Here is a 72089-nt window from a genome sequence, read left to right on the forward strand (position 1 = left end):
GCTTTTAAATACAATCTCCCACTGGTAGAAGTCACCTGAGTGTGATCTGGGTTATCTGTACCTTACCAGAGATTTCTCTTTGGTCACTGAAAACTGAGGTGTCCTGGTGTCAGAAGAAGCCAAAAACTGTATGAAGGGAACAGCAAATGAAGTTGATGTGTTTTCTAAGTGCCAGTGGTAGGTGCCCCTTCAGCCTCAGCCGAGTACTTCTGAACCTGCTAAGCTTTGCTGGAAATAGGTCTTGGCCTCTGATGATCCCCCTGTTGTGCAAAAATAGACTTTGTAAGTCCACCTCTGCACATGATTTGTCTTTGTTTCTTAAACTGACCAATGATAAATGAAAATTGACTAAAAAATGACTACTCCTAGCATGACAAATTCTGTGGAAAGATTTTAAGTTTGAATGGACACATGCTCCATGAAACATGGCTCGTGTACCCTATTACATACGTAACTGTACAGCACTGTGCCGATGACTAGGAATGGCAGCTAATGAATGCAAATTGGCCTTTTACTTAACACTATCAGCTTTTACTCTGGTGAAAAGCTTCTTATCCATGCCAGTGTATGCTTTTTCTGTTTCACACAGTTATTGCCAAACCCTTCCTGGCAAACACTGCCGTGGCACACAGAGGTGCTTGCTGGCTTTCTCCTGTATAAATTCCCCATAACCCTGAGTTGTCAGCAGCTGCCAAGGACTCCTCATCAGTTCATGCAGGTGATCTTTGAAGTCTTCCAAAATTAAGCACCTGTCAAAATCCCAATGTAGTAAAATGCCTCCAGGGAAAAGCAGAATAAGAACAAAACTTTCATTCCCTTTTCCTCCAGTATATTATGTAAAACACTTTCAGGGTAAAATGCTGCTGGGGTTGAAACCAAATGTGTCATGATGGCTTACATGGTGTTCTGTAAATAATGAATGTCTAGGGCTCCATCTCAGTCTTTTTAAGGGATGATCTGTTTCTTCTCCCTGGACCTTGTTCTACCATGTGTGTAATAATAAAGTGTTTTAAAATATTCAGCTGCAATTTCAGGACTACCTCTTGTCCTCAGCACAGGTACGGCAGGCATGACTTAAGCCCCCAAATTGCTCGTGTTTGATCCTGCTGATTCATTTTTTTCCTTTCTCTTTCACTGTTTTGGACTGTGGAGAATTATTTTCTCTGACAGAAGAGATCAGATACACTAAATGATCCATCTTGCTTTTGTGGGGATTAGCAGCAATGTTAATAGCTCTGTTGGCTTCTGAGGGTACAAGGTGGTCACATGGGTTGGGTTTATTCATCATTTTCAATGCTGAAGATATCCTCATGGAGACTGCAACTATCAACACATAGAGCTCTAATTTAAGCCATGATGCTTAGCTTGATCACTGATATATTCATATTTTGGCTCTGTTAAGCTGCCGTAGAGGAGAGTCAGGAGCTCAGTAGTGTTTCTAATTAAGTTTCAAGAGTACATGGTAAGCCACAAGAGTGCTGTCTTGCCTCTGGTCTTCCTCAGAACAACCACATCGTTGGCCATGGTAGGGGTATTGTGATGCAAAAGCTGATGACTGCTTGTATCGATCCCAGTGTCACAATCCTCAGGTTATCTGGAGTTTGGGAACATGATGTATCTAGAGCTGTGCATCTGATAGGGATGAGAAATAGGAAAATGGGTTGGTTTGAGTTGTCAGGAAGAAGAACAGAAAGAAAGAGAATTTCCTTATTTTGCATTTCAGATTTTAACATTAGATATAACACTTTGTAAGAACTGGGAGAGATGTGAGAATCAGAAAGGTGACATCTTAGTTCTTTAATCCCCTCTTGCTCAGCTGCAAAGAATTCACAATGATAATTCCTTTGCAGCTTTTGTACATGTCCTGGGTTCAGCAGCAGCAGTCAGTTTTCCTCCTTCTTAGTAGCTGGTGCAGCGCTGTGGTTTTGACTTTCGGCCCGGGAATAATACTGATAAAACCGATGTTTTCAGTTGCTGGTCAGAATGTTTAGACTGACCAAGGACTTTGTGAGTCTCATGCTCTGCCAGGGAGGAGGAGAAGCCGGGAGGAAGCAGGGACAGGACACCTGACCCAAACTAGCCAAAGAGGTATTCCATACCACAGCACGTCATGCCCAGGGATGTAACTGGGAGTTCCCAGAAAGGGCACGTCCTCTTCTCTGTCAGGCTCATTTCCGGTGGGTGGTATCGTATTCTCTTCCCTTGTTATTTCTCTTATCATTATTATTATTGGTGGTAGCAGTAGTGATTTGTGTTATACCTTAGTTACTGGAGTGTTCTTACCTTGACCCGTGGGAGTTACATTCTTTCAATTCTCCTCCCCATCCCTCTGGGGGTGGAGGGATGGGGGGGTGGAGGAGTAGAAACTGCGTGGCTGACTTGCTGACTGGCTTAAACCACGACAGTACATAATCAGTCATACCAATTCGCATTTACTTCCATATGGCTTGAGGGAAGGAAAAGATGGACTTCAGATTCGTATCCAATTAATAGTAACTGAGTTTGTGCTTGTGAAATCAAAATTTGCCTCTAAAAAGACATTCTTTTCTGGGAGGAAGGAGGATGAAGCTAAAATGGGGAATTTTATGGGGTACTGATAACCAGGATTTCATGGAGTACCCATGTTCCTGTGGCTGTTCTTTTCAGCTTTCAGTTTTTCATGATGGAATGATTAAAAAACCTATTAAAATCAGGGCATCCTGAAATCTTCTGAGGAAAATGAAAGCAGCAGTTTACTCCAGTAAGAGAGCTTAGCACCCTGTTTGGATTCTTCTACACTTTACCACAGCTGCATACAGCAGCTTACTGAAAACAAACACCTTTCCCAAGTGGCTGTATAAAACAAAATCACAACCTTATACAGGAGCCAAATACATTGCGTTCCTGAGGCTGTGGATCATGGCATAACAAGATTACCAAACTGGGCTTTTCAGAGGCTTCTCTCTCATAAATCTGCTTTATGCATGCTCTTGATCCGTTATCTGTGCTTGGTAGATGCTCCCAAGCACTTTAACTCCCATTAGGTAAAGAGGCCATGAACAACAGCCAAGAAAACCCAATTAGCCCATAGGCAAGTCAGCAAGATCAGAATTTGTTAGGAGAGCAGGTGTGCTAGGCAAGCACTGCTAACCTGCTAAACCTATCGTTACATGCTTCTTGAGAGGGGTATTTTTGCCTAGTGGCATCGATGCTGCTTATTGCCAAGGAACCTGCACTGTGCAATTGTGGCTGTAAAAGGAGCAACTTGCCTTTCTATTTTGTTAAGGTACAATAAGATAAAACATAAGTGAAATGTGCTTCCTTAGCTAAACTGCCCGGTGGTTTATGAAGCCTAAATTAGGGAAGAATAATAATAAATAAGTAACCTAAAGTGACCTGTGTTCATTTGTACCTCCCACATTTTATCTGAATCAGTGTAATCAGTATATGTTAGGGACAAATTGATATGTAAGCAGCGCAGCCAATATTCTTACTGATACCACTCATTACATCAGGAATGTTTTGTGTTGCCAGGTGCCAAAGTCTGAAAAGACACTGGGAACAAGTGATGTACAGAATGTCTTCTTTAAAGGAGTATGGAAAAAAAAATCTAGCCTCTTTCACTTTTGTGTAATAAGCTCTATATTAATTAACAATGGTATGTGCTATTAGTAAAAACATATCCTTTTATCAGTAACGCAAAACAAAAAGAATCCTGTTTATACTTGCAGAGAAAATTCGTATTCATGCCATGCTGATGAATTGTTTGTATTTTGCCATGGGGACTTATTTTATGCTTCAAATAAATTCGAAAAGAGGCTATCAGAAGAAAGCACTAATTTAAAGGGCAAGAATTTCATCACCGAACCTAACTCAGAGTCTCTTGGCAATTGTGTCAAGTCAGAAAAATATCTAAGATTAAAACAATAATTAATTTGCTTAATGGTTCCTTGTGGCATAGTGAACAAAAGTTAAAAAGACCTTGAACTACAGTACTACTGCACTAATCTCAATGGTTCTCCTGGAGCTCCAAAATCTCATGTATTTCATGAGAAAGGCTTACTTACAAAGCCTTGCTTGAAATGTTCATTACCTTGTATGGGTAGGAGAGTAGGCTTTTCTATTTGCCCTGTGATTACACAAAGTTTCTTGATTCTTCAAGCCATATACCAATATCTTCATATTGCTAAAGAAAAAGAAATCTTCTTTTACTCAGTGAGGAGAGGGATGTGCCAGATGCATTCCCAAGCAGGAGATGGTGGTAACTTCTCAGGGCCCTTGCCCTTGCTCAGTTTGAATACAGAACCATATGGGATATTAATAGGCCCCATGGGACTTCATCCTTTCAGCCTTAGCAGTTCTTGTGGGTTCTGCTCCCACATCTGGGGATTACTCAGTAGCCTGGTTAATGACATAGCTGTGGTACAGGAGCTGCATCTAAGCTGTCTTCCAGGTAACCTGTGACTCAAGAGCTGCAGCGTGGCCACTCCGTCACCGAATTATTCTCCACGAAAGTAGGTGTTGCACAGTTGCAAAGAGGAAGTCTTCTCCCTTCCTTATTTCTTTCCATACTGATATGGGTGTTTTGAAAATTAACTTCAAAGTTTAAGTGCAGGTCAATTTTGTTCATACATGCTGATACAACATAGAGAAGTCATGCATTTCGTTGTGAAATCTGTGGTGTGACACTATGGGACTCAGTGCGATCAATGTAAGGTGTGATATCTCACAAATTACTGTGCCAGCATAACTCACACCTCAGCTGAGCTGAACAAAAGATCTACTTTTAATGTGTGATGCTACGAAGATAAAACGGCTTAAACAAAGTGTTGGATTCTGACAACAATTTGTACATTGTTGCGTTTATAACAACCTGGTACTTCTGATTCAAGCTTTGTGTCTGTCTTGTAAATGGAAAGCTTTTACAGAGCCATACTTACAGAACAGCTATCCTTAAAATTTATTCCAGAGATACTTGTAATAGTTTTTCCATTTCTACACTTAGAATTGGTGCCGTATGTCTACTAGTGCTATAGACATCTTACTGTTCCTTTTCAATTCACATTGTGTTACTGTAATAATTGTAATATTTGCATTGTAATTGTAATATTGTAATAATGTCAATTGAAAAGAAACATAAGTATTTTCAATTTCCATTTACATTCACATCGTGTTACAATGTGAGTTGACACATTCTTCATTGCATTCATTGGACATGTTCCTGATACAAATATGCATAAATAAGGACAGTCACATCTGCTTTGTGCTCTGGCACGGCAGAAACACTTAAGTGCCTTTATAGAGCACTTTTCATTATAACATCCAAACTTAAGGCAGCAATAAAATAAGGATGAACATGCATTTTCATGACTCTTCCATGATTTACAGGAGCTTTGTGAGCTCATGTAACAGCCAGAAAAGCTTTGCATTTTCAGAGGGGTTTTATCTTCATACAAATCCAGGGAGTGGTCCAGATGGACACCATCCCATTTCCTTAGTAATGAGTGCACTACGGGCACTCTTCAAAGGCTTTTTTAGATAAAATAGATATAAACCAGTCTCATGTGAGAGAGTAACCTATGGAGACACTGGCTTTGCCTGCAGTAGTTCTGCATCTCCCCTCTGGATGTATTGCGGAGCACTAGGTGCAGAGACACACTTGCCCAGTACTGGTAATAAAAAGACACACTGGAACCTGTGTGACCTTCATGAGGGGCTCCCACTTACCACTATTTTTCCTCTCTCTGACACATGGTAAGAGCCTCTGAACCTTTTCTTCTCTCAAGTGTGGTGTTGGCCTGAAAGTGATGCAGTGTGGGGAGCCTCATGACCTTCAGCTTCTTTTCTAGATTAGGTCAGAGAACTTTTCTGTGGCTCTTTCCTGTTAATTTCCCACATACTCAGTAAATTATTAAGAGAATAAGATGTATCAGTCTTGCCAGTTTTAACAGGAATGAAATTATGGCTGGAGAATAAAACATTTCACATGTATAAATTTGCTTTCTCTGCAGCCTTTTCTTCTTGTAAAGGGAATCACTTACCTTGCTTAACCTTAAAACCTGGTTCATCAGGGAGCTGTAGGTCAGGGAACACCGGAGGTTGAGGAGCTGGAGGACAGCCAGAGGAATGTAAGTGCTGTGTGACATGATAAGCAGGGAAAGCAGATTAAAACCCACATGGAAATAAGCCAGTTTTCATTCATTCTGTGCTGTCATTACACCCACTGAAAACCTCATTGGTGTGACTTGTCCATGGAAGAACAGCTGCAAATGCTCTAGCCTGGTGTAGTGTGTGTGTGTGTATAACTAGAGTTCTAGGGCTGAAGGGTGTTTTTTCAAGGCCTTTCATGATTTTTGCAGTCATTTGATGTGAGCTTGAGGACTCATTGCACCTTAGAAGAGAGGAGGCAACTACTTTCCTCCAGCACATTTGACTGGGAGGCCATATGTATGTGGCCCACTGCTTAGGCACTTACAAAAGCACATCTGCACAAACCCAGTGATTCATTCCAGTGCAAAACTGCACAATTATACATAGCGTGCTTATTTAAGGCAAAGGCATAGTTGTTCCATGGAAGTGTACAGAGTTATTGCAAATACCTGGTAATTCATTTCCCACAAAAGACAGTAACTGCTCGAAGGAGCCCTCACAGGCTGTAAAGTAAATAAACTGAGTGTTAATAGCTCCCAGGAAGGACTGCAGAGCACCACTCAGAGGGTATTTTTCAGGAAAGGTTTCACATGGCTGTCACCACTTAATAGTCCCTGGCAGCAGGAAGACTATTTGCTCTGAAAGTCCTTGGACTATGAACGTAGAAGGGCGGTTTTTTGCATGTGTGTGTTTCACTTTCTGATTTAAAGGGTATATTCTTTCCTTAAATTTAAAAGTCTTTCAAAGATCAGGAATATGCAACCCTATAGAAAAGGAAAACACTCAAACTAGGACAAAGCATAGACCATAAAGTATTTTTAGTTACCTGGCATGTTTTAAGTTAAGTTGTGAGTGCAAAATAATATGTGCGCTGTTGATCAGACAACCAAAGTCCAACATCATGTACTTTTCAGCATGTTCAGGGACACAGTTTGATCTACGCCTGTGTATACAGCTTGCAGCACAAGGGCATAGAGCCACAGCTATCCCTGCTGGCTTCCTTTGAAGGAAGCAGATATCCTGAAAGGTGCTGTGATCTTTACCTCAGCCTGTGTGCATGGATGATCTATTCTGGTGAGCAACTGGCACAAGAAATACTCTTGGTATGAAATGAATGAGTCCCAGAGCATCCTTAACCAAGGCACATCTGAGGCTGGCCAGCCTAGGAATTGCTGAAGACACAGAAGGCCTCCTAGCCATGCACAGAGAGTTTTAATTTTACTCTCCAATTTGCCTGTGTTTCTGCTCTTTCAGGGGTACCAATATAAAAGTCACATGGGAGAACATTTACTCCACTAGCAAGTTCCAGTGAATCAAATTGTTCCATCATTCCATTGCAGTCAATGGAGTTTTCTTGAGGATCAGCTAAGTAACAAAATGGAACCACCCAGCTTGACTGTGCAACAGGAGAGTGCTCACTTTGCATGGATGTTGGTTTTAAAACAACTTTAAAAGTACTCCATTGTCTTACAAAACTGCATGTGACAGTTCTTGTCACTTAGCACTTACGAAACATGTAGGAAGAAACTTGCAGGAAGAAACTTGCTTCTTCCTTATAGCATGTAATCAAATTCTGCAGAAGCAGCACTGCCAGTGCCTCTAGTGCTTCTAATGTGTGGTCAAAGGCCTTAGCTGTCCCAGCGCAAAGGAGTTTTGGCTTGTACCTGCTGGTAGGTAACTCATTTCTGCTTGTGTTGGATGCTGTAATGAGGTAATAAAGAGAGAAGCCTGCAAGAAGCTATGGATTACAAAGAACAGGGTTGCAGGTTTCCTTGTGCAGCTTCCACAGCCTGTTTATCGTTAGCCCTCCTGCTTTTCTAGAGTGCCAGGGTTTACACAGAATGGGGAACAGGTACCTGCATGCGGAGAGGCTGAGAGCAGTGGGGTCAATATGCCTCACCGTTACCTCAAACATAACTGAGAATTCGTTGCAAAATTATTTTCGAGTTTCTAATATGCTCCACTGTTAATATGAGAGGTATAACTTGTGCATTTTCTGCTTTTGAAGAATTTGTACTTACACGTTAAATTACCTCAATCTAAAATCTCGGTAGTTTGATCGAATTTAAGCATTTTGCTGGTGCCATCAAGTGGCAAAATGTTGAATTGCAGAATTGTGACAGCATCCAAATTCACAACCTGGTATCTTTTAAACAGCAGCAGTGAGGAAAATAATCCTTGCCAAGCCTCCTCCAAAATTACATCTCTCTCTATATATACACACACCACAAAAATGGTCTGAAACGCACATGGTGTCGTGGTTACTTCAGTTGCTTCAGTTTGATCTGGATTCTACCTAGTGGACAGGCTAATATTTTTGAGTATTTCCTTGTTGATAAGTATGGACAACCTGCAGAGCAAACTCAGAGACCCTTGCCGAAGAGATCCTAAACTAGAGGGTCACAATGCCGTACTCTGAATTTCCTTCCCAACTGTGTTTGCTCTGCTTTGTTACTAATCATTTTTGGAGAACATGGCCCTTCAGATTTCATATGGTATCTGCACTTCATATCGCATGTGTGTACTATCACCAGAGTGGAATGAATGTTCAGTTTGCTGTTATATTCACTAAATTCACAATCTGGTTAATGCACAGTTTAAACTTCTAGTTCACCATTCATATGCACATCACTTTTTTTCTGCTGAGTGCCATCATAGTATTGCTCGGTGGGAAGGCCTCTGTGCAAAAAGAAAGCATAAATTTATAAAGCTTATGCACTATTTGCTTATAAATAAATTGATACGTTTTTGGCTTAATTCCCCAGATAACCGTTAATATCAAAACTCGTAAGTGTGTGGAAATGTGTCCTGGGTTTCAAAATCTAAGTCATGCAGGACTGGATCTTGAGAAGTGCTGAACACCCATTCCTGAATCCAAAGTTCCTAAGAACACTGATCATTTCCCCCTGTGAAAGCCTGGCCCTTACAGCCCCCCACACACCTAAAACTCAGTAGGAGCTGTGGGAATGCCTCGAATGTATGCATGTTCCAACTTTGGGCTCTATGAGGAATTATTCCTACATTACAAGGATCACTTTCAGCTCTTTCTGATGCCAAATCCAGCCAAACTGCATGATGCTTTTCACTGAACACAATCTAAAGAGAAGATGGCACCAAACATGTCTTTGAGTTTAAATAATGGAAAACAAAGCAGTTGTTAGTATGGGACATCAGGTTAAAAAAAAACCAAACCAAAACAACCCCAAAAAGCAACACAACAGAAAAGAGCAAATGGGAGTGTCAAAATGAAGGAAATGCAGTTGGAAAAATCAGCCATAACCAGTAGGATTTTTCTAATCTGACCTGGCCTTGCTAAAGCTGAGCTTCATCCGAAGCATGTAATCAAGTGTCTGTTGCTGAAAGAAGTGCATGGCCTTCACTGCATGGCTGAAGAAAAGACACTGGTTACAAGAAGGGGAGAGAAATGATGCTGAATCAGAAGGGATTTTTTTGACTTTTATGTCTGGTTTAATGAGCTCCCAAAGCTTGAGGGTTTTAGAGCAATCCAACAGGAATAGGCTCATAATATTCCAGGTATAACCGCAAGTTCAGAATGGTTATTGTTTTCCCTTCCTCTCTAAGGACTTTCCCACATTAACACAGTCCAGCATAATGTGTGCTTCTGTGCCGTGGTGCTGTCAGTTGAGCAGTGCAGACATCAGTCTTCCAGCTGGTGTGCAAGGCTGTGTTCAGAAGTGCTGAGCACCTCCATGTTAAACTAAACTCACTGAGATTCCCTTCCTTCCCTTTCTGCCCCATCATACCATGGTAGCACTTGTCTTCCATCCCAGACGCCAGGTCCCCTGCACTGTTCTGGCAGGGTGCTGGTGCTAAGGGTACTCCTCTATGACAGTGCCACAGGAGGGTGCTTCTATGGTGCAGCAGCACTCACTTTAGAGCCAAATTCAGGGAGTTAAGAGGTCTGAATGCTGTTCTGGGATGATCAATGTATATGTAAGATTGCCATGACACAAATTCTCCTTCCAGCATTAAAATGAAAACATACTAACCTGGAAATGCTCAGCCTTTGCCTAGTTTGACTACCGTGCTTGCACTTTTCACTGCTTTTGTGTTTGATGCATTGGGTGGCATGGCTCACTAAGTAGTACTAAGTAAATCCAGAAGATTTGACATCTCTTGGAGTGGTGTCTCTGCAAAGTCTGCAGAGTATTTCAGCAAAATACTGTGTGAGATTTGTGGGTACTAGTATATCCCTCCATTAATATTTAGAGTATTGTGAAGAGAGTAGATGCTTAAATTGCCCATTTTTGGAATGCAGATGTTTGCACATCTTGGTCTAACCTGCCAGTTGTTAGTTGCTATTCTTGTAAAAACACTTCACTTAGACATTCTGACTGTGAGAAGACCTTGGCCAAGGGTCTACACCACTATCATAAGGCTACCATGTCCTTTAACAAATGTCCATGGAGACTTTTCCTTTGCCTTGTTGTCTTATGGCAATACAGGAATTGCTCCCCAGGAAAGCTTGCAAAAGTGAAGGGATTCCGTGAACAATTTATATCTGAAAGAAAAAAATAAACACAAACCAAAATGTCTTTTAATGGAAACAGCAATGATGGCTACCTGATGTCTTTTAAACAATGACAACTTGGTTGAATTTTCTTGGCTCTTAGTTATCTCAGCCTTATTCTGGGTAATGCTATTATGGTGAACTGTCACTAGGAGAAGTAAGTACAATCGTGATTGGCAATTGTTTAATGAAGGTTGAATCAAGTCTATTATATTTTGATCAGTGATAGGAAGAAAGGTGATATATATGTGCAGCACATACATCTTACAGCATAATTGAGTCTCAGCTGCCAGCATGTAGATACTTGCACCGTCCCTTCAGTACTGTGCTCATACTGGCATATGGGCAGTGAATATATGCAATGACACAGATGGAAGCTTTAGCATCTAATTGACACTGATTTCAGCATTTGTTATTTGTGCCTTTGAAAAGCTTCTGTCTCCATCTCTAGAGAGGCATGAGAAACATTACCATTTTGTAGCTATAATTCACACTGAATGCAAGCTGTGTCAGGCACTTCACATGGATGTGCTAGTGGCTGAGGAAGGTCAGTACATTTCCACACATCTGTGTCATTTGAGATCAAGCAGTTTGTTGTGTTTAGATGCATGTTCACCTTACATAGTTTTGATTTAGTGTTGTAAAGATGGACACCAAAATCACAGAACATTTAAAGGAAGAGTTCTTGCCTGGAAGAAACACGTCATTGAACTCGACTAGAAAGAGATACTCGTCAGTTATTTGCCAGTACAATGTGTTTGCATTGTACAATGAACCAAATATGAATCTGATGTGCTATAGATTATTGGAAAGCTTTTCTATTTTTAAGTTTCTGAAGGAACTTAATCATCCATTTCTTCTGTTCTGTCTAAAGCCTTATTTCCCCTTTCTGAAAGTAGGCAGACAGATGCCAAGTCACCTGCATGGCTGTGGTGTTCGTATTCATTAAGCTGACTCTCTCTGAAAACATTAATAAGTCATTCCTGTTGACTGCTACTGCTACCTATAGGTTATTAAGGTGCAGTCCTTTACCTTCGACAGAAAAGAGAAGCATTGCACACAAAGGTCTGATCATCCATTTAGCTCAAACAGGACTCTGTTAAGCTTAAAATGCTTCCAAGTTTCCTTCTCCTAAAGAAACATTTATAGCTAATATTGATCCAGTGATACTGAAAATCTCAAGGACACAGGTGAAAGTGTCTCTGCCCAAAAAGGGCTAGGGTGAACAAAGTTTTAGAGTGTACCATGAGCAGTCTGTAGGAACCTCAGAAATATAGTCAATGTAGTCAATGATTTAGTAGAAACTATTGCCATTTCTAACTTCCAGAACTGTAGATTTATTCTGAATTTTTACCACCAACTTCCAGCTTTCTTGATCTTTTGTTCTGAGAAAAAACAAACAAACAAAAAGCTAACACTAGTTCTTTATTTTTTAAACATTACATTTCCCCCTCAAATTTGTTTTGTAGGGGGGAGCTTAAACCAGAGTGTGCGAATAACGTGTCTTAGATTGTGAGCTTGTGAAGGGCTCTCTCCAGTAACCGATTTGATCTGTGCACGAAGCCAACACATCTGAGGGGGTGCATTGCCAACAGCTTCCAGAAGGTCTGTGGAAAGAGATTTCATAAAGGGGTAGGGTTAGAACCTGCCTCTATTTGAGTTCACATAGGATGCATTCACACTGGCATTTTAATTTGGATCAGAAGTGCGCTTTTGACATAAATCTCCTAATGGTCTCTATTTTGCAGTGCCTTGGTCTTGAAGTACCTTGTCTGGGTTCCTTCTGGATGAAATTAACTGGCAGGTGTGCTCCAGGAATGCACCAGAAGAGTACTGCAGCCACAAATGGACCCTCAAACCCTGGAATCACACTAGAGGTAAAGAACACCTGAAATGCATTTTTTTCTGGACCTCAGATCCTCAGCACCAACTGTTTAACTCTACACATCTTCTCCTGTAGTGTGTGATACTTGCCAACATAGACATAGTCACTGAGCAGTACATGGATATGGAATTCAGTGAATTTTTTTTGGGTGGGAATAGCTGAACTGTTTTTTATTAATACTTGCCCAATAATCATATAAATAACTATATACATCTTCCTAGTGTATCACCACTGAATCTAACTGTCTGATCATAGAGTAAAATCCTTAGGGTAGTTTCTTTGTATATATGTAACCTAGCATTATGCAAATACACATGCGTGCCTTTGGTTATTCAGGGGTGCTGTTTATCAATACAAATACTGGTAACAAATACACTAGTCCATGGAATCATTGAATCATAGGATAGTTAGGGTTGGAAAGGCTTAAGATCACCTAGTTCCAACCCCTCTGCCATGGGCAGGGATGCCTCATCCTAGACCAAGATGATAATGCAATAGAAATCATGTATGCATTAGTTTTAAAAGCTGAAAAGCTTTTCAAGAACAAAAGATTTTCTATTTATTCATTTGCTTGTAATTATGTGATTAGAAAAAAATGCACCACCGTAAAAACATGTATGATATTGTAAAACATGCAACCACCTTCTTTTCAGTTATAAACTGATGAGTTCATGTGAGTGTGTGTTTTCATTAGCAAAAAAATGTAGTCTAGTGACTGTGTTACAATACAGACTTTCCCATGCACAGAGAAGAGAATGTTATGACCTGGCTGTGCTTATTTCTTGTTCGTGTTTCAGAGTTGGGTCTAACATAGTTCTCATCTGAAAGATGATTTGCTGGTGCATTCAGATCCCAACATCATAGCCTGAGCTTAATTCTTCCTTTTGGTGGGTTGTCCTGTGTAGCCAACATGAATCTTTACATTCACTAAAATCTTGATCAAGCCTATAATTCAGTAAACTTTCAAGTCTGACAATAGTTAAAACAGTTCAGATGGAAATTCCACCCAAATTCCTCTAACGCAAAGAAAGCAACAAAAACTTGCCTTAGGGAAGATACATAAGTGGAAGGCGTCAAGACACAGTTTGACAAGTGTGATAATCCGATAGTATCAAAATACTCTGACTGGAATTCAGATGTTGAATACGAGACATTACAAATAATGGAAGAAGTCAGCAGTAGTAGTAAACCAGAAGGCTGTCAGTAAGACAGAAACTAAGATTTGATTTTGCTAACAAGTAAGATAAAATTTCAGGTGAAATGACACTAGAGGACTTGAGGCTAAGGACGGAAACTGATATGTATGTAAAAAAAAATACAGAAATTTAGGTAAAAAAATCCCCATGAGTACTAAGCATCAGGGAGGTTCAGCTTTCCAGAACTTTAAATACTGCGAGATTTCTGCCATATCCTGCCCCCTAGCTAACAATATAATTGTGCCTGTAAAATACAGTGAAAATGCATTGATTCCTGAAACTTCCTGATTACACACTGAGGACTGTGAAAGCAAAATGCAGCTTCCTGTAGTTTTAAATTCTAATGGTAAAGTTTTTCTCAGTCAGTCTAGGTCAACTTGTAATCGAGGAAAAGAAGAAAGTTCAAAAGAGGAGTTGATCAAAGAATAACATGATAAATGTTGGTGATAAGTCTGTGACAGATCCTCATTTATTCCAAATTAGAAATACAATATATATGTTTTTATTCTTTATGAGTGCTATTTCAGGAGATTTTGGGCCCTAAACCTGCATGTATATACATATATATATAGATACATAACATATTTTAGCAGTCCTTTTTTCAGCTGTATTTTCCAGGGAACTGGCAGACTATTGACATAGTAGAAAGCATTTTCTTTCCTTAAAACAGAAAGAAAAAAATGTGTTTTGCCAGAAAAACATAACCATTAGAAAATACTTTTAGTAACAGTGAATGCATATCAAATAGTTTGAATGGAATCATTTACTTTTACAAGTTCTGGTTCTAGAGTGTTGGATTGTCTGCTATGGTGTCTGCATGAGCACTGTGGGAATCTTATACCGATGACAGGTTCAAGTACTAGTGGCTTGCACAGAGACAAATGTTAAGAGCTGTTGATTCACTATCTGGAAGTGGGCAAGAAACAGAAGCCAGACTTCCATTCCAGCAGGACTGCTGTGGGTTTGGAATGTAATGCAGTTCTGAGGCCATGCTATTTAGACCCTAACAGAATTTCCTATATATCCAGCTTTCTGGTAAATGTATTTTTGGCTGCCAGACTTACAGCTGGGGCCTATGACTAGTAGCCTTTTTTGTCCCTGTCTGTTGCACATATAGGGAGGTGCCACAGTTCATAGCTGCTTTTTGCAGCTCAATCACAGCAGCTGCCCACTGAGGCAGGGATCTACACCCCCAAATACACAATGGGTGTAAGTACAGACTTACACCTACCTGCAGTCATACCCATCATACCAACACCAGCTCCACTGACAGGTAGTAGTCCATACCTCTTCATCAAAAGGTGAACACACATACATCCCATGTATGAACACACCTACATCCCATGTCTCTGCAGCTGCACTAGTCCAAAGCCACCACACAAATCCTAAAATCTGCCTTCAGCTCCAGAAACAGTTCATTGCACAGCATTTCCAGGCAGCTGGCTTGGGAATCTTAAGTTCCCAGCCCTTGACACCTACATTTAGCAGTAGGATCCAGACCAAGGGTTAAGGCATCCCTATGAACAATGTTCTCTGGACACTGTCCAATGCATGCAGAAGGACATCCACTGTCTGTTCATTGCTGCTCCCTGGCAAACTGGCCCAGTTCCTTGGTAGAAGAAGCCAAGGGGGTTATAGTGCAGTGAGGCCGCTCCAGCTAGAGGGCTGACAATAGGTAGGGGAAGATAACAGTAGAAGAAAGAGGATGAAGTCAGGTGGAGCCAGGTGCTGGCAGGACCAAAGTTCCAAGTCCTTATTCATCCAGGAGAAATCACCCACAAAGGAAATCATTGGTTTCCAGGATGATGTCTCTCCAAAGCAGGAAACATGATGATTTACATTTTATCCCCAGAGCTTTCAAAAATCCATGGCTAAGAGAATGAATTATCTCACTATGAGCCTTTTGATGAGGAAGAGCTTCCAGTGGGAGAAGGCAGGTATGTATAGGAAGATGATACATTCATGTACTGATGAATGACACCTAAGTAAAAATTAATTTCTTAATGTAACAGCCTTCAAATATTGTGTTTATTGCGCCCCAAAGAGATATTATTACAAAACAGGAGACAGCATCTGGGGAGTAGCTGCTCTCATCTCAAGTTTTGTTGTCTCTCTGTCTTCAGAAGAAAAGGTTAATAGGAAACTGTGTGTCCTGGTTTCAGCTAGGATTGTTAATTTTCTTCCTAGAAGCTGTTACAATGCTATGTTTTGGCTTTAGTCTGAGAATAATAGGGCAGAACCATGAACTAAGCCTATGTCCTTGTTCAGTGCAGTGCATTGTGAGTATGCTTTGGCCTGTGTTCTGGTAGTATTCGATATCACAGTGAGAGGGTGTTTGGATCCTTTGAGGTGATACATAGTGAGGCAGCTGGTGATGTCAGCAGATGATTACCTAGTGCGTGACAGGGAGGATGTTAGAGCACAGTTGGGAGCTGGGATCCAAGACACGCATAGGAGATGTGCTGTTTTACCTCTCCTGAGCAAAGCGGTCAATAGAGACACAAGCCAAACCAAAAGCCGGTTCATCACAGAAAGTTTAATTGAGAAGAACTGAGTAAAGTCATGTGGGTGTCAGTTCAATTCTTGACAAACCACCTGAGCCAAGAACATTTCAAATAAGGCATGCAGCACATCAGCAGGACTTCTGTGGACTGCCACTTCTTATTCTCATTCTTGGAGATACCAGTATTATTTGCTTAGCTCTTGTGTGGGATTTTCACACCATCCTTCAAAACAGTTGGACCTGGCCACTGGTGGGGTTTGGATTCTGCTTAATTAACTTGCTGGATGTTTCTGCCTTCTTGTGTTTGACAGACATGGTGATAGATTTTGATCTGGTTTACTTTCTTCTGCTGATCTTTCCTCTCAATGTGGCTTTTGTTTGAGTTGAATTGGCATCAAAATAAACGGATGCATTTGAAAAGAGTGTTTTTGTTCTGGTGTTTCTTTCACCAGACAGGGCAAAATTAGCTGGAAGTCCTGCTTTTCTTGGAAAAGAAGTGTGAAAAAGCTGTAAGTAAGTCTTTTGGCAAGTGATAATACATAAATAGCTTTTCTGAATACCTATTAAATGCACTGTTGTATTACTATTATCCAGTAGAGCCAGTGGTTGGTTTATTATGATTTTGGACCGCTGTTTTTTTTCTAACATGGATGAGCTGGCTGTCACATTAAAGTGAGCTCCACTTTAATGTCTGTGCCATGTACAAGTGATACAGCTGTGCCAGTAATTCTCAGAGTTCACAAGTTTAATGTATTCTGAAAAAAAATGTTTTCTGTATTTCCTTTTCACGCTTCATGGTGTCTGGAGCTGGATGTATGGAAAGGCTCAGCAGAACCTTTTCTTTCTTTCATTAATTATTCAGCTGTTGAAAAACTTTGTTATTTCCTTCCAAAAAAATATTATGAAAGATTTAGAGTTGTGGGTTTAAGATACTATGGGAATGACCTGCCTTAGTTTTTACTATAGAGGATGTGCTAGCTGGAGGAAAAAGGCTTAGGACATCACTTCTACCCTCTAAATCTTCACACAGAAGAGGTCATCCAACATGTAAATCTATCAGTACCTAAGTTGGGTGTATCTCTGACACCTGCATCTCCTGGTTAGTGAGTTTCTTTGAAAAACAACTAACTGGGAGGGCTAACGTTCCTGAGAGCTCTCTAGCTCCCTTACCAGGCTACATCAGGTCAGAGCTCTTTTAACCTTCCAATTGACTAATGCAGAAAAGATGATGGTTTGCAGAGGTAGTTACTAAACCACTACCTCCTCTACACTGAAAAATTATATGGTTCAGATGGTGTAATGTGACATAGCCAGGGGAAAGAGAAAATAGAAAGATCATTTCTAACTGATTAAAACTGTGTTTCTGTTACCTCTGTGGTGGTGTGCTGAGAAAAAGTGAGAACAGCTCAGCTAAATAGGGAGAAAAGTAATTTATCTAATTCATGTTTTTCCTCTAGTTGTGATGGAGAACCTAGAGGGATGTGAGCATTTCAGTGGACTGAGATGTCATTCTCTGGACTTCTCACTGATTTTGATATCTACGTTGCTGTGAGAACTACACATGCAGTTGGATCCAAAAGGAGCCAAAGCAAGCTGCTTATTGAAGTGAGAAATGATACATATTCTAACCCTTAAGCCAGTGCTAAAAGGCAGAAGTTAGAAAGCATTGATATACAGCTTAATACACACTTCAAGAAATGCTTTATTGAGGCTTTACGTCAAATGCCACTGTGATTTCTTTTTTTAATTGTACTTGTTCTAGGCATAGTTATTTAAAGGTGGAAAGTTGAGTATGACCGGACTTTGTTAACATCGAAACGTCAAGAGGTAACTTTTGTAAAGCCAACCGTGTAGTCTGCATTTTCCTAACTCCTCCAGCACCCTCTTACGGCAGTTTAGAGCCCAGGTTCTGTTCACGGTTCGCCTCAAAATCAGGCTTTCCAAGGACTGTTCTTTCTGCCCTCTCGTGGCCACAGGTCAGTTCTGCAGTTTTGCAACGACGGGATTTCAGACCTGCATTTTCATTTTGATAATCCCAGATGTCTTGCTTTTGCTTTAGAGAACACACATAAAATTGTGTATCTCTGAGACAGTTTTTTCTGTATACAGTGCTTTTATGTATATCTTTCATTTGAGTACAGCAGTTGACTATGTGGATTGTCAAATAGCTACACACAATTTTCCTAGTTTTACGTCATAACCTGGAATATGAAGACGTGACTGGCATGTTCAAAGAACCAAGTAAGAACCATTTCTTTCCTATCAACTAAGGTAATTTTAGTTCGATGGTCTGTGACTCACTTTTGGCCTGCTTACATGAAAAATGCTGCATAATTGCACGTGACGGCTTCTTTATGCTTTCACTGATTCTTTGGTTTACTTGTAAGTTAAATTGCACTCAGTTTCCATGTCAGGTCAATCAATCAGTAAATACATTGATTAATTTAGATTTATCCCACTCTGAGGTCAGGATCAGGCCACACTGCCAGTTTATATTTTACAAAGATCCTATACAGTTTAATTACCCCTTGTATGAATAATGCTATCAAATACAGGCTTATAGAAGGTTCTATCGTTTCAGTTAAGACTGCTGCTTGTCACATTTTTCTGACAAGTACACAGAGACAGAATAGGTAACACACGCACGTACAGTGATGTCTCTAGTGCTTGTTAGCTGGTGAGGATCTGAACAAGAGATTCTGTAGCAGGCGTGTGAAAGCATATAATGCAATAATGATTTAAGAAAGCAATTATACAAAACAAGAATAGATTATTCTCAGTCAAGGTAGTACTAACAAAAAAGAATATTTTGCTGTTATACACTGGTAAATGGAAAAAGAAAGCCATTACTTTATACATTACCTGCTAACTTTCTCCTACGTGCCCCTTTCACAATCAGCCCAAGTTACCATCTCCTCATCTCTGTGCTTTCTTGGGTAACTAGGAAAATCCCCACTGCACATGCACAGCCTGTGCTGCTGTTGTGCTAGTGCCAAACCGTGCACCATCTGCGCTTAGCAGCAGAGGGAAGTAAGACCAGAAAGAGTTTATCACTAGTTATACATTTGAGATGGGGGTGGGCTCTGCAATCCTCCAGGCCACCCCAGGGATTCATAAATTCATATGCAGTATAAATGTGTGCAAGAATACATTTTTAAGGAAATGCCTTAAAATATGGAACTTTGAGAAGCATATGGCAGTGGCTGAGCTGACACAGGAAGTACCCTCTGAAGCTGGTGTCCTCTTTTCACTCCCCTGCTCTTTCCACACGGGACTGATACTTCAAGAGCAAATCAGAATCCCCTGCATTCACACTTCTTTTCAAGATCCCATAAGCCATATGTGATCCTAGTATAACTACACTATCGGTACACTGGTGTACCTTCACTGGTATTTAATTTCTTCACAGGTATTTAAATTAAACTTGAAACTTCTCTTTCATAGCTGCCAAAAGAAATCCGCTGATGAATTAGGCACTACCATTTCATTTTAAATGCCTCTTGAGAGAGAGGCAAACTTGCAGCTCTTAGAATTGATGACGGTCTCTAGGGGCAAGTAGGTACTTAGTCAAAAAGGTAACTACACTTAAAGACAGGCTCAGCATCCAACATATGGTTCTATTTTTTTCTTGGGCCTGTCTTTTCAATAGCACGGTTCAAAGGAAGTTTGTCTCTGCTCTTTCAGAAATAAAATTCTGCATATTGGTCATATAATATAGTTAACTCTAAAGACTTTTATTACCCCAAGATGAAGATGTATTTTATGTACCCACAGAATTGAGCAGCTAAGAGAAGCACCTGATCTTAAAAAGTTCCTCTCTGTTCTAATGCATTCACTAGTTCATTAAATGGGCCAGCTGAGCCCTGCTGGGAATGAACAGCACATGGGCTCATCAGACCTTACTGCCTTTGTTCAGCATTGTACTGGGTTTGCATGGCAAGGTTTTAGTCACAGTGAGGCTACAGAGGTGGTTTCTGTGAGAAGCTGCTAGAAGCTTCCTCTACATTCAATAGAGCCAATGTCAGCCGGCTCTAAGATGGACCCAACTGCTGCCCAAGGCCGAGCCCATCAGCAACAGAGCTAGTGCCTCTGGGATAACATAGTTAAGGTTGGAAGGAAAGAAAACCGCAATTTCAGCCAGAGAGAGGAATGAAAATATGTGAGAGAAAGAACCTTGCAGACACCACGGTCACTGAAGAAGGAGGGCAAGAGATGCTCCAGGTGCCGGAGAAGGCAAGAGATGCTCCAGGTGCCCCTGCAGCCTGTGGTGCAGCCCATGGTGAAGCTTGTGCCTATAGTTTTCAATATATTGCAAGAGACAAAGTAGCTGGATGTCATACTAAGGACAAAGAACATAGTAATTGATAAGTGAGGTAAAAGTCAATTGTTACGAGCATCAGAGATGAGATAAAGATATACAGTGCAAAAGCTCCAAAACCAGAACAGATGTACTAAATACGACAAAATAGGGGAAAAGAGCTAAGTGGTCAGTGATTCCAGAAGATGGGAACAGTTAAAGCACAGTTTTTTCTTATCTGTATTTTGTGCGACAAAAGATCTGTGTGGCATTAGCTGAAGCCCTTCTACACCTTGTGTCATCAGGAGAGCAGCACAAATGTGAATTGGGTATCTGTGGGCTTCCATGCATTTGTGCTAGGTGTATTTTAGTGGGTGTCACTAATGAAAACATTTCCAATTCCTCATAATGGGTACTTTTCAAGAGGGGGTAATTTTTCAAATGTCGTGTTTAGGGTTTAGAAGTTTCTGGTGGCCTGTGATGACCAAGGCCAGCCCAGTTGTCATCTTTTGAAGAAAATGCAAACGGTGGTTAAAAAAGCAGTTGAAGTGAATCTAAGACTGAGAGATTTCAAATGCTGGATGCCCAAGTCTTTGGCTCCTTCTGTGAGTACAACAACAGTGTCTTTTTGCATTCCACTAAATCTGTCCAAATGATACATTGAAATCAACAGTGTGATGATCTCTCGGACTTATAAATTAATCAGTGGTTGTCAGTGTCCTCTCTATAAGCTTAAGTCAGAATCTAAAATAAGCCTGGTGGTTTTTTTTTTGCGTGGAGGCTTTAATAACAGACATAAATATTAAGTGGATGACAAGGAAGGCTGGGAGATCCTGAACCCTACTAGAATTCATGCTGGTAAGCCTCGATAGTCTGTCACTTGATTTACGTGAGTCCTTTCCTTGCTTTTTCCCAATTCATGAGTAATATCTGTATATGGATAATAAATAATCTGGCGAGTAACAGCTGTAGCAATGTATGTTGCCTGCTGTGCCCCTTCTGCTCCCATTGCACTATGCAGTGATTGTTTTCTTGGCTCACAGACTCTCAAGCCAAACAGAAATTTTGCAGAGCATAGCATAATTCCTCCTTTATGTACTTTTCACCTAGCTCTTCCTCTGCTAAGGGAAAATAAATCAACAGCCATCTCCTGTATCTGTGCTGTGGAGCTTGCAATAGAAGAGCAACCTAATTGTACCTGCTGCTGGGCCAGTGTTTGGGCTTCTGCTTTCCTCCCATAGCAGCCGTCTTTAATGCCAATTGATGTGTACCCTTTTCCTGTTGCTAGGTGATATGTTCCTTGCAAAAGCAGTTTCTATTGCTGCTCAAGGATTCTCACAAATCTTGTTTGCTCTTGGGTCGCATGATGTGCAGTGAGGTTTGCAGAACCAGAATACAACACAAAGTTCAGTGCACCTCCTTCTGCTGTCCATTTGACTGTAAATCACTAAAAGATCCCAGTTTTCCTGACTAAAGAATTACATCCTGTTCTGGTGGCAGGCAGTGACAAGATTTCTACTTTATACGCTGGGTCTTCAACTTTCCCCACCACAATTTGTTGACCAGTGTCCTTCAGCATGGACTTGACTGCAGTACCCAAGTGTAATGCTGCAAACCTGGTCTTTCACCAGCACTTGTTAGGTAGTTTTCTGAGACTCAGAAGCCCAAAGATTGGTTTTGGACTCTTTCTTACTTTCAAAATGTACAATCTCGTTGTTTATAGTCTGTTTAGATGTCCCTATCTCTTTGGTATTTCAAGTTTAAGTAAGTAGAGGGACTAGATATTTTCAAGACTGTGTTCTTACTACTTTGAGTTGAAATAGATTCCCCAGCCACAGGCTGAATAGTGTTGTTTCAAGTAGCCTCATTAAGTTTGTAGAAGAACAGCACCTTAGGCTCTGTCCCAAGTATGAATTTATCTGATAAAAATGATCAGTTTGATTAGGATTTTTTCCAGGTTCTTCTAAAGATATGTGGAATGTAAAGATATCTGTTTACCGGTTATTCAGCATAGAAGACTAAGACAAGAGACAGAAGAAGCAATAAATTAAACTCTCAGATACCCAAACCCCAAGGAAGAAGAGATAACAAGACAGTAAGAAAGAGCAGAAGTCTTAGATCACTGATTGATGGAACCTTAAAGGAACCGCTCAATGCCTTGAGGAGGTTCAGCCAGAGCTCTGTAACTGGTTATCATGAATCTTATAGGAAACAGCAAACATACAATGGGATATCTGAGAGGCCTTGCAGGATCGCATAAAATTTATTATGGGATGTTTCAAGAAATGTGGGAAAGTGCTGGATTTATTTTGGGATGTTTAGGGGAGAGCCAAAAACAGTCAAAGGCAGGGATCGAGATACATGGGAGAGGAGCAAGTGTGGGAAAATGGAGAAGAGAGGAGATAAAAGAGGTCAGCTGCATGAAGTCAAGCTATGCCCTGTGCCTGATCATCACAGTATGTCTTGTCTTCTTGTTAAACTCAATAATTGAATGTTTTCCTGTGTGAGTGTGCTCTCTATTCTGCATGCACATGTGTGTGTGATCTGCTAGCTGATTTCAAGCCTGTAGAGTGGGTGGTCTGAGTGCCAGCAGCTGGAGATAAAGACTAAGGGTTGAAGAATCCTACAAGCCTGAGGGCTAGCAACTGGAGAGATGGATTGCCTGGATATCAGCTACTCAACAGATTGAATATCTGAATGAAGGGACCCATTTGTGTGTGTGATTCTAATATGAATTTAAAGCTGGACTAGGTGATGAGCAGGATGGTGCAGGTGAGCATTGGTGATCATTGGTGAGCAGAGGTGTAGGAGCCAGCTACCAGGGAGACCATAGGTCAGGACAGTGGAGGGATCTAGGGTCTGAAAGCCAGCTCCTAAAGATGTCACAGATACGGAAGAGCTACTGGAGGGACCACTTTGCCATGTTTGGGTGGGAGATCTGCTAGCAACCTTCAGTTTTATTAACCTATGAGTGATAAAGGGATCAGCCCATTTGTGTGTTCATGTCGGTCTTGTTGGTGTATAATTGGACACTGTAATGATGCAGCTCTCTTGTTGGTTAGTAATCAGTTGTGACTGTCAAGGTGTGACTGTCAAGTACATGCATACACATGTTTGTACATGTGGTCTGTTTTTTGGGGGGATGCCTATTCCCACCATTGGCCAGACATGGTGTAAAGGTAACGCAGCACCTGAGGACCAGAAGAAAGAATCCCTGAGATCCTGTAGTCTACTAGATTTGGCTTCCCTGTAACAGGTGCGAATTGAGCTTCTCTTCAAAGCTTACTGAAAACTCAGTTTTGGAGAAAGCCTGAACACATGATATTCCATTTAGAAGAGAATGGTTTTCATAAGAAATATGAAATAGAAGTACAGGCTTAAATCAAGTAGTCCCTTCTGCATGTGTGTGTCATTCACATTAACAGAGGAAGTGGGACACCCACAGGGCAGATCTTGTAGAACATTAGGGAGGGTGTTATCTCAGATGTAAAGCCCAAGATTATTACGTTACAATGCATGTGACTTTAGTCGGATGTTATTCCTCAGTGGGGTCCAAGATAGTAGGTTTTATTTGTGACAAATTCTTGACAAGTTACCTTTCAGATTTATGTCTAACATGACTCATAAACAACAGGAAAAGTGCTTTCTCTACATTTTACTTGTTTTTCTTTAGCTGCATATGACACAAAGAGTACCAGTGGTTTTGATCCTGCTTCTGTTTGTTATTCATATTGTAGACTTCGTTTTATTTGTACCATGCTGTTTTATTCATACTATGCTTCTTTTAATTTTTATTAAAATGCTTTCAGTTATACAGCCATTGTTCTGAAATTAGGTTTTACAACGAACAGGACATAAGTCGCACAAAGTAAACAGAATTTATACTACACTGCCACTGAAGTAAACTGCTACAACAGTTGCTACAATTGTCATTGCCTTATACATCAAGGGTTTGTATGGAACTGTTCATAACATAAAGTCAGGTTTGCATTTCAGTTCTTATAGGTTTCCTTTTCATGACCTTTAGTTTTGAAAACACATTGCAGATTTTCAGAGTCTTTCAGATTCTGTCTTCATTATTTCATTCCAATATTACCGTAACTGCTAGAATTCATATCCCTAAAAATACCAGACAAATAAAACAAAATCTGTTACCATCAGGTGAGACAGTGAGAAAGAAATTACAGGAATCAAATTAAACAAGAAAGAACCTTGGTTTCTAACATATCAGTTACCTTTCCTGGCCTGAACTTCTACCTCATGCATGTAGCAGATGCACATCAGGGGTAGCCAGCGGAAACTCAGTTACACGGCAAATGAAGATTTTGGATAAAGCAGCAGATGTGATGTGAACGACTGATATTGAGGAGCTGCTTTAAATTATTCCTAGTAACAGGCAGGAAATATTTTTTCCTATCCTAAAAAAATTTCTGAGATGTCAAAACAAATTTTTCATCTTAATTTGGAAAAATCAAAATCTCAAACCTTGCCTCAGTAAGAGAGTCTGAAGAAAAAAACCAAAAGGTGTGGATGAGAACTGCCATCATTTTCAAAATGCTGCAATTCAGCTTGGAATTTTGTCCTTTTTTTTAACTCTAATTTGCATAAAATTTGAAAATAGAAGGGTAATTTTATTTGGTCACTTTATAGTGCTGAAATGAGATATTTTAATAATCCTGAACCTTTTTCACCAAAGCTTTAAACTTTTCAAAGTGAAAACTGGTCTAAAAAAAGTGGTTTTAAACCTAACCTTGTCAGTTTTAACATTAACATTATTTTTTAACATTTTCAGCTTTGGCTATTTGGCATCTTCTCATTAGAAAAGATTTCATAAAGAGCATCTCTACTAGTACTTTTGATGAAGCTTCTTGATTTGGTGAACTGCAAACTGGACTCATCAAAATGCTTAGGGAATATCCCTTGAGGAAATCTGGTTGTATTTGATCATCACTAACCTATGATTTAATATGCATTTTAATATATGGCTTGAACACTTGTATAGTATTACCTGATTCAGATTCCTGAACTTCTTGAGGCAGATTGACAGACAGTGACTTCCCAAATCTCTGTGGAAAATTTAGAAGTGACTGACTGTAACTTTTAACAAGTGGAGACCTCCCAGGCCTGTGCGATACCTTTGGAGCATGCCTAGGTGTGTTATCTCCAAAAGCTCTGCCAAATCTCAGAGGCAAATTAGCAATTGGTTTAATGCTTCTTTCTTCTGGATAACCTCTTCCAAACCTAAGGGGTAAATTAGCAGCTGAATTTGGCATCTTGTTTATGGTAGAAGGGTTCATTTTGAGGATGTTTTTCGATCCCCAGTCTTTCATTTCTTCAAAATTGAGACTCCTCTCGTTTTCTTCTAAGATATCTTTAACCTAAAGAAAAAGAATTAAATAAAGGATACTATCATTTTATAGGGGATTACTCCAGCTACCAATCACACAAAGTATTCAGTTTCATATCTTCCTAGAAAGCTGTTGGGTAACACACTTTTTTGGGTATCTAATGCTTTTTAGATGTATTTGCTAAACTCCACTGTAATGTGGATTACTTCTTATGCAGATGTTGTCCTGCTTACCTTTTCAGTACACTGACTCAAGAGCACATTTCCATATTAGTATCTAGAACTGTTCAAATGGTGTCAGTTGGAAATATTTCTGGGCATTGGTACTGGTACCTGTGCCATCAGTCAAGTGTAGACAGGAGGCACTGTCAGGTCCACATTTTCTAGTATCACCAGCTGAAGTTGTTTGCAGAGGAAGATGCTGGCTATGTTTAGTAACTTGACACAGACCCAGCCTCTTACTCATCTAGTCTGGATGAACAGGAGGATGGGTCAAGCTACCTGAAGGTGTAGCTCATTTCTTCCTAAGCCCTTGGTGGATGCTTTTGACCCAATGTCCTGCTGGGCTAACAACCAGGGAAATGAACGGCAAGTGTTTCGGTCAAGTTGACATGATGCCTGTTCTGGCCTTGCAGCATAGAGATTGTCCTGAGCTTTAAGTTGCTTTGGTCCTCCACTAGTACACAAGATGCATTAGCAGCTCCTGGACTTCTAATTTTTGTGCAGCCAGCGCAAAATCTACATTCTGTGTCTATGCTGGTGTACAATGAAGAACTGAGCCTACTGTATTTCTGGTCTCATGATGCAAAGGGCAGCTGCTGCCTGAAAACTATGTATATCAACATGACCTTATAGCCGTGTTCTTTCCCTGGGCATATTGAAAGTCACTTATTTTTATGGCAATGATAGATTTCCAAGCCTTAATAGCAAATAGGTACAAATATGTTTTTCAATTTCAGTTAAAGACACAAACGTTACTAATCTTCATTTCAGTTCCTTGTCCCTATTTGGTGACTTCCTGGGAACTTTTCCAACTACTGGGAGAGAAGGGGAATGAACCATTCTAGTTCATAGTCCATGACTAAAACATTAAATAAACTATCCGTCTGACTGCACCTGCACACCCCTTCTGAAGTATGTAAAAGACAGTGAGCTGAGGACCGCAGGAGCTCACTAACATAATTAAAGTTGTATTTTGGTTTGAAGAATCTTTATTACACCATTGATGATGAGTCAGAAAGAGAGGTTGGCTCTCATTTCCCAGGGAGTATTTGTAGGGTAGACAAGAAAAATAATACAGATGAACTGTACAAATTTCATTTGGCATCTATTGAGACATAATAAATGTGCAACCCTCCAAAGATGTTTTTATAGTCAATTTCCAGAGTAGAATTTTAAAACCATTAACTATATTAGATTTAAAATGTTCTCTGTTTATCATTATTCTTTGAGTATCACAAGCATACCTTTATTAATTTTGGATTAATAATATATCTGTTATATTCTGTGCATAAAATGCCTGACAGGAATTTTAATTCAGGCCCCACTATGTAAGCAAGAAACATTTCAGAGTAAGTCTCAATGTAATTGCAAGGCTGTATTGCAAGAAAATTGAAACATGAATTGATTTACACAATGTATGTGTTCAAGCAAATGAATTTCCTGAAAATTCTTCCAACAAGCCTTTTTCCTACTGCTAGTTCTGCAATGCCGAGTACTGTGCAGTGGGGTTAGGACAGCCTTTGCCAAAGATTTCAAAGTGCTCAAGGTCTGGTCCACAGTTCCCTCAAATAATTCATAGCAAAACAGGTCTTACCTTGTAATATTTATCATCATCATCTTCTGTGCTCTGCAGACTGGACTTCATCAGCTCATCTAGGCACATAGTATTTGATGTTTGAAAGACCACTGTAGCTAAAGCAAACAGAACAAGCTTAATTGGAATGAATTTCATTTCTCTCAAATTACACTTACTTAAGTAGCTCAGAATCTGTACAGAAAAGAAAACTGCCATCATTTTATATGATCAGAAAACAAAAAGATTTTGTTCCTATGACATCAGTCTCAAAAGCTGCAATTCTTAATTAGGGAAGTAATTTGAATATATTTGAAGAATGTTGGGAATTTCTTTTGTGAGCCCTCTTAAGCAGCATAGATTCTTGTTAGGGACACGCTGTCTTTACAAATATTTTACTCTGGTGAAATATGTCTTAATTAGCTAAACTTGAGAGCCATAACATAGGGACTTACAACAGCCACAATGTTCCATCACCAGCAGAAGAACACACCTTGTTTCTTTTGTATCAGTGTCCTTAGAAGGACTGTGAAAGGAAGCTTTCTCCATATATGTATTCTTCTGTTTAAGTGATCCTTTTGGATCATATAATGCTTGTTTGTTATGTATAACTAGGGATATTTGGCCTATTGACATCAAGTTCTATCTATTGAAGTTGTTGGTTAGGTCATAAGAGATGTTATGCATCAATGAGATTTATTGATATGCATCGTGTATTTGCACTAAATTGAACATGTTAATTTGTGTTCAGGCTGAATTAGGAACATGCTTTTAAAACCCTGCCCGTCAGTTAAGTTTTCAGAAATTTCAAAGGTTGTGTTACATCTATGTTCTTAGAGCCAAATTTCCAATAGCAGTTTTTAAAAAGGCACCTGCCCCTTTGCTGCATGCTATGAAACCACTGGACTGCCCATGTGTGTTCTGTCCCAAAAGGGGATTCAGGCTGCACACTAAATATGCCTTTAAAGTGCACATTGAGTTGTTGCTAGATAGGCTGGTGAGCCAGGCTGCCATAAAAAAAGGCATATTTTGTTGTTCTTCCATTTGTTATTCTTAAATTCTTGAAATGATTGCCTTCATCTCATATGGTAGTACTTAAGATCAGCTGCACAAGGAGAAAATCTGATTGCTCATCGTAAATACACTGAAAAACTGGACTCTAGACAAGTTCTTTTGCTTTTAAACACTGGGCTTTTAAAATGTTCGTTCTGTCAGAGCACTGGCAAAGTTTGTCCCAAGAGAACATGTTTTATGTTGTAGGCAGTATGGATAGTATTGACTTTTTATCTGCTGACAGTATGTTACTGGGTTTACTGCACTGTGAAGCTGAAGGATTTGGAAGTAACCTGATTTTAGAATCAAGTTGCCAGTTTTCATGGGTTTAAAGCTGCCTGCCATGCATGAATTAATTTCTGCTTTAGATTCTCTGAAACTGAGATCCTGAAGGCATTAAGTGGCATTGTATTAGATCTAACAAGATACTCATGCTTCCTTTTGGACTCCTGAGAACCACAGGTGTGTTGGAAACTGCTCTGACATGACTATTGCTTTAACTTGACTAAAATAGCGGGAAAAACTAAACTTATCACCTACATTGCTTACTAGGTCCACTTAAAGAGAAAAATGAGAAAAATAAATTTCAATTAATGATCTCCCTGGGAGAAATAACAAATTCTCCTTCTTTCCCTCTCCCACACTTTAATTCTTATCCAATAGGAGGAGGAGCAGCAAGCCCCTGTTTAAGCTTGGGCCATAAAATAATAGAATTGTAGAATAGTTTGGGTTGGAAAGGACCTCGAGATCATCCAGTTCCAACCCCCAGACACAGGCAGGGATGCCTTCCACTAGACCAGGTTGCTCCAAGCCTCATTCAACCTAGCCTTGAATACTGACAAGGGTGCGGCAGCCACAGCTTCTCTGGGTAACCTGTGCCAGTGTCTTGCCTCCCTCACGGTAAATAACTTCTTCCTAATACCTAATCTGAATCTACCCTCTGTCATCTTAAGGTCATTACCCCTTGAGCGATCCAGGGATCAGGAGTAATCCTATCCCTGAGATTAGGACCACTATACTTTTGGACACCAAAGAATTGGTTTGCCATGCTAGCTAAGGTGTCAACCAGATGAAAGTGGTGATCTGGGAGCTGGATGTAGAGGTAACATCTGGAAGCAGAGTTATGTGGGGAGAGCTTGCTACTGAGGTGAACCAGCCTGGCACAGAGCGTGTAGGGAAGATGGAAATCTCATTGACAGCTGGAAGTGAAAAGGAAACAGTTTCTCTCAGGTGAACTTCCCCAGGTGGAGAGGGTGTGACAGATTCTGCTCATTTCTTACGTAACAAGAGACCATTAAATTGTTAAAATAGATAAGAATGGTATTAGTAAGCTAATTAGGATTCCCTATGAGAAAAGAATGCCTTCTAATCAGTCACTGCCTTTTATGTGCTGTTTTCCCTTGTTGTTGTACACACTAATTACATTAATTTCCTCTTTGTTACTTAGCTGTATGTAATCCTTCTGGCCCTGGCTGACAGCAGAAAAGGCTGGATTCAAAGTTCTGGTGCTTCCTTCAGGAAACTGCTTGGAAAAGTGACATATGATGGGAAAAAAGCACTATTCTGCATAGTCTCAAGGGACAGTGCTTCACCTTTGCATACCCTGAGACTGTTCTACATGTTGGTTCAGAGTAGGATGTTGTAGATGAGGAGGGAAAAGGTACGGGATCAGTAATGATTCCTGAAGAGTGGTTGTACGTACATACATAAATGTATGTAGGAATTAAGGAAGCGTCATCAGTCCTCAGATTGCCTCGGTAGCCTCCTCTCAGAGTAAGTGACTTCTCTTTTTTCTTCTAAAAGAATAAATATTCTTGGCAGGGAAATGGAGTTTTGGGGTGCCAAAATTTTCATATTTACAAATCTGGGTCAAATTCTTTGGAAAACAGTGGGAATAAAAGGAGGCTGTCAATGGAGAAGACCTCTAAAAGGAGCTCATGTCCTCTTAGTGCTCAGGTAGGTCAGGGACAGCAATTGTCTCTTTTCACTGAGGACTGATTGCGGGTTCCTGACTCTCTGGAGCCTCATGTCAGGGGGCTTCCATCTGTGGGAACAGATGGATTTTCCAAATTCCTTTTCTTTATGGCAACAATAAAGACAATAATGAATGCAATTCATGCGCTAATATCTATCTACCATGTGGTCATTTACCATTGGGCTTTCCTTTTACCTAGCTGCTGGTTTATGAACCTTTCTTGATCAATGGTCTTTCAATTAACTGTGTGAAGATATTTGCTTTCTAAATTAAATGGAATTGGCAAGCTCCAAGAACTCTCCTGCATTGTTTGGCACAAATACAACTTCTGTTTTCCCTAGACAGGATAGGAAAATGTATTGCTGTTGTCTAAACATCAGGCCTTCTTGACATTCAGTTTGTCTTGTATGGATGTTGATTTCCTAATCAACATAAAGTGAAGTTTTCAGGTGTTTTGCATGCCAGGCAGAGAGGGAGGTGTAAATCCCTCTTCCTTTTTTATGGATTAATTTGCCTTTGAAGGCTCTACAGCAGGAACTCTTTGGAAATTTCAAGCAGTTACTATGATTGTTCTTTATCTTTCTTGAAGGATTTGTCGGAACCTCGCACTCAAGTACCAGCGCGGATAATGTGAGCACTCTTCATCAATGTGACTGCAAGTTCTGCTGTGTTTAGACCATCTTCAGCAGAGAATAAGCTGGCTCTGCTGGCTTCAGACTGAGGCACAGTCTATTAAGATTGCTTATTTGAGGAGGGAAGACACATCTGTTGGTGGCAACAAACAGCATTGAGAAGAGAGCTGTCTATTCCTGAGTTGCTCCAGTTTGATCCCAAAGGGTCTGACTAAGGCATACGAGAGGGAGCAGGCTCTGAGTATTGTTGAAAACAAATACTGAGTTCCTAGCCTATTGTCCCACACTTGTTTTGTCTCATTATCTTACATCACTCATCAGCCAAGCTATTCACAGGACTTGGCCCTAACTGAGCTTCTGTTCTGAAAATTTCTCAGTTAAATAGGAGCAAACTCTCCCATGTGCATATGAAACAAGCCTCACAAGCAGGACCAGTTTTAAGAGTTTTCCTACCACAAGCATGCTACGAACTAGGACAAGGTAGTGCTTGCTTCTTTTTCTCTCTTAATTTAGTGTAAGTAGGCACAGGAAAAAGTATTGATTTTGGCTTAGTGGTGTAACAGTAAGGTGGATCTGCTCTGCGATGAGTTATTGCAGCGATTTGATGTGCATTTACTTTAGAAATTCAACATTAAAATGTAATTAGTAGTAATGGCAAGAGTAGCTCAATTTCACAAGCAACTCAATGCACAGTAAGTTATTTGATTCCAGTGAAAGAACAAGTTTTAATATTGCTCTTTCTTTAAAAAAGAATATACTGATAAATCCTTATCCATTATTAACAACCTATTGTGTGAAAATTGTATGTTATATGACTCTTGTCACCAATAAGCATCTGCATATTTCCATAATGATAAATCATTCATAATATATTAATCTTGCCATTATATATCATGTGACCTACTCTATGGCTCATTTTGAAGTAAGAAGATTTAAAAATACATAATTTTTTTCACTGGCAAGCAATTCTGTTCATTTTCCAGGCATTCCTGTGGGGTGCAGTGGGTTGTGCTAGCTTTTCTGTGTTGTGCTTAGTCCTGGTGCACAAGCCAAGGTGTATTTGCCTGGAATATCTACGGCTCTAAGCAGATGGTCATACTTCCACTCCACTCACTATCCTGACACTGTATTCGAACATAGGCCTGGTGTCCTTCTCATACTGACAGTAAATATTTCAGTGATCAGGGAAGCCAGTGAAGCTTGGTTTCCCATGACTTTGTGATTGAAGAGTAAACAACAGCGTATATTCTCTGAGGTCTGGTAAGGATTAACCTTACTGTAGGATCCCTGCATGAGCAGCATGTCTATCCTCTCTTGCCACGCGTGTTATCATGTAGTGGAATTTCAGCAAGACTTCTCCCTGCCAAATTCAACTGAATTTGGCTTCTAGACTTGAAAGTTATTGAGGGCGACTGACAGGCACACACTTATGCATAGAAAAACAGATTTGCCTCATTTCATTAAGAAACCAATAATAAATCAGGAATGACTCAGACGAATTACCACAGATATAAAGCCTCAGCATCTGTACAGTTACTATGGCACAGTGATAATTTCTATCTTATTAATATATTAAGTAAGTATTAGTTCATCTTTGGGGATTTTGAAGAATAGGGGAATTTACCATGAAAGCCCCCTTCTTTGTGTACTATAGCTTGGTAAAGAAAAGCAACCTTTATGAAACATCACTGTCTGATTTGCAGTGTCTTACCTTCAGTTTTAAACTGGATTTTCATCTATATGTAGCTCTGAGCATTCCTGTTTTCTGGGTAGTACTAAACAAAGGACAAATGCATGCAAATATCAAGGTACAAATAATCTTATTTTAAGGTTAACCCCTATGAATTGGTCTCCAGTGTTACAAGATATTTTTCCCCTTGATTAGCTGAATCCAGGATATGAATGTGTAACTTCACATTTTAATAGGTTCTCTATTTTTTCCTTGAGCTTTTGGAGCAGCAGAGCAGCATGAGAGACGGAAAACCATGGGAGGCTTGAGTTATTGTGGTAACAAGCTGAAAATGACTTTATCTTGGTAAAGAAGGTGTGAACAGTAATTCTGGATTAGACAGGTTCTTCAATTATACATTTGTTAGTAATAAAATAAACATGTTTTCAATAACATTTGGGATATAAATGCATTCTTCTTCTTTACTAACTACTCTGCAGAGTGTAATACTGTACTTACCAATCTACTAGAGTGTGTAGCAGCTCTAGCCCATTCTTGTATATTAAAAATTAAACTCTTTTACCATACATTATTGAAAGTGCTTTGGTTGGCTGCAAATCAAGAAGGACTTCATAAAGTCTTAGAAGAATGAGAAATCTGATTAAATCTAGGGTCCACAGGCAGCAATGGAAAGTGCATGAGAAAAAAAATACAGCATTAAATTATGTCTAAAAACTCCTTCAGGACTTTAAAATATCATTAGCAGCTTTTATTCAAGTTAACTATTAACCAAGGGATTCTTAATAGATTCATTATTCCACATTCCCCCTTCCCTTTTTCTGTTTGGAACCTGTGTTAGTTATAGATACAGACACCTTCGTTCCTTGTTCTCGGCTTTTGCGGAATGATTTTTTTTTCCTAGAAATATTTTGCTCATTGAATAGTTCCCCTATGCCTTGTATATAAACAGAGGAGCATGAAGATTGCACTATTTATTAGCTGAATTGTGGGTTGCAGGGTCTGAAACTCGCTTTAAGAAAAAATGTGAACAATTTAGGAGAGGAAATGAATGAAAGGGCAACACCTATGTTTCTTGGAGGGAGAAAGAGGCTGCAAACATTTTACTGACAAAGCTGGAGAAGCGGGTCCAGCTTGTTTGAAACAAAGCTTCTCTCCAGTTTTTGAGTTGATTTTCATTGTTTTTGTTTTCCTCTTGCCCACTGCACCCCCCTCCCCCAATGTAACTTTTTAAAGGGAAAAGGGGAGAGAAAAATCTGTTCATTTCACCCTTGCTGTTTTACAACAATGACTTTAGACAGTATCCTGGAATGGGAATTAGTATTGCGCTGGGAAGTACTGAACTTTGTGTGTGGTGGTGAAGGAGCTGATCGTGCCATTACTTAACCTTGAGCTGAATCCTACCCACAGGGCCTTTAACATGTCTTTACATTGTGAAGGGAACGTGGAGAAGCACAGCCACCACTATGGGGCCGTGGTCCGTGGCTGAGAGTTATTTTTAATGCTTGCATAGAAATAATAATTCACAATCCTAGCTCATGGAAGGTCCCCATCTCACCACCATGAGCATGGGGAGAGGTGAGGTAGACTTCTGCCTCATGTCAGACATGCATCTCCCTGCATCAGGGTGAGGGCTGTGCTCACCTCTGACAAACCAGGTCACCAAGAATCAGCCTGCCACTCCTCACCAGCTACTGCTAGCTCCCATTGCTGTTGATCAAATCAGCTGGAGCCAGAAAAGGGCTTGACAGACTGCTGTCATCTCACCTGGGGAAGAAATGAGGCGCCAAGAAGGCATTTAGTGAGCCTCCTGCCAGGGCTGCCTTCCTGGGAGTGAGAGGGTCAGGGGCTTCTCAACTAGGTGAAGCAGGGCTTGGGAAGAAAGGTACCAACTTGACTGCAAATAGGCGAGGTTGACAATGCAGACAGTTGTCCAATGATTGCATATTTTGTGCAACTTTCTTTGAAATGTGGTACCGGATACTGTTTGAGATAGCATGCTGGACTGGTTGGACAGCTTGGCTGCTTCGTCACTGAGGTTTTATGGTCTGGTGAAAAAAAGGTCACACTTCTTTACTACTTTCCATCCCTTTAGGTTTTTCTAATTGTTTGTGCATCCCTGTTCATCCAAAATATAGAGGGCAGATTCTTGTGAAGATCTGATCCCAGCGGTGTGACTGTGGAATTAGAAAGCTTCTAATGGGAAGACTGAGAATGGCAAGGTGCAAGTGAGTACCGGAACCCATGCACTAGCTGTTCTGCAGCTCCTCTCTGGTATCTCAGGACAGCTGAATGAGGGAAGGATGATATGAAGAAATTACTTTTAAAAAAAAAAAGCCCTGAAAGAACAAATCTATCATCTGAATACAGGATGGGACACACCATCTTCAGCTGGAATGATCTACAGCTAAAAACAGGATTACTCAAGCTTAATTGCTGTGCTGGCTTGGGACCCATATATACTGAAACAGCTGTACGCAACCTCACTTGGTTTTGAAAGAGAACATTTCACAACTGTTTCACAGTGTGTCCTTAATTTATGAATAAATAACATTTACTGCTAAGAGTCACCTGTAGTGACCAACATTTCTGGGATGGGCTGGCAGTGGCCTGGAAAAGTCATTTTGTAATTCTTGACATACTGGTTTGGGCACCAGATAAGCATGTACTGGAGAGAGGTTTTGTAAGACAGTGTCCTCCAAAATCCTTCTCAGGTGCCAAGTCAGTTTGTTTGCTGCTCAGTTCCCTGAACCTTGCGCTGATTTAGAGACAAAATCAATCCTGCAGCAAAGGAGTTTTGGTGGCTGTTGTAAGGCGAGTGCTAGGAACAACGAGAGCCATGGATGGTGCCTGTGAAGGAAGAGAGTGAGAGACAAAGAGCAGGGGGAGAAGCTCAAACCTGGACTGTCTGTGCAGGGCACTGATCCAAAGCTCAGTTGTGTGCTCTGTAAAGTGTAAGAACTAAGTAAATTTTGAGTTATAGGGCTATAATTCCGCTGCTGGATTGTGGTGACTGCATAAGGCCACTTGAGCTTTTGCTCTTATAGTTTATGATATCACCACAATCCCCTGGTGGATTTAGAGCCCTGTAATTTTTTTATAGTAGCGAGCTGTTTATTTCTCTATTTACAACAGTATATCACTGGAGATACTGATAACAGTCACCTAGTTCTATCATGTAGTTCCCTATACTCTTGCATTTGTTTTTGTAGAATTACAATCGTTCTTTAGGAGCAGGCTGCCAGAGGCTAGGGGCAAAAGCGGGAAGCTCTGGTTTTGCCTCTCTTTGTCTCTTTAAAGACTGTTTAATTTAGCAACTATTTGTCCAGATGCAGGAGGGCATAATGACTACCAATTTCACATCTCTGTATGACAAACTGCTGAATGACTCCCACTTTCACATATTTTCTTTTCTTTTTCTTTCCCCCCTGCTGTATATTAATTTCTCAATTAAAGTTAACCTCACCAGCTCCTTGCACAGGACGCCACTGTAATAGAAGGCTGAGGGGAGGTCAGTGTGATACATCACAGGCAGATGCCAGTCTGGAGCAAGAGGCAGATCTTGGGCTTAATCCCACCCTAACGCTGTGCCATGGATTTTGGTTCAGAACAGATGGACATAACCCTTAATTTGATTAGTTGTGAGTATGGCAGGGAGGCAATCACAGCAAAAGGGGACGAGCACACTAGGTAGCTAATTTAAGTGTCATGCTAGCCTGCTGTAGCATTACAGCCATATTCTGCTCAACAAGTAACTGCCAATTACTTAGCGCAAATAAATAAATATAAGCATCTAACAGTCAGCTCAGCTGGACAATCTACCCATTGTACCCCGAGCACTGAGAGCAGAGGCATCACCAACTTGGCAGCAGGGCTGGGGAGATGCTTAGGAGAGTTAAAAACATAGAGAGGTAGGGGATGCCCTAAAGCTTTTGATTTTGATGGAAGTAACTGACCTTGGCATTTAGAAAAACTCAGTGTCTCTACTAATATCCTTTAGTACAAGTTTCAGGGATTTTACTATAGGTCAAAAAGTATATCTGTGGCCAAGAGGAACCAAACCTTTGTCTTCTGTTTCTTTTTGTTGTAAAGAGCCAGATGCTGGATGTGATGCTGGTAATCATTCTGTCTTATTCTTTAGTCTGGGACAGGAAGAAATATACTACAAAAATCTGTTGTGAGATCCGCTTTGCCGAAACTCCTAAGATAGGACATTTGTATAGGAGAAAAACCCACACATCCCCTCTTTGACACTAGATCTACTGATTTATATGTTTGTATCTTCAGGGTGTATTTTTAATTAAACTATACCTAAAAACTCAAGATGCCTAGATATTAATGGACAGGTTTTAGCTAGTGCCCTCCTAAGCACTGGTCAATGCAGTACATACTACAGTTTCATGTGAAACAGTTTTTGTCAGATTTTATGTACTCTATCTTAGGTTAGGCCATGGTAATGCCTAAAACAGCTCAGCATTTTCTAGATTTTACTTATATGTATAACTTCATTATTGATAAAATATCTAAATTAGGCTGTTATGCAATTTGGTTATCATTCTTTCTCTGGGCACACAGTGCTGTACTCAAATAAAAAGAAACAAAAAAGCAACTGCAAAGGATTTATTCAGCAATCTCTCAATTTAACCACATGGGGGCATGAGATATTTATTTGAGAGAGCTTTTTAGGCGTCTGATTTGGAAATCTGTGACGGCAGGAAGCCTTACTGGTAAACTGGGATCAGGATTGTCACTTGGTCTTTTAGCTCGCTGCTTGCAATCAAAAATACTTAGCACCTAATTATTGCAAGTGACATTAACCTAAAATACAGTAACAAACGAAAATACAGCATGGACAAGAAAGAATATTAAACAGACTTTAGATATCCCCATTACTTACCTGGCCTCTAAATACATTTTAATGATGCTAATTTTGTGTCTCTCTAAACAAAATTTGAAGTCTTCCATATAACCCTGTGCATCTGATTTAACCTGAACGTTTCAATTCAATGAAAAGGAGGCTGCTCTGAGATACAGCAGCCTAGATCTGGAGTAAATCCATTTCATTAATTGTCTAGATGACATTAATTTTTGCCATTCACTTGCAAGATGAGTAATATGCTCTATACGTTTTGGCCCAGATCCAGCAAAGCACATAAAATCATAGTTAATGATGTTAAGTGCTTGAGTAGTTCTCCTGCACATGCCTTAAGCTGAGTACATATTGAAGTGCATTCCAACACAGAGAAGGTGGCACAATCAAATCTTTAATTAGTTTTAAGATGGAATTCAAAATGCAATGCAATTCTTTGCACTTTACATTGAAAAAAAATGCACGCTTTGAGCCTCTCATGGGAAAGAGATGACTAAACCTATTTATCCACTTTGGTTTCCAAAGGGAATGAATGCTCATTGTTTTCTGCTGTTGTTCTCCCCTAAATTTATAAATTTATTTTGCTCAGTCAACTGGTTTGTTTACAGCAGAATATTTATATGAAAATTTCCAAGTCTGTTATTTTATGGACTTTTTTATTTAGAAGGTAATTCACACATTTTATTGGTACTTAAAAGGGTGGAATATTTTTACTTCTGCTTCTGTAATTTTAAATCAAAGCAAAAACGAGCAGCAGTAAGGCCATATAAACAAGTGTTCACAGTACCTGACAGCTTGTTCCTTTTCAAAAAAATGTGAAAATCAGGACTTTGTACTACACATTTCTGATCCAAATATTTAATGCTCACACAGCTCAAAGGAACCATGAATTTGGGTCTTGTATTTTGAGCCACTGTGTGCTTTCCAAGGTGCAGTTTTCAGCATGTGCCTCTGGCATACTGATCTGTGTCCAAGAAAGATTACTACACGCAGGTGAATTCTTAGTCTAAGAGGAAACGTGGTCCTCCTGTTCATCTCAGAGAGAAGAAGCTGAGGAAAACATCTCAGATTCAATCCATACTTCACCAAAACTTGGACTACTTTGCTCTTTGGCTTTGGTATAAACCCATCTTTGTGGTAAATACATTTCCACAAGGAGTTTAAATAATGCCCACAGTCATAGCAGTCAGAGGCAAAACTATTTCTGAATGTAATGTAGTTGGTGCAGTACAGCAGAATTCATTCTTGAGCTAGCAGACTACAGCTATTGGGTGCTTTTCCCTAAGCTACAAACCTTCATATTTCAAGGCCTAGGCTTAGATACACTTTTTTTGCTCTAACAATTCATTCTTGGCATCTAGCATTTTTAAGAGCCTGTAAAATCCTTCCCAACAAATGCTAAAATAACTTGAGACTGTTGATCCACTTGTATAACAAAGAAGCTCATGCCTTTGACTGTCAACGCAAGCATATGCGAAGAATTATGATAAGTAAACAGAGGATGAATCAGCCTTACCCCAGCAAAATGGATTTGCCAGCCTTACCTGGCAAAATGCCCACTGCCACGAAGTGTGCACTTTCTGTTGCCAAACAAAGTCTGTTATATTTGACTGCATTTCTTTTATGTTCCTGAATATATCTGTTCCTTGCTAGCAACGAAGCACTTGCGTGTATTAATGTCTAAAGCTATCAGCTCATCTATATGCTCTCTAAAATGGATGAGGCAATGAATATGGTGTCAGAGAGTGTTTTCCGGTAAGTTTTTCTGATTCACTAATGCACCAAATAGATTTGAATTTACTATTCGCATAACTTTTTATGGAACGCTATTAAGCCAATTTGGTTGATAACCCCTGCAACCTTTTTAGTGAGTTGCAGCACAGTAAGGTCACTTTTCCTAGATTTGGTTTGCTATATCATCCACTACATGCTGATGCCATGACATCCCTGTATGAAGAAGGGGACCACAGTTAGATGTGTTTTTATAAAGACTGCTTGTTCTTAACTGTAGAACTGATTAGAGTGAATGATTTAATATTGCTCTTCCTCAGAAACAATGGAATCTTGGGAAAGGATCAAACAGTCCCTCTAAGTTGGCTACCACCTTCTTGACTTCATATTGTTTTTAAATGAAACATCTGGCACATTCTCCAGCTGGGATATTATTTTGTTCTTCTTGACAAAGTAATTCAAAATTTGCTGGAAAACAAGCTGAATGGAAGAGGAATTTTTTATATATTTATTTTTCCCATAGGCATCTGGAACTTTCTTTCGAAGCTGATGTGATCTTTCGTTCTGACAAGAAAGGCTTTGATCCAAACACTAAGATCCCCCTATCTCTCAGTTAACTGGTGTTAGTGAGGTAGGTTTGACAGTCCCTAATGCAGTCTCTGGAATCTCTTACTGCGTTAAGACCTGTCTATTGTGGCTCAGTTAGCTCAAAGACATCAGCTTTCTGTTGTTTGACTTCTGTCCCTCTGGGGATGGTTACAGGTTTTACTTGCTTTCATTATTTTCTCTTGTAAAACCATTGAATACCAACAAAGAGAAGCACTTTTGAAACTGAGCAAAACCAATCTCTTACAGACATTCCTGTGAGCTTTAGTTTTCACAAAACCTCACATATAAGAGAAAGATAAAGGAGGATTTCATTAAAAGTAGAGCTGTTCATTTTTGTAGATCTGCCCACTTCTGGGGGTGATCATGTCCATTTTCCTGTAATATATTTATTAATTGAAACAATTAATAGAAGCAATTATCTTTGCTTCTACCATGTGTACATCAGTTATATTAAAGTATTGTTCCGTTCAAAAAATTGCTCATTTTTAAATCCAAATTTAAGTGTGATTAATTTAAACAAAGTCTGTGCCATGCCTTCATGGTAGGACACAGCAGAATAAAGGAAGTCTTATCTTCTCCACTGTGTAGCAGTTGGCACTGAGGTAATAATTTGGCAGAGATCTTACTGTGTGGGGCTTTTTCTCAAGCTGTGTATGTAGATTGTACACGGTGACAGAACAGAGCTCTCACAGCCACGCTTTTATCAGAATGAGAGCAGAAACAGGGAAGAAATACATAACATTCATCTCATTTTCTGCTTTGGGGGCACTACAGAAACCCTTGTCATTTCTCCATGAGGGTGCACTGCATCTCCACATTCCCATACCTAGACTTCAAGGAATATTACATCTAATGAGCAAAAACCATATAGCACTTACAATTTCCTCTGTGAATAGTCCCAAATTTCTACAGCTGAAAAACTTGAAGATTTGTAACCCATTCCCTTTCCAATGGAACTACTTATTTTTTCTCTAAGTCCAACAATTATCATTATCCAGTTAAACTTCATATCTAAAAAATCATGTGCCTAAAAGTGTATCAAGTTTTCCTGCAACAGTGATCAGTCTCACAAAATATATTATGTATTTGTTTAGACGCTGCCCACTTCTATACCTTTGCAACAACAACAAAGTTTCACCAGAAAATGCAATTGTTTTATTTGTCTGTGAAATGGTGGGAATCAACATCTCCTGATGAAAAAACAGATGAAAAGGATTTTTAAGTGGCTGGTTCAGTCAGATGCTATCAGAACTGTCATATTGCTGAGGATCTGTAGGCAGTGACAATTTGCCAGCTATTCTTTAAGGTACAGGAGATAAAATGATACAAAACAACTCTTCCAATTTAAGGATGATGCTGAGCTGTTGCAGTATGGCTTTGGTTGCTGGCAGACAGCTCCCCAAACCAAAACCTATTGACCTATTCCATTACTGAAAGGAGTTCCTGACTCCACATTAGCTCATCATTGCAGAACTATGTTTTGGAAAGAGTGTAGGATCTTTGTGGTGTGTTTATTGTCTGTTAAGCTAAGGGGTGATCTTACTCATGGCCCTGACATCTGATCATTAGAGCATATATGTATTTCAGTATTGAAAATAATAAAGATGAAAGTAGAGATTCCTCATCCGCTAAATATAAAAACCACAAAGCGAAAATCATTACTGACCCATATGTTTGAGAAACTATGTGACAGTTATAACCCTGCAGCTGTTATTGATCTTGGCATTTAGAGGTTTAATATTGATCAGAAACTGATACACCACTGACATGCACATATCAATTTCTCTCAGAATATGTGTCTCATCTTTTTTCTCTAGGTTCATCTCTAGAGCAAGGATCTCAGAGTTCAATGAAGTACTCCATAGTAGGTCCTGCATCCCACAGCTTTTCTTTAGTGCACCTTCTTCCAAAGAGTTGATGGAAAGACAGTGCCTTTGAACTACAGTGGACATACATGACACACATACCTATAGAGTATAAGGTTTGACCAGTTTGACCATAAGCAGGAAGCTCAGGTTTGGGGGTGTCCTGGGTTTAGCAGTAGCAGTCATTTTTTATTCCTTCTTAGTAGCTGCTGCAGTGCTGTGGTTTTGACTTTCGGCCTGGGAACAGAGCTGATAACACCGATGTTTTTAGTTACTGCTCAAATGTTTACTCTGACCAAGGACTTTGTGAGTCTCATGCTCTGCCAGGGAGGAGGGGAAGTCGGAAGGAAGCAGAGACAGGACACCTGACCCAAACTAACCAAAGAGGTATTCCATACCACAGCACGTCATGCGCAGGATGAAAACTGAGAGTTACCCGGAAGGGCAAGATCACTGCTCGGGTCGGGCTGGGTGTCGGTCAGTGGGTGGTGAGCAGTTGTATTCTCTTCCCTTGTTATTTCCCTTATCATTATTATTATTGGTGGCAGCAGTAGTGATTTGTGTTATACCTTAGTTACTGGAGTGTTCTTATCTCAACCCGTGGGAGTTACATTCTTTCTATTCTCCTCCCCATCCCTCTGGGTGCAGGGGGAGGAAAAGCTGTGGGGGAGTGAGCGAGGATTGCGTGGCTGATTTACGACTGAGCTTAAACCACAACAGGGGTAAAAAAAAAAAAAAAAAAAAAAAAAAAAAAGAAAAAGTTAAAAAAAGGAAGAAAAACTAAATGAGGCCATTTTCAAGACAAACACCCCCTTCACCCCAAAGTCAATAATGAAGAAGCCAGCATATAGATGAAGACACTAACTTATGATTTCTTTTGCTAATCAGCACCAAGACAAAAGACTGTTTAAAGAGCTAGTCCTCTGCTCAACAAAGAAGAGATATTTAAGGACCAAACCTCTTTTCAAAAGTAATGCTGAGTTGCACAGGTGTGACAGATATGTCAGTGGACATTCTGATTATTCAACTGGTGGGTGACTTGCCAGTTTTGAGGAGATGGAGAGAGACACATAGATCCAGTGGCTAAACTCTTGGTGAAAAAGTCAGTTATCCCATGCTGGGGTCCATAGTGCTGTGCCTGATGCAGCTTGGAGGGCTTGGCCTGCCCTGGTCTCATCCATTTTCCAAACTGGGAGCTCCTGCCTCCTGAGGAATCTTGATCTCTCTGTATGAGATCTGCAGCCTTCAAGCTCCCATTTACATGCTGTTCCAAGGGCTTCCGGGCTTTCTGAAAGAGTCTCAGACTGCCATTTTTACCAGTCAGAGTTGAAGAAATGAAGGACTTGAAGATCATTACTCCAGTTCTGCATCTGTGAGTAGCTGCTGTAGAATCTGAAGAAGAAAACATACATAACCAAGTGCATTCAGCAGACACTTGTGTAGTGATTGCCACTTATTTTGGTCTGGGGATTGTTTTTTGTTTGGTTGTTTTTGAGGGGTGCAGTACTTGATTTTTAGCACAGTAATGTTTCATTTTTCCATTGTCTGACTCCTTTAGGCAAACGTAGCAAATGTAGTTATCATTCTCTGGCATCCTGAGACAAGTGCCTGGTTGTTCCATATCACTACTGGAATGTGAGACCAGTGAGAGATTTGGGCCAGTTGTTAAGTTACATGCATAAGCTCAAAATCTCCTACATGAGCTTAGGGGTTTTCACATGCTTAAGCACCTAGGGTTGATTCAAAGCAACTTTGATGGAGCAACCAGGCTTTATGCATTAGACATGAAAGGCGTTTGAAAAAATTCCATTTCAGTTTTTGGGTCTGTCATTTTCCAGATTTACTCTTAGCTCACTTCTTTTCAAGAAAATTAGGAGTGTGCTTTACTGAGCTTTTCAAGCATTTCCTGACAAATACCTTTGGAGAAAAGAAGTCTGGCTAAAGAATGTACTCGCTTTCTTTACTTATTCACAGTTTCAGCAACAAACCCAGGCAGCTTTTTATTTTTAACCTCTTCAGGGCTGAATGTGCCAGAAAGGTCAGTCACAGCCCAAGGAGTTTCATTTGCTTATCTCTAATAATTTTGACTGGTGTAGATGTAATCTCATTAGGGTATCCAGGGAGATTGACATGCAGAGGGAAGTAGCATCTCTTGTTTACTTGTATTGGGATAATCTGTGAAGCCCTAGTGGAGTTGTAACTCAGAACATGCTGATCAGAAGCATTAAGGAAATTAACATACAGCTCTATTAATGGCTTAAGGGAATCTGACTAAACAAACAAGGCCACACTGAGCAATAAATGTGAGTCTCAGACTGCATGACTTTCCTCATAACTACTCTAATTAATTGCTACAAAAGATTAATTTTATAATACAACACGGACATCAAAGGGAATGGCTTAGTGATTTAAGTGTTATGTGTCTCCCTGGGAGATGCAGGTTCAGTTCTTCATGCAGCTGTTGTCAGCCTTCCAAAATATAATAGCTAAAATGAATTTCTTGTATTTTACTGCTAGAGTTTCTGTGGAATAAAGACCTTGGCTGTTTGTTCACTGAAGACAGTGGAAATTTCACTATTAATTTCAGCAGAAACAGAAGTAGGCCCAATGTCCTGGGTTCAGCAGTAGCAGTCCTTTTTCTCCTTCTTAGTAGCTGGTGCTGTGCTGTGTTTCTGACTTTCAGCCTGGGAACAGTGCTGATAACACCAATGTTTTTGGTTGCTGCTCAGTAACGTTTACTCTGACCAAGGACTTTGTGAGTCTCATGCTCTGCCAGGGAGGAGGGGAAGCCGGGAGGAAGCAGAGACAGGACACCTGACCCAAACTAGCTAAAGAGGTATTCCATACCACAGCATGTCATGCCCAGGATGTAAAACTGGGGGCAGTTACCTGGAAGGACTAGTTCACTGCTCGGGTCGGACTGGGTATCTGTTGGTGAGTGGTGAGCGGTTGTATTCTCTTCCCTTGTTATTGCCCTTATCATTATTATTATTGGTGGTAGCAGTAATGGTTTGTGTTATATCTTAGTTACTGGGCTGTTCTTATCTCAACACGTGGGAGTTACATTCTTTCTATTCTCCTCCCCATCCCTCTGGGAGCAGGGGGAGAAAGGAGAGGGAGTGAGTGAGTGGCTGCGTGGTTCTGAGGTACTGGCTGGGCTTAAACCATGACATCTACAAACACTAAAACCAAATTCTGCTATGAAACTATCTTTGTACTTTTTCACACACAGAATGTCCTTGCCAAAACCCTGCTTCCCAGCAATGGTCCAGCTATACATGGTGACTTGAGCTCTGTACAACCTCTTTACAAACTCACAAGTTGATTGCATTGGCTTCTGAATCAAGATGTGGCAGAACCATGAATCAGTGAGCTTGGAAGTGCAGCAGAGCAAGATCCAAGCTAGACTAATAAAATTTCTTGTGAAATGTACTAGAGGAGATGACTGTAGTTGATTACCTTTGCATGGCCTCTCCTTTGGTCACGAGTTCAATTCTGCCCTAGTCCAGAAAAGAAAAGAGAGGTGGGGTTCCCTGGAGGGGTTTGAACCCAGTAAGCACTTTCTTTCTGGACTGAACCAAAGGACACTTTTTTGTATGTGGCTCTGCTGCTGCACATGAACCGGGATATAGGACTCCAAACCGGAACTTTCAAGTTAGAGGATAAAGCAATTCGCTGAGAGCTCAGGTAAATGGGATGGGACTTGCACCGGGTAGCACTGTTTGCTTCCAGTCTAGTTGCCTGAGGTGGTTAACTTGGCTCCCTTCATAATCAAGAGAGAAAGATTTGCACTTTTCAGGTGCAATTCCTCTGACTTCAAGACTTGCACTTTAGAAGGTGGATGGCACCCAAACCATTTTAGGAGTAACTCTACTTTTGGTTATATGAATCCCAATAGCAATCAGGCTGTTGCTTGACTTAGTTTCCAGTATTGTTTTCAGTGCCACAACTGAGCCTGTGGTAGCTACATGAATGATTTTAGTGACAGCAAATATAAGACAACATGACTTTGATTAGTCCCAGTGAAGGGGGTGAAGCCAAGTCACATAATTTTATGTTTGCAAGGCCACGTACATCGGAAGTGTGCTGATAGCTCAGCTGATGTGCAATACCCTAACTGTGCATCTGAGCCCAAAGGGTCATCAGTCAGGCTTGTTAATCACCTTGAGGGAGAACTGTCAAGCAGAACAATGTCTCTCTACTTGTAGATCTTGGCTGAAGCTGTTCTTATTTGATGGCTGGCCTGATCTTTTCTCTCCAAAAACTTGTGAATGGAATCCAATGATTATTCTTGGTTTATTTTGACAAGTGTTTCCACTGCTTCCCCTCACTTCATATTTGTCTACGTGAGCCAAGTTGGAGCCTTATTTTAAAGAAAATGAATGGTAAAATAAGACTCTGCATTCAGAATTAGGAACCTAACCAGGTGACCTGATTTTCAAAAATGCCAATTGCCCAGAAACGACTTCCAGCTCTAGAGACCATTAAAAAAAAATCTTAGCTTTATAACTGTTATTACAATTATTATTTATGGTATGTACTGCAGTAGTACTGTGCCAACAGACAAAGACCCATTGTGTGAGGCACTGTACGAGCACAGAGGCAAAAGCTACATGGATTAAAATTCCAACTGCCTGTTCTGTGGTGGAAACAAACTCAGAACCCACATACCTCGCACAGCCCCCTCCGCTACGGAAAATGTCTGTCAGCTAGTCAGATGTCCTGCTTTTTAGATGAGTCAGTCAACCTGTAGCCTTTGCAGGGCAGGGAAGTCAAACAGCTCTGTCCTATCCCCCCCATCCTTTCTGAGACCCCTCTGGATACAGGTTAGGGACCCTTTCTGTTGCTCTCCATCCCTGGGCATGTCACGCAGTCACTTCGTATGAGCCCAGCCAGCATTCTCCATGCAGCACTAATGGCTTTGGCTGAAGTGACAGGTCCTCTTATTTGTGGCTGTTTCTGTGCCTTTCATGCCTGATCAAAAATGTTTATAAAGGTGCAGTCAGGGGATGAAGGCTGGGGGAGCAAAAGAAAAGAAATCCAATTTTGTTTGGAAACAGTTTCAGAGCTTAATTAGTAAAGAGGGGGGTAGAAATGGGGGCTGAACAGGTGGTGTATTATTCTGCCAGGGATCTTCAAAAGGGAGGGGGTGCATGTTGGTGGTTTGCCACAGAATGAAAAATGGGAAGTTCGGCGGTACCTGGGTACTTAAGAGCAGGTGAGCTGCGGAAGGAAGGTCACAGTTACACACACATGCACGCTCACAAAATCTGCATAGGAAAATAATAAATTTCCCTTTTTGCCTGTGAGGGGACAGCTCCCAGCTCTGCATCTGAGATTTACATGGATTCATATTCATTACATTAGCAGTAGCCACATTTAGCAGCGATTCCCAAAGGAGCAGGAAAATGATGGCCTCGAAGAAAGCTGCCACATTTCAAGCTCTCCAGCTGTGCCTTGCCACCATTGCTACATTCCACTGCCAAATGCAGTAATTTATGAATTTGTCTTTTTTATCTGCAAAAAATGTTAATTTACAGAATGAAGAGAAGAATAGGAAAGGGCTAACATGCTTAGGAAAGGAATGTCTGCATTTTCTTTGTACTGCTTTATAACTATTTCTCTGATGCTATATATGTTGTTTGTGTTCATAAGATCATTATTATTTTGCATTAGATGCTTAAAAGAAGGCAGGGGTGCTAGCAGATAGAGCATCCCAGCTTACAAAAAGAGTGGGTAGCTCAGCAAGGCTACTGCGGAGTTTGAATAAATAGAGAATGAATTACGAATGGTAATGATTTTTGAGGTTTGTTTAAGTACTGAGCATGTGCCATTAAAGGAAAATAGATATTGCAGTAGTTTCAAGAAAGCTATGTTATGTTGCATTGGATGGAACTGTGTACACAGACATCTGTTCCAGCAGGACAGACTAGATGTTTTTTGGGTGAAATTATTTGAGTAAAGCAAAATCATTATAAGTTCTGTGATACCAAAAAGGAAAGAAAGAAAAGACGATTATTCCTAATTAAATATTTGTCACTCTCTCAGCGTTGTTGCTGAAAGCATCAAGCAGAGCACTCTCTGGACTACTGAAAAAGCTGACTTTTGGAGGCTGAAAAACATGTACAGTATAGTCTTACTCGTTGTTTGATTCTGTTTCACAGTGTTTATGTTTTCAGTCTCAGGGAAACAAATTGCACTGCATTCATTTTTTTGATTTTAAGGAATTTCCTAAGGCAGGAGATTACAAGCACATTTTCCCATAAAATTTTCTGTATCTTGAGAGGCACCAGCTTGGTAGAGTCCAAAAGCAGCCCTGCCAAGGCTTTCTCACATTACAGTTTAATAAGTATGTTCAGTGCTATCACTGAGATGCATAATAAGCCCTTTCTAATTCAAAGAGGTTTGCTACTGTGGTGTAGCGAATGAAGATCCTGCTCAAGTAAGAGTAGTTCACATCCAGCAGACCAGCAGGTACAGCTGTATTAAAACCTTTATATGTTCCTTTGTGAAACCAAGCATTTGTAATGTTGACTAATTCTGGTCTCTTCCCCCTGATGCTCAATGATTCCTAATTTTATGGCCTACTTAATGAAGCAAAATTCTCCATTAATGTCTCTGCCTCTTAATGCCCGGGGCTGTCTTTTCAAAACGATGACTGCTTAGGTCACCTAACTCTGTTGACAGAATGAAGGCAAGGCACTCACAGAAGGAAATAATCAGCTCAAGGCTCCAGGAGAAAAGGTACATTTTGTACCTTGCTGGTGTAAAAGAAACTGTATGGGGTGAAAAAATTGCTCTTTGTGTAGATTCTGCCTATCTTTTTCTGCACAAAGGCAGTGCAGATTAACAACCTGAGAGGAGGCAGAATCTCTCCTGTGGTCTCTGTTCTGAGAGGAGCACCGTAGCTGAGAGGAGCCAGCATGCTGTTCCTGATGGGTGCTGCCTGCAGCTTAGCAATCGGGTGGCATCTATGAGCAAGGACCTCAAGTGCCCTTGTGGGCAGGCAGAAGGAGCTCTGATGCAAGTTGAGGGGGAGGCTGGCATTGTGGCTTGCCTTATGTGGCTTAGTCAACACTGAATTCTCTGAGTATATCCTAGGTTCCCTAGCCAGTAATGAAAGGAACAAACCAGACGTGGTTTTGTGTCCCCCCTCAGCAGGTCATTCCAATATCTCATTGATCCTTCTCGTTGAACATGTTTCCGTTTTTCTCACTTCAGGGTTTCCTCTGTTCACTTTGTGCTATTCCTTTTCCTTGTCCCGATACTGGAAATTAAGATTCCCTATCCTTCCAAGTTTGTTGCTGTTAATATTTAGGGACTGTGAACCAAAGTCTACTTTTACTTATAAACCTTTCATAATGCCTCTGATTTTGGTCATGGTATGTAAGATTTACACCAGTGAGCCCCTTGTGACAGGGGCTCCTTAGCACTCTTTTCTCTAGGCTGTGTAAATTAATTTTCCTTGAGTCTCCTCTCAGGATAGTATAAATTATGAGGCAAAAGCCTGTAATTCACTGCTAGGCTAGCAGCAGTAACTCCCCCTCTACCACTTTCCTGCCAAAAGCATGGGAGAATAGCTGGTGATCTCAGCTCATATTTGCATGGCATGAACAAGAGCAAGATAGAAAAATGGTGGCTCAGGTGGCACAAAAGACGTGTACCTGTTGTTGCCACTGCCTTGCTTCCAAGCTGGGGAAATGTATTAGAGAGCAAAAAGGCACTGTCCGTGCCCTCTCGCTTCTTGGTCACTTTTAATGTGCAAAGGGAAGAATGTTAATGTCACATTAAAATTGTGTGCTGATGAATGCCCAAAATATTGTACTGGGTGTTCTTGGCTGCTGAAATTACATCATCAAGGCTCCTTCTTCTCCTTCCTCTTTTTGATTCAAGAGCTCTCCGTGTAAATATTAACTATAGCTATCAAGAGGTAGAGGAGAGTTTCAAGAGACCTGGTCATCGGATGTCAACCCTTTAAGTCATGATAATATTTCTTCTTGTGCTGTGTTCTAAAGGTTATGCCTGTGCCCTCCCCACACAGAGAGTGCTGCGTGATGGAAGCCTAAAAAAACCTCAAGGCTCATCTTTCCTTTTAGTCTGAGGGCTACAGCTGCAGATGCTGAGACTGCCTGTGACTCCCTCTGGCTGCTCACTAGCCATGCATCAGCCATCCCCACAGAAAAGCCATCCCCACAGTCCCCATGTGTGTGATTCCAGTGTCAAAAAGCAGACTCGAGAAGCAAGAAGCCCTGCAAACCCACTCCGCATTTCACAGTAACAATGCCACTGCTTCAGCTGCTGAATCAGATGGTAAAAGTGAAGAAGCTGGCAGATGACTGTGTTGGCTGAAGCACTGCCTGTTGTGTTGAAGTCAGACCGACCCAGCTTGCTTCTAGGACAAACACAGTAATTCCTTGAATTATGCAGGTGGAGATTACAGCATCCTGGATTTTCCAGTTGTTTTGGCATCCGCTCAGCTCCATTTCTGTTTGCTAATGTATCATCACACTTCTGAAATACATTTAGCCTTACTTATTGGCTTACCCATGTAAAGGCATTATTATAAGCCCCCTCATATTTGGCAACAACTGAAGGTTTTCATGCTGAGGTTCAACCTTTACTCTCTGCTGAACTGTGAGAGTGAGTTACTACCTTGTAAGTGACTCATAGGTATTTATTATCCTGTGTATAAAGGTCAGGTTTTAATGTTCTGTGTGATATATGGACATGGATCAAGATCAGGCAGTCTTGAATGATAGAGCTTAAATTATGATCCAGTGGAAGAGGAAAGAAATGAGAAATAACAACTTTGGTTAAACAAGCCTGAAAAAACACTCACACATATGTGAGCTGGTGGTGGAAATCTGCCAGTTTCAGAGGCCAATTTGCTAAGCCACAGTATGGCTTATGGAGCTCATGGAGCTCATGGAGCCCAGCTCAGAGAACTGAGATTAAATCTGTAAGGAACAGATTCATGTCTATGCCTGCTTTCTGCTGAAGTCTCTTGCAGTGGAAAGATGCAGTGTTAACAGATAGCAGGGCTAATAACAGACCCTAAAAGGAGAATCCCCAAAGCCCTTTGCGAGTGTGTCTTGCTGTTCCCACATCTGCAGGGAATCTCTGGGTGACCTTATCTACACCTATGCAACAGAGTTGTCCTCGAACATCTTGCTCCCTTATGTGTGTGCCTAGCTTTTAGGGACTGCTCTGTTGAGTGAGTCAGTAACTGGGATACCTTTGTGGGTCTTCCTGCAAATGCACACCCTGTGGTACAGTTTTCAAGAAGAGCTCATATCCTGGGCCCTGGTTCAGAAGGGCGTTGAGGTGGCAGAAAGGCAGCAGTGACACTTCTCTGCTCTCTGCCTCCTGCCTTCCTGCAGAGAGGCAGGGCAGTGCTTACAAGAGGTGCACAAGATGTGTGGCTGTCAAGGATAGAGGCAGTGCTAGTGCATAGCACATCCCCTGGTCATCCACCAGGCTGGCAGTCCTGTGAGGAGCCCAGCATAATACAGGCCAGTTCTGGACATTGCAGGGAAAGAAAGTTGAAACTGGCTCAAAGCTGCCTTCTTGTCTCCTGAGCTGCTCTAAGACAGAGCTTCATGCAAGTGAAGATTTGGCCACAGGTCTTATATTTTTTAAATGTTTTATACAGGCAGACTACTTCACCCTCAGAAAGCTTTAGAAATATACGGGATTTTATGTGGGTTTATATCTGATGAGGACAGCTGAAGTTCTGCTATTCTATTAATCTGGGTTTGGTGTTGGTGACAATTAGCTCAAAACTTGCTCAGTAAGGTGCAGTTTTGGATGTCAGCACCAGCATGCCCTGACTTTATTCTGACATTAAAGACCTGAGAGGGTTGATTTCATATAGCTGTTGTGGGTTCTGCTATCTCGAAGAAAATAGGGAACTAGAGGAGAATGTCACCTGTGAGCTGTTTCAACCTGCAGCTTTTTGTGTCCTTATGTCTTTTATTACCTGAGAACAGGAGTTTTGTGCAATTGTTTACAGCAGGGCTGTGATAAGCAAAGTGCAGAAGTGCAAAATGGATCTAAGTTTGGGAAAATTTTATTGAATTTGGCAGCTGAAGTGGGAAACTGAGTGGCAATGATTTTAGTGACTTTCAGCTCTTAACGTAGATTTCTGCTATTGCACTTTCTCTGTCTTGTTAGTAGCAGTGAGGTTAGTCAACGTTCATTCTGCCACGAGGGAAAATAGAGTTTCATGCAATTCTGTCTACTGCTGGGAAAGTATGTTCTTTAGGAAAATAATAATATAATTAAATGTGGGATCAGTGTTTGACTGGAATAGTCCAAGACCTGTTATTCTTATTAATAGAAAAAGTCCTATTTACTTTGTCCTGCATATGGAAAGATGCCTTTCTTTTAAACTGCAGAAGGAAATTACAGTAATGATAGTGGTTATTTAGACAGGGTTAGCTGCTTATAGAAAATGGAGTCTTCCTGCCCCTTTTGTTTTGGATACATTTTACAGATGTGGTCTTTGTTGATTTTAGTCTCAAACATTATTATTTAGATTTGATATATGGTCATGATACTTCTGAGACAGTAACAAAATCAGAACTGAAAGTTCTTAAAAAGTAATTTTGTACTGGTTCTTAAGTAACAAAATATTTTTTCTGAGTAATGTGGAAATTAGATATACCATAGGAATGACTGTTTTCCAGTACTGGCTAAGTTTATAACTTAGGCTTTTTATATGTATTTTATATATTTGGGTTTAACTGGCTTTTTATAACTATGACTGCTGCATATGTGGGTTGCAAATCAGTGTCTTCATCTAAATAGGTATTTCTAATCTATATTATTATATATATATAATTTATATATATATTATATATTTTATACTATATATAAATTATATATATTATTATAGCATATATTTCATGGCAAGGGGTTGGAACTAGATGATCTTAAGGTCCTTTCCAACCCTAACTATTCTATGATTCTATGATTCTATATCTCCTCACTATCTAGCTGACCTAAGTTATATTCTTCATTTTGACTAAGTGAATAACTGTATTTTAGATGTTTCATTGTGCAGCCAGTTTGCAAAAAATTCCACAATTTCTCCCAAGCCAGCCTAAGAATTCAAAATAAGAAAATGTTCAAAATCGCCCTAAAATGTCAAAATTAGACTATATCTGATGAAAACAAAACATGAGTATTTTGAGTCCAAATATTTTGATTTTTCTTTTAAATCAAATTTAATCAGATTTTTTTTCTTCTGGCTCCATTTGAAAGGCATCTTGCAAATCTTATTTAGCACTTCATTTGGGTTGCAGTGTAAATTTCTCTGAGTGAGGCCATACCTGTCGTTGTATGTTGAGGGTATCTGACTCCCTTGCTGCCAATCAGTAGATGGGAAGGTTGCACAGGAAGGATAATTTAGCAAAGGTGTCCATCCTACAGAGAGAAGCAGGAACATGGAAAACCCGAGTGACAACTCTGACCAAGTGTTGCAGCAATCAGATGAGCCCCCATTGATTTAAACTGATCCAAAAAATCATATTTTCTATTGCTTTGAAGACCAACAATCCTACAACATTCCATGCAAACTGCCCTTGTAATCTACACACTTTGCTTGCATTTTCCTATCAAAATATGGTTGATATGTTAAAATAAATAAATAAATTAATTTGGACCTAATTGTTATTTTTGTTCTCCCAGACTCCAGGTAAACAGGTAAAACTGATTCACTTCCAGTAGCAACTTTATGGTCCTGGTCAAAAAAAAAGTAATCCTTATAGCTACACTGACAGCTCTATTTAATCCATGAAAGTTAGTGAACACATATGCTCTGCCTAGATTTGTGAGAGGTCTGAAAGCCCCAAGTAGCTCAGATTTCTGTGCTTTCGAGTGGTGTAACCCAATGCAGCCATATGCAGCTGGCTTTGTTAGCGCTAGCCTAGCTGGTGTCTATATGGCCTTGGGCCAGGATTACACTGTATAGGACCACACCAGAGAAGTTCTTTGCTTGGCACAGGGCACTGAGGACTGGGAAATGTCCTTCTGCCCTAGTCCAGTTGCAGAACCTGCCTCGTTATTTATTCATTGGCATCAAAAGTGTTTCTCTGCTCTGTGAAATGCATAATGGAGACAGCCTTGAAAGTAAATAGCTTTCTGCACTTGCTAGTATACCCAGGCAACATCATTAGATCATGTTTATAGAATTTGTTCATTGCAGTCTGTTATGTAAAACAGAGAAATGTTTGAGTCAGCTGGGTATAAAGGGGGTTGGAAGCATCAGAAATATATTCTCTCCTCATTATTAATCACAGCAACAGAAAAATATTTAAAAAAAAACCTCAAAGAAAAACCAATCCAAATCTTTAAAAATTAATTGTAATTCCTTTATCTAAAGCAAGCTTCTAGAAACCTCTTTTTTGTTCCATGTGTCTGCAGTTTTAAGGACTGTTGCATTAACTGAGAAATGAAATTGCAAGCCTTAGCTGTGCTCTCATTTTATCAGTGTGATAATAGTGATAACATAGTGATAATCTCACAAGGGGCCTAATAAGTACCTGAGGAAAAAGAAAAAATCGGATAAATGGGGATGTGAAAATGTTCTAGCCCAGTGCTATTACATAGGTCTTACACTTTTTTCCTGCCTGTTCCGTAATAGGATGTTTTGCCAATTCTTCTCTCAGCAGGTTTTGAACATGAACTTGCATTACTGTTGTTACAAAATAATAAACAGCTTTGGGCTATAAAATCTCTCAAATTGTTTTCCACAGAAGGGATTTGCATGCTGACTCATTCCTACTATATTTATAACCCATCGCCAAACCACTGCAACTGCAGGATTTCTATTAAAGCTATGGAAATTACATGCATTGCAACGGGAGTTGAATACATTTACATTTGTAGTGTTTTTACCATTTCAGAATTTATGGCAGATTACCTTGTTTGTGCATGTCTGGACTTTAATGGTTATTTTTTATAGCAGAAAATAGTAGTTTATGGTGGTATTCCCTGTAGAAGGTTTTTATGAATCCACCATATGGAGTATTACATAAAACTAAACTTGTATCAGCAGTGATTTTATGTAAAGTAGGACAGTGAACATTACCAAGAATTAGTGATTACAGAACATCTCAGAAAACTTGAAATTTTATGATTGTGATTTTTTTTCCCCAATTATTTTGAACTTGTATTAATAGCAGTCTAAATCCCTGCTTTCTCATGCAAGAAAAATAATTGTCTACCTGCCCTCCCTGTTCCCTCCCTTTAAGGTAGTTGTGATGTTTGGCACAACAGAGAGACTCATGGTGATTTACGCAGAAGATTAAGGAAATACAGGAAGTCTTCCCTTTTTTCTAAGCTCCCATCTCTGTCAGTTCATATATTGTAATCACAGCTGCTTTCTTCAGCACTGGTGGTAGAAGATAGTCTTTTATCTGTGCCTCCCTACAAATGGAAGGAGCAGACTTCTGCTAGCAAAAATTGCAGACAGGAGAAGTATCACACTTCCATAGGAGAACATGGAGATGAACAAGGCTATTCTCATGGAAATATGTGTTTGCATAAGTATTGACATCAGGAGATTCTACACAGCCTTCTCAAAGAGCACCTCATGGATTTGGGAGTCATTCAGCCAGCAAAAAGAAATGTGCCATGAAAAGTAGGTAACCGGTCACACCGCAGAGCAGCAGATGGTGCATCCATGAAGCAATTGTCACTGCCAAGAGCCTGGCATGTTCTGCACATTGAAATGTATCTGCCTCATTAATGAAACAAGCACTTGGGTAGAGAATGTCTATGAAAATCTATATGAACTTGTGAATAGGTTCTAAACAGGCTGCGAGGGTTATATTTGTTGTGTCAAGAAGTAGATGGAAAGAGGATGGGAAGAAGAGCCAGATTTAGGTATCTAATCCTGATTCTTTTGCTGGTCCCAATCCTGTCTGAAACTCCTGGGCAGCTCAAAGCAGGTTTTAACCCCAAGGTACAGTGCGTTAGGGATAGTGACCCAGGTAACCACTGCTTCTCTACACTTTCCCAGTCCTGCATGGCAGCTTGCTCATTACACAAAACTGATTTAGGAATGGGAGCACAAGGCCAGATAGGCCCATTGCGGGCTGGACTTCACACCTAAAGGGAACTGTGAGTTTTCTAGCATTAAGAAAGGTCCAAATCTCTAAGAGAAAAACAACCCTTAGGACTGAATAACCATTTCTGTAGAATGGCACTGAAAGCTATCATATGGGTTTGCTATATAGCTTTAGAGTAATTCCTGTGAACAGTGCAGAATTTCCTCTTCTTGCTCCTTTTCACAAAGAAACCCTTTTTTTGACTCTTGAAATCAGACAGGATTTCAGATCAGACTCATGTGTATGTTGACATATCCCAGGTGGCTGTCAACTTCTGAAACGTTTCAAGGTCAAATTTTATCATCTTGTCTGACTCTTTTAGAAACCTGGTGCCTTTGTGGCTCAGAAAATTTCTTGCTTATACACATGGAGAGGATGCTGCATGACAGACAGCTCACTCAGACCTTTGCTCTGGGAGAAATCCTCCTCTGGGTTTCGGTCTCAGAGACCCAGGAGTGCATGCTACCATCACTATTCCCAGCACAGCTTAGGAGCTGCCTCTTGGCCTCTCTGCTTAAGTGAATCACACTCTGATTTTCATTAGCTGATGTATCATAGTCTTACAGCTGTCTTCTCTTGATCTAAATTGCACACTAATACTGTACATTATTGATTAAATGAGTCTACAAATGTCTTTTTAATACTGTATGGGTTGATCAGTCTTCTCAGTTAATGTACAGCACCTCCAGTGGGCTTTAAAACCTAGTGAAGCAGCTTTTTACCAGATCTTACTGTGCAAGAAAAAACTACATGAGAGGCTGTGCTCGCACACACACTGAGGTATGTGTTCTGGCAGTGGGGAATTAGTAATGAGTTCACTTGCTGTACTAAAAAGCTCCCTGTGTTCACAGGTTTGGATTTTAATAATCACAATTGCTGATCTAACTCTTTGCAAACAATTCAAGGGAGATTGCTGCTTGTATGCTCCAGTGGCAAAGATGCAATGTAATAGTTGTGATAGTTTAGCAGCTAATTTGGCTTTTCCTGTGAGTTTTTTGAGTTTTCAAAGCTTTTCTTAACCTTATTTTGGCTTTTTAATTTTTTTTTGTATACACAGGACTGTAATAACTACATTTCCCAAATGTGACTTGGGAAATGTGTTCTGCTGCTTCAAAGGATCCTTTGCATTACACAAAGAGCATTCAGGAATTCCTCCAGTTTCTGTCACAACTAGTTAATTATTGTAATTTTCCTTTTTCTTTCATTTCTTATGAAATTCCTCTCTATTACCATTCATGACTCAATCTATGTGTAAGTATTGGCCCATTTATAATGTAGTAGTAAAAACATGTTTGCGTTTTCGGGTAGGTGTCATGGTTTTTTTAGTTTCATAGAATTATAGAAAATTAGGTTGAAAGGGCCTGGAGACATCACCTAAATCTACCCCATTCTATTTTAAGCAAGGAAACAAAAATGAGGTTTTGTATGCACGTATTTCCTGAGATATGAACTTTACCTCAGATCTGCATGCCTAAGGCATTGCACAAATAAAACCAGAGCTCTAGTCCAAAGGAAGGGGGCTTGTGAGGGTATCTGTGATTTCTGCGTGCATTTCTCATGATGGGCTTGGCCACAGAGACACAGCCAAGATCAGCCCGAAACATTTACCCTCCTTTGTCATTATCCAGATGGATATCTGCATTGCCAGCAGAAACAAAACCCCACATCCTCTAAAAAATTTGGGTCAGTATCGGAACCTTTAGTCAGTACAAAGCTTTGAAAGGCATTTAAGTGTTTTCAATCCCTAAATGCTAGCTGTGCTGGAAGATGGCAGCTGCCCAGTGACTGGTGGATGAGCGTTTTTTGTTCTCTCTTTTGGGATGCTGGATTCTGGTGTTTAGAAAAAGAATGGAGAAGCAAACAGTAACAAAGAGAAGAAACCTCAAGACAGAGCAGCAGATCTGAATGAAATGAGCTGGTAGCAGCTAGACAGGAGAGGCTGGGGAATTGCACAGCAGGAATAATGTTGGTTGGCTGGTTACTGCCCCTGCTCCTGGGTGATGAGCAGCTCCAGAACCCACTTCAGTCTTAAAGGACAGAAGATTTTACTTAAACTTCAGTAAAGCTGCTTCTCCCAGGCAATCAGAAATTTAGCTCCTTGTCAGATCCTTTGAGCCATACATTAGCAATGAAAGAATGATATTGCCACTATCATCGCTGATGATTCAGCAAGGAGCAAAAGATGATAGCCTTTCTAACAAGGCTGTTATTCAGACATATCACTCAGCGCTCCCGCTCTAACTGCTCACTGGTTCAGTGTTAATGCTCCGCATATTGTGCTTAATAGAATTTTAAATTATTTTGATTAAAGTGTCAAGGGATGAGGATTTAAGATTGATCAAAGCTACTTGCTTGTGCTGTGGCAGTTGTTAACCAGCCATTTCCAGAACGTTATTACGCAGGCTTAAGTGATATAACATTCAGACATGAGAAATATGAGGAAATACTTTTCCTAATTTCATACTGGGGGACTGAGAGGGAAAGGGGAAAACTAAGGAGATGTATATTTCATACACAGTGACTGACTTGAGGTCCCAGTCCTTCTTTAAGGGAAGCTGATGAGACCACTGCCTTCTATTCAATGGAAATTCAGCCATGGATGAGCAGTGACAGAACCCCAGTATGGAAAGCCTTCACTTCTTTGAGTAGAGACTGTAAATATTAAAATATTATTAGACAATGAATAAAATAAATAATGAAGACTTGTCTGGCTGTGAAGACAGGTACCTGGAAGTAGAATCAGTCAGCACTAAGTTCTTGCTTTGAAGCTCACTAGTTGGGGGCAGAGGTTTTATGTGATGGTTGTTTAATTATGGCAACAAAGAATGAATAGGATGTTCCCACCACATATAGCCTTCAGCTAAAACAAGTACTACAGCATACCTGTAACTTAGAGTATGCAAATAAATCCACTGAAGCTAATGTAAGGAGAACATTTTGCAGTTCTTAAATGAGCACTTGTGCTTCAAGACATCCTCTGAATGGAACTTTAGGGTACATGGTGCCCAAATCATTGTCTCAGCTAGTGAATTCGTTTGTTTATATTTTGACCAGAATCAAAGTCCGGTGGCATGGACTGTGAATCTCTTCTTTGCTAAGAAAGTTCTTACTGCTCAGACTTAAGGGACATTAGCAATGCAATGAAACCATAACCTATTCCAGTCTTACTAAACAATAATGTTCTTTTCTACTTTGCTTCTAAAATAAAGACTAACACTCTGTACAGCTCTTTCTGTGGCATCCCATTAACAGATAATTGCTTAAAATCTCAATAGAAGTTGTATTCACATTTGTAAATAACCATATGGCACTTTATGGTAGAATACTTTGGGCCTCACTGGTTGGTATGCTCTAGCTATCCATGCTGCTTTAATAATGCAAAGCAGTTATCAAATCACTTGAAGTGATTGGTTCAGTCAAGTCTACAGCCACCCTGAGTGCCTGCACTGCAGAAGCTGCCTCTTGCACTATATAGTAGTTTGTTAGGTTGTTTAAACAGGTACATTGTTGAAATTACAAACTTGCTGTGGAATAATGTTGTGTTCTACTTAGTGTAACCTAAAGAATTATAACTCTTGAAGCTGCTACTGGATGGAATTATTCCAATCGAAGCAAATGTGTGGATTGCAGTTCTGTTCAGCAATTAAGTGTGAACTATAATAATAGACAAAGACCATTTATCTAAAATAGGATTCATTTGGGTCAACGATAGCCAGACTGTTTATTGTTCACTTAGTAAAGCTCAGAATAAAATGAGTATTTTAAAGAGGTTATATTATTAAAATTGTTTAATAGATTAAAGAATATAGAAGATCCAGAAGCTGAAAATTAAAATACATGGTGAATGTCCATCTTGAGGGTTATCAATTTGTGTGAGTTGACACAGTCACGTCTGTGGTCTGCTGCACAACATGGAGAGTGGAGACAGCAGTGAAACAGCATTTAAAGTACAGCTGTGCTTTCCCTTTCTTAATAGTTCCTCAAAGTATTCTTTCAGAGAAATAACAATATGAGTACTTCATATCAATGTACAAAAAAATATAGCTACCTACTATTGCGTGATACAAAATCTCTGCTTATGCACCACCAGCATCCCTCCTCCCTCCTCTCCCTCCCCCAGCTATGAACAGTCTGGTGGACTGAAGGCATCTGATGTATGAGTTTCATCCTGTTTCCAGTGGGGACGTCCAGAACTGCAGCCATTTAACAGACAAATGAATATACAGAACCATTAAAACATATTAAATACTCATGCATGTGTTTTAACTGCAAGTACATGACTGATCTTTTTGACTCCAGAGGCAGCAAGGCATACATCTTAAGCAGGTATTTAAGAATTTTGTTGAATGGAGATCATGAATATTATTTCCTTCACTGGAGTGTTAGATGGTGTAATAGTCATGCGGATTATCAGTCTCATGTGGAGAGCAGGAGAGCAGGGAAGGCTGTAGTCACACTGCCTTCCTTGTCCTCACTGCATTCATCATGTAGCAGTATGTCCTCCATGACCTGTTTAGACCACCTGTAGGAGAGACCCTGGAGGATAAATATGATGACTTGTGGATTGTCAAAGCTGACCTGACACTGGGAATGAGAAAAGTTTGGCTAAATGGAAATCAGGGGAAAGAAAAGGAATTGAGAGCTGAGGGACCCTGCAAGTAGAAGGAACACTGAGTTTTTTGTGCTGTATTTCACATCAAGGAGCAGCTTCCATTCCTGCACACAAGTCAGGGTGCAGTGAGCACCAGGTCAAGATTACATTGGCAGCATTGCTACTGCTGGATCAATGTATGCACTGTGGCTGCTGCTATTGAATGTAGTCAAATACCTTGTAAAACAGCACAGATCTGCAAGTACCAGGTCAAATCAGTGAAGGTATTGCCTGTCATTCATGGCCCTTAGCTCCTGGCATAACCAGAGCAGCTAATGTTGAAAAAGCAGAGAACTTTGCTAGATAAAAGTTACATCATAATTTACAGAGTAACCTTTACACTGTGAGGAAAAGGATTTTTCATACAGACAAAAGGCAAAGACCTGGATCTCATGGTGAAACTTTCCATTCCTTTTACTTCTGTCTCCATTTAAATGAAATAGGGGGACCCATTTGCAGCCAACAAAATTAGCTAAAAGCTATTCACATAAAGACAGAGATTTCAATGAAATAGATTCCATATATTATCTCATAGGAACAGTTGTCCAAAGTTAATTTCCAGGTTAATTGGCTGTTATTGCCATTTTCAAATAAAGTAATTAAAAGTAATATTCTTATATTACTGATAAGGAGGATCACACTGCCTTGGATTGTCAGCTTATTTTGTTCAGTGTTCTTAGTCAAAGAGTATCTAGTACAAATTATTTTGGGCAAAGGTGGAAGACGCCTGCTCATAGGAAAAAAAAAGAAAAAAAGCTCTTAGAAGTAAAAGGTAGATTTTTTTAATTAAATTTCTGAAGAAACTCCACTCCTGACTTGTGAGATGTGCAAAAATTATTTTCTGGCTAAACATATTTTATCAGTTTTCTGAACTGAAAAGCAGAGGTAAAATGAGATGTTAATTATACACCAGGCATGTTTTGCTGTAGATGTTGAATGCCTTCCATGGAGCATGTGTAATATGTTAACCTATGAACTCCCAGAATATTTTCAGTTCTTTACTGAAAGATGATCTACACCATATAGGCAAAGATCTGATCTAGGAGAAACAACATAATTTCTCAAGGGGAATTATCATAACATATGAATTAGAAAACATCACTTTCCCCTTGTAAAATGGCATGATTGTAACATATGTCCCACTCCAATTAGAAACTGTCTTTTTTTGATTATCATTATGTCAGCCTGCACTTGTGAAAGCAATTTTGACAGATCTGGGGCAAATCTAAAAGCAAAGGATACAGCTAGCCTTAGAACTTATAAGCAGGCATTAATTTTGCAGAGGGGATATTTTCTATCTGTTTGAAGAAGACAGAGCTAAGCAAATCCCCCTTATTCACACTACTTTGGTGGATAAACACAGATGTGTTTCACAACAGCAAAATAACCCTACTCAGCTACTTTGAATGATTTACTAGACCAGAGCAATGCAAAGTTTCTGACTTGACATTGTTTGTGTCTGATGAAATCTCCTCCAAGTTTGCTATTTCTCTAAGGTGACTGATCTAGCAGAAGAGAGCTTGTAATAGTCACTGTGCTGGAAAAGGTTTCCTGAACAGGGTGAGTTGATTTCGGCTGTGGTCAGCCATCTGTCACAGGCCACGCAGGGAATCCTGACCTGGGAATGGACCTTACAGTGATGAGATCCTGATGTTCCTGTGTCTTTGTGGATCTATGGCACAGATTTGGAGTACAGCAAGAGGGAGTCAGTTCCTGACATTCCTGTTCACAAGCCTCCAGACAGTCTTTGGATTTATGGGAGACATTACTTCAACACCCCCCCATGCCAACAAACCTTTTCATCCCTGAGAAAACACCTGTGGCTCATGTTTAATCCTTAAGACCTGTGAAAGCTTTGACACGTGCCTAAATAATGCTTCACTTCAAAAGGTATAAAAAATGACCTTGTAGTGCAGCCTTCCTAGTCACTGGCATGTATTCACCAAGTGGGGCAACATAAATAAGAAAGTAGCAAAGGTCTCTGTTGATTTCAATCATTCTAGGCTATAAAATCCTTGATAAAATTCATCCTCTGGGAGCTGATTCAAAGACTCAGATGCAGAATACACCTGTCTTTAGAGGATTCTGGGTCCAGCCCATGCCAAGCAAAAATAATAACAAAGTCAGACTAATTACTACTGATCTAAAGCACATGCTACCTTGCTCAGTGGTACTGGGGAGGAACATAAAGGAGTGGACTTCCCGATCCCAGTTAAGCTGTGTTTGAAGTGCACAGGGTACTTTGGGGTTGTGCTGTACACAAGTACATGGCATTCCTTCACACCCAAATGCCATCCTTCATATCTCAAGACCTGTGCTCTCCTCAGCTCTTACATCAGACTTGTTCTGACAGCATAAATTGTAGGTTTGTCTTCAGGCAGGGCCTTGCCACAGGGATGAGATGGTGCTGAGCAGGACATAGACTGTCTCCTGCTCCATAGAGAGCCTCAAAAGCATATGAGGAACACAAAGGAGTACTTCTTACTGTCAGCAAGTGATGCTTTGTCTTTAAGATTAAAGTTTTTAATTAAAATGGGCATTTCTGGCGCAAATATTGGCAGCCACAGGACTGCTGAAAAGTGACATCATTTATGACTCCAGCAGTAAGGAGTTCACTGTCCATGATCATAAAACATTCCAGTCTTGATTTGATATCGATTTAACAGTCAGCATAAGTTTGCCCTTTAATATTAAACAAAATATGTCAGGCTGAAGCATTAACAGTATTCTTCCTCTGGGCTTCTCCATGGATACTTCTTGATTTCCATCAGAGAGTGGGCTTCAGATCTCCATCCTGTAACACCATTTCTCTGGAGCAGTTGTCCCTGTTATTCCACACTGCCCACACAGTGTAATCCACCACTCTTTCACCCCTGACACAGACAAAGGCCATTTCTGCCAGAAGTCCTCTGTTACAGAAATAACCAGACTGGTGAATCCAGTATTCATTGCTTTCTGCAGAGACACTGCTAGTTTCTATCCCTGTGCGCAGCCCTCCCTTTCCAGCCATCCCTGTTCTAATGGCTTTAGTCTATTCTTGCAAGTCTCATTTATTTTCTTGCTTCTTTTTGACACGGGTGGTACAACACATGACCTCTGATTTGTCTGTCTCCTGCCCCCATGTTTCTGATATTCATTAAGGAGATGTTCACTTTTCCAGCTCTGCTTTGCCCCTTAAGTGAGCTACACTGACTCACATCAATGTCTCTTTTAATGGAAGTTTCTTACTCCCGTATCTGAACTTAATCTCCAGTGTTTTTCTTCCTGGCTTTAGCTGTAATACTTCTACCATCTTTTGTCCTTCTGTTTAAAAGTAACTGAACCCATGCGATAGCTATTGATCTTTTAGAGAGAGGGAAAAGATCAGGAGGTACCTGGTCTTGTCAGGAAAACAGCTGATCCTATCAGAACTCCAGAATTACACCTAGGATGACTCTCCTGACATCAGGTGAGGTCAGTTTTGGCAACCTACTGATGTTGTGAGCTAGAATATCCTGATAGCAGTATACAAGACCTTTTTCTCAGTACCACCTCCAAGCCTAAATCCTTACTTAGCATTAAAGATAGAGCCATTTGCTCATGGGCTTATTCATGCCACTTGCTCATGTTCAGCCCACAGTCACTGCTGTTGGAGTGAGGGCCAAGAAAGGCAATTTTCACTCACAAATTTCATCCCAGGAAAGGTTTAAATTCATTTAGATGAACCAAGTTTCCGGTTTTAGATCCTGGTGCCCTGCAGTGATACCTTACCCCCCATCCCTGCAAATAAACCAGGTGTCATTTGATTGTTCCACATCATCTACGTATTCCCCAACTGATGAATAAGTTTAACTTTGTCCCGTGATTACTCAGAAGTGATTTGGGAAAGGACAGCCCAATACTGATATTTCCATCCTCTTGGACTGATGACAGCCCACGTTTTACATGCATGCATATGGTTCTGAGGGATCTCAGAACTGGTTGAAAATAAAGGTTTAATGATTGAATTATATATTCTCTCTCTGTGATAGAAAATAACATAAGACAACTGACTTGGCTATCAGACAGATTACATAAGCCCAAGTTAAGTGGTAGAATAAAAATGAGTGATATTCCTTCTTGACTTAAATACAGCACTAAGTAGTATGCCCTTGAATCCAGCGTAAAGCAATTTCCTCCTCTTTGGTAACAGCTAGGGGGCATTCCAAATGCAAATACATTCAGCTTTGCATTTTTAATGTTTCTTAAACACATAATTCACTGTCTGGGTTTAGAAACGTTATTGCTACCTCTTCTGTGCATTTAAATTATTTTGCACCTCTGAACTTCCATATTACCTTTAATGTCAGCTCTTCAAACGTATCTTGTGCAGGCGAGTTTGTGCTTATAGCTCTTGAAATTCACAGATTGCACATACACACATCCAGGCACAAATACACTGCTCTGTTTAACCTGTGTCATTTCACTGTGACACAGGAGGTTTACTAACTGCATTCATGGTCATATATACCAAAGCCCTGAAAATCAATAGGCAACTAATGGGCGCAAACCAAGAGCAATCAGTGTTAGAATATCATATTTATGTGCAGTCTACTGTACATACATAACCCATGGGCATAATGCTGATCAATAGGATTGTGCTTTTTCTAAGTAACTTTAAAAAGAATAGAAATGATGGAAGAAGATACACAATGGGAGGAAATCCATCCCCATGCTAATGTGGGATTAATTAATGCATTGCATAAAGCCAAGAAGTGTGAGATGATTCTGAGCAAGCTTTACTTCACTGCATGTTTCAGAAGAGAGAAGTGGTTGTGGCCGTCTCCTGTGGCCATGAATGTGCTTGAGAAATTTTTTTCTCCAGAGGAAATGGAGATGAAGATTTACAACATCTTGACTCATCAAACCTCCTCAATCACAGGCCGACATTGACAACTGCTTGAAACCACAGATCTCAGGGAGGTGGCTAAGTAATGGCTTTGCTCATCTCTGCTCAAACTGTGAGGGTACATCTCTGTCTGTCCTTTATTTGCTCATGCAGGATATGGTGCCAGAGACATCGTCTCAGTCCCGCTCTGCCTACAGCTCATCAGAGTACACATGGGGATCCAGTTGTGCTCCTTCTGCAGGGAGAGACACTTTTCCTGTGTGACAGCCTGAGAAGTGGAGTGAATGGGATCACCTCATCTCCTGCCAACCCTACCTCACCAGTGAGATCACACAGGGAGAATCTATGGCAGCCTGTACCAAGAGTTTCCCTGGATGCCCCTCCTAAGGGTGGCAAAACTGAACCTGGACTGAGTCAGCAACAGTGTTTTGAATGCTGACAACTGTACAGTCAGCCTTACTGCTACTCAGATCATAAACTGTGCTTTCTAACTAAGTGAGGCTATAAACAAAATATATAGCCAACTTCTCTGCTGGTTTGATTCTGCTGAATGTTTCTCCTAGCAGATTCAATTTGGAAACTGAAAATCAAGACTGCTGCCTTCTGCATCAAAGTCAATAATAGAAGTCCTGCCTCTAGCTTTAATTTCCTGTCAATTTACACCAGCATAAGTGTGATGAAACAATGGAACATCCATCCCCAGATTCCACAGATTTTGTGTACTTCACGCAGGCTGCTGTAGTTCTGCAAAGCCAGCGCTATATAGTGCTATAGCTATATTGCTATATAGCCAGGGGCTATAATAGGTTTGACAGTCACAGGGATGTTGGCAAAAGCCTGGAAGTGTTTTCTGACTGCAGATGAGTGCCATATACCAAAGCTGTTGACTGCTGCTGCTGAAAAGGGGATTGCTTCTGGGCTGATCATGCCCTGGTAGTCAGCAGCTTAGAGCACAATACTATATCTTTTCCACTGAATAGGCAGTGGGGTCAGTATCCAGTTTGATTTTTCTCCTCTCTGCTGAACTGATTACTACTGATGAAGTTATAGTGGGAAACAAATGAGTTCAGGGTTTATACTGATGCTACTGGTGGCACTGTGAGAAGAAAAAACATTCTTTGACCTGCGGTCTGGACAGCTGTGAGAAGTCACTAAAATGATGGGCACAGGGCTCTGCAAAGCTGGTCTAGCTGAGACCAAAACCTGGGACATGTATGGAATTCCATTGTGTGTCATCAGTGCACAAGGCTCCCAGCAGTGCCCACTGCAGTACATTGGAAGCTACAGTGGGAGCAAAGAAAAGAGCCTGGGGTGCTGTCGGGGATCCATGTGAGGAGCAGCTGGGGCTGCCCTCCTTCCCATCGCAATGCAGTGCATTACTGTCCTTGGAGTGCTGTAACTGGCCCTGCAGCCGCTCCAGGTCCATTTCCAGGTAAATGAAAATACATCTATTTTCATCACCCCAATCTGACTGTGCCTGAAGCTACTCACCCTATTTGACACAATAGGTAGGGCAGCTACCTTTGTAATTGCAGCAACTGCTTCCCAAACGAATATCTGACTTGAGGTATTTGCTCAAGTTAATGTTTTGCTTTGCTGGACAAACCAAATGAAGAAAAAGAATTCAATTTGGATTGAATCAGTAGTTATTACTTTAAATGGCAAAACAAATAACCTCCTTCAACCTCTGCCCTAATAAAATGGATTCATTAAACACAAAACGTCCAACTTGACGCAAACAGAAAAACCAAACAAAATAGAAGTAATTTTGTGTCGCTTGTAAGAGAAAGCCTTGGTCTAGATTCATGCTGACTACCCAACAGCTTAGTGGTTAGGACACTCATAGAAAATGGGGAATCTGGATTCAGGTCTCATCCTCTCCCTGAAGGCAGTCACAGTCACCTGCCCTCAAGGAAAGCCTTCCCTACCTGCAGTGTTATAGGGCATGGAGATAAGGCTAAATTACATTTGCATTGGGGAGTGGGCAGCAGAGGCACAGTGGGTCTCTTTAGTTGGTGCTGCTCTCTCAGCATATGCAGTGTATAAAACCAAAATTGTTCAGCTAAAGGTTCATATGAAAATCTGAACAAATTGCTCAGCTTCCTGGTTGGAATTTGTTGGAATTGGTTAGTTGGAATTACTCTGCTTTGTAATTTCTTTTGTAAGTGGCTTATGTATTGGGTTGTACTAACAGCCACGGTGTTGACCCACAGAAAAGCCTGTGTTTGTGCCAGATGTTAAGCCCCCCTCTGCCCATACCTCCTTATTTCTCTCTGCTCTAGAAGGAGCTGGAAAGAGTGAAAGAGTTCTTCAAAGAGCGACTTCCTAAGGCACCGTCTCTCATCTTATTTATTTCTTGATTCTGCTGTCGTTCATTTCATTAAAGGTTATTTTTTTAATGAAGCACTGTGGGTAAGGAAAAATAACTTCTACCTTCTGTTCTAACTGATGAATGATGTGTGAACTAATCAGAAAGCTTTGCTATAGCCACCATTAAAGCAACAGATGTATGTGGCTCAGGAGAGATTTGTTGAACAGCTTCAACCTTTAAGTGCAGAGGATAAATGGGTGGTGACATCATCATACCCTGACAAATAGAAATTATATCATTCTCTTTTTTTCATTACTGACGGATGAGTTATTTCTATGGTGTTCATTTTTATAAGATCCATTCCTTGTCTCTAAAGTTAAAACCTTTAAGAACTGCAATATGCGACTAAAGGGGTTATAATAATTTGCACATGATCTGCAGTGTGTTGTCTTCTGAGCTTTTCTCTTGAAAGCTACTTTTAATAGCACAGTATTATGATGTGCAGTACGGTAAGACAAAAAGAAACCTTTGAAATTCATACATGGGTTCATTTTTCAACCAGCCACAAAACCAGCATATAAGGAGTCAGAGGACACTTGACGTGGTTATATGGCATCTCCATCAGTTGCTGGATGATTTTATTTCTGCAATGAACTTGAAGCCTTAGAAGAAAAAGGGTTATTCTGCACAGCGGTTCTGTGCCATAATAAAAAAGCAAATGTTCCCTTCTCACCCATATCTCCTCAGTATATTTTGAGCTCTTGCCTTGTTTGATTGCATTTCTCATACAGCCACTAAGATGGATCAGAATTTCCCTGAAAATTTCAGTTATTACTGAAGATTACATTTTTTCCACTTTTACTGCAGCTTACAAATCAGAAACTAAAAATAAAGTGTGCATCTGTTTGGATAATCTATTTCCCCAGAACAGATTAAAATGACAGAATAAATCTTGGAAGTTCTTAGAAGAGCTTCAGATGAGTTATAACAAGAGATGAAAACAAGGTGAGTTTTGCTTGGCTAGGACCTAAATGAGAGAATTAAGCTTATGCTGTGTCATGATGAAGTTTGCAAGATAAAATAGGGGTCACTAGCGTGTACTGCAGAAGTATAAAGAGCAGATTAAAGGTGGCATTTCCACCAGAAGGCTTTTATGTACACTGGGGAAAAGAAAAAGAGATCAAGGTTAGTTAGAAAGAGAGTCAGGAAGACAAAATTCATATAAAACATCTCGCAGGTGCTGCCATGTTTTCCTTGCCCATGGCCACAGCTTGGAAAGCAAAGGCTGAATGAGTGCTCATCCTTGTACCCTGGAGAAGGAGGAGGCAAGATGTGGTTAAGATGTGCTGGCAGTTCTCTGCTTCTTCAGGTCCCAGGCAGGAGCTTTTACGCCAAAGCTTTCCTACTTGAGAAACCCTCAAAAAACAAAGAGACCCTGAATATGTGTTCTGATCCTCAGAAAAGCTGATGAGCAAATCCCAGCTGCAACCCACTTTGAAGGGATACATGGCCCATCAAAAAGCTGGTGGCTGTCCCTGCTAATGATGCCACAAGCATCAGTGCTGCTCCTGCTAAGTGGTAACTGGAAAATAGCAGTGCAGTACTCCTGTTATGGGGATGCTTTTCTTAAATTTAATTTAAATAAGTGTCTATGTATATCTATGTATGATTTTGGGAGTCAAATGTTAGTGTTCCTGTTGCTGCCAACCAGCTGCCTTTAAAATGGTGAATTATCCCAAGTGCAAGAAACGGAATGAAGATGCAATTTAATGTAAACATAGAAAGTTTAAGTGCTGTCACTAAACAAAATGAACTATGCCTAAATCCATTTTGGAGAAAGCTGTGCTTAGCTTCACTAGAAGCAATGCGTTTGCTTCAGGAACAGCAGTGAGAAAATTTGTGGCGTTTTTACAGGAGACCAGGGAGTAGACAATCATTTAGGTCCCTTCTGGCCCTAAAATCTATGAATCTAGGAAATGATGCCTCATTTCACAATCTAAGTCATTAAAAACACACTTTCATTACTGAAGTAATCACATTTCTTGGAAATGTGGCTACTATCTGCTAAGATGATATAGCAGATGATTGGTGTTTTATTGAAATTCACAAAAAGAACAGAGTTTGTTACCAGAATTCTTCTTTATTATTTCCACAAGCTCATTGGAACTCCAAAATACAGAAAAGCATTCAGTGTTATAATTATAAATCTGACATAAATTAATTCACACCAAAGTAGCTCCTTGTGTGACCCCCTTTTCCTGTAAAAGCAAGGAAGTCATGAAGCACTCATAGGAAGACAAGATATGCCAGAGGATCACGATCACATATAGATACCTCAATAACACATGCAAAAAGAATTCTGGGGGAAGAAGAGGTGCTAAACATTAACTAGAGCTTCTAAATCATCTTAGACACATTTCAAAATACTTCTCAATGTTTTCTTAATACTTGGATCACTCCCATCACACAACTCTCTATCTGAAGGTCATATCCTTGCCTTCCACAAAACAAGAAGACCTTGGGGCACAGCTGGGTTTCAAACAAGGGTTTTTCCTAACCTCATGGCACTGTGCTGGGCCAGAGAACATTTTTCTATTACATCCTCATAAATTTTGATGTGGAAGAGACAGAAATGTTCTCTAAAAGCCTTAGGAGCAACTTAAAGAGATACTGCTCGATTCCTGTGTACTATAAATGTGTGTTCAGAACAGAAAACATAAGCAGACACTGTAATTTTGTTTCTTTCAGTGCCTAATGCAAGGGAGATGGACTAATTTTGCTTGAATTTCTTGATGGTGCTGTAAAGCATAACCAATTAAACACATCTGATAAGTCTCCTAGTAAACTCCATGGTCAGTAATGCAAACTAACATTTACCTTCCTACGCCTGAGGCTGTACTGGCACAAAACTCTTCATAAGGACACTTCTGGGTAAATAGTAAGCTCAACGAGAGAGGATGAATAAAAGGAAAAAGTAATTTTTTATACTGAATGAGTACAAGGTAGGACTGAAGTAAATGAAACGATTTGCTTGAGAAAGTAGGTTCAGTAGAAACTTCTGGTTTTGATGAGCTGTCTCTCCAAAGAGCTGGATGTGCTTTAACAGTATCATTTCTGATTTATCTGCTGTTGCCAGATCAATTTTCTTTTGTGGGAAGAGCAGAATTCTCTTTATTTAATGTACCATGTCTGGAATGTGGACTAGATTCAGCTACATGTCGCTTATAATTATTTATGTAACTTATTAATCACTGGGCTGTCACTCAGCTGTTTATAAAGCACAAAAGAACACTTGGAGCCTGAAAAATTACAGTTTTCCTCCCCTGCACCTCCCCAAAGGCCCCTTTGCACTTCTGAGGAGACCTCCATTTAAATGAAAATCTGTTGCCCAGTCTAAGTAGCAAGGAACTCTGTAATGATAATTTAAAGAACATACTTGTGTTTTGTGCTTGGAAATTGAATTATTTGGTTTAAGTCGCTGTAAAATTTTACTTTCAACTTTTCTGGCCAATGGCCTTGGCTCATCTTTTATTTTTTTCCCCTAATGGGTCATGGATAGGGTCCCCCTCTTGCCTGCTCAGCAACCTGTTTTCCCTATACTCAGTACTTGGAAAACTGCCGTATCTCCCAGATTGCTGCCTGTCGATCTTGGCTGCTTGAAACTGGCCAATACATTTGAAAGTTAAGATGCTTATACGCAGACATGCACACACCTATGTGCACCCTGGTTTCACATGTCTCATTGCTCTCATATCCCCTTCTATGATGTGTTAATCTGTGTGCTTTTGTGCAGCTCACTCTCCAGCTCTGGTGCAGGATAGCTCACATCTTGTCTTTCAGGTGAAGGCAGCATGCCTGTTCACAGAGATCAGCATCTGGCCTCGTAAATGGTACACAGAAGAGCAATGACTCCATTCAGCTGAATTACATGTAAAATCTGATTATGAATGGCATCTTTGAGGCAGGCTATTCATCATTTGACATTCTACATGGGTCTCAGTGTCTTGAAGCTTCATAAAGGCAATTCATTAAACAGCTTCA

The 72089-nt window shown here is 40.3% G+C and overlaps 1 protein-coding gene across 1 annotated transcript; it reads right to left on the reverse strand.

Annotated features, from left to right (window-relative positions):
• Positions 1–18129: 18129 nt before the first annotated feature.
• On the reverse strand, positions 18130–27842 carry NPVF (neuropeptide VF precursor; the record flags this gene model as incomplete). Its single annotated transcript, XM_080611284.1, has 4 exons — positions 18130–18297; positions 19154–19257; positions 25550–25919; positions 27705–27842. The coding sequence occupies 4 exons, from the start codon at positions 27840–27842 to the stop codon at positions 18130–18132; spliced, it is 780 nt and encodes a 259-aa protein (XP_080467410.1).
• Positions 27843–72089: the final 44247 nt, after the last annotated feature.

Source organism: Psittacula echo (assembly GCF_963264785.1).
Source record: "Psittacula echo genome assembly, chromosome: 2".
Classification (NCBI taxonomy): domain Eukaryota; kingdom Metazoa; phylum Chordata; class Aves; order Psittaciformes; family Psittacidae; genus Psittacula; species Psittacula echo.